At 35.0% G+C, this 72,089-nt stretch overlaps 4 protein-coding genes, 1 non-coding gene and 2 pseudogenes across 5 annotated transcripts; 3 read left to right on the plus strand and 4 right to left on the minus strand.

The window, feature by feature from the left end:
• The first annotated feature begins 9,300 nt into the window (after positions 1-9,300).
• On the plus strand, positions 9,301-10,404 carry LOC146936649 (F-box protein SKIP23-like). The gene is given in 1 exon segment (XM_085751350.1): positions 9,301-10,404. A coding segment is annotated over 1 exon segment (1,104 nt).
• A 1,160-nt stretch (positions 10,405-11,564) lies between these two features.
• Positions 11,565-22,489, minus strand: LOC146936650 (uncharacterized; annotated as a pseudogene).
• An 11,320-nt stretch (positions 22,490-33,809) lies between these two features.
• On the minus strand, positions 33,810-33,917 carry LOC146936651 (small nucleolar RNA R71). Its single transcript, XR_015033711.1, has one exon. It is a non-coding gene; the product is annotated as a small nucleolar RNA R71 (small nucleolar RNA).
• A 5,008-nt stretch (positions 33,918-38,925) lies between these two features.
• On the minus strand, positions 38,926-40,919 carry LOC146936652 (F-box protein SKIP23-like). Its single transcript, XM_085751353.1, has 2 exons — positions 39,830-40,919; positions 38,926-39,218 (listed from the first exon to the last, which is right to left on the minus strand). Exon 1 carries the CDS (start codon positions 40,917-40,919, stop codon positions 39,846-39,848), a length of 1,074 nt encoding a protein of 357 aa, XP_085607479.1. The 3' UTR covers positions 38,926-39,218; positions 39,830-39,845.
• Positions 40,920-53,330: 12,411 nt separating this feature from the next.
• LOC146936653 (uncharacterized) lies at positions 53,331-53,896 on the plus strand. Its single transcript, XM_085749262.1, has 2 exons — positions 53,331-53,398; positions 53,515-53,896. The coding sequence occupies exons 1-2, from the start codon at positions 53,331-53,333 to the stop codon at positions 53,894-53,896; spliced, it is 450 nt and encodes a 149-aa protein (XP_085605388.1).
• A 2,673-nt stretch (positions 53,897-56,569) lies between these two features.
• On the plus strand, positions 56,570-58,026 carry LOC146936654 (F-box protein SKIP23-like). The gene has a single exon (XM_085751352.1). The coding sequence runs from the start codon at positions 56,687-56,689 to the stop codon at positions 57,764-57,766; it is 1,080 nt and encodes a 359-aa protein (XP_085607478.1). The 5' UTR covers positions 56,570-56,686; the 3' UTR covers positions 57,767-58,026.
• A 1,842-nt stretch (positions 58,027-59,868) lies between these two features.
• On the minus strand, positions 59,869-63,631 carry LOC146936655 (uncharacterized; annotated as a pseudogene).
• Positions 63,632-72,089: the final 8,458 nt, after the last annotated feature.

The following is a 72,089-nucleotide window of genomic DNA, read 5'->3' on the forward strand; positions in this document are numbered from 1 at the left end:
TGTCTACAATACAACCGAACGGTTGATTATACGTGTGTGGGGACTTGCTTTCTTAGACGGCGGTGCTTGCTAGGGCCGTCTTAATATCCTTATCTTGTTATAGGCCTCTCTGCTATACGTGTCATGGTGGTGAAGGGGGAACTAAAACCGCATTGCCAAGAGTACACTCTAAGCATCAAGGCTCTCTTATCTCTATCATGACACGATTCTAAACCGGACGTTTAGGGGTGACCTAAGAACGTCGTCGGCATATCTTTCTTTACTTGCTTCTACTTGCTTAATATGTTGTATCAACAACATATCATCTCTTATCACAAAAGTGACTCTTGCTAACTTGCTACTTCTTGACGATCTACGCCAAGTCTCTACTTGTTCTTGACAATCTATGTCAAGGCTCTATGACTTAACATATACATGTATAATAAATATGCAAAGTCAGCTTCATTGATTATGTTAGCGTGTAACAAACAACTTATCTGAGTTTATTTTACGGATTAGTCCCGAGTGGAGTAACCCCGGAAGTTAATCCCTTACTACCGGTGAAAATGCTTTGCAATAGCGCACCGGACTCCCTTAGTGAACGTGCGGGTCCCTTACGGCTTACCCCTTTCCCCTTGGAGAACCTTTTATATCCAACCTTGGATGGAATACAAAAGACACGACACCTTAACTTAGTGAAATGCGGCTCCCTTGCGGCTTAACCATTCCCCTTGGGGAACCCCTTGAATCCAATTTGGATAACAAGAGACATGACACTCTTTCTTTCTTTCTTATAAGTCTTAGTCTTATGCATGAAAATTAACTTAAACATGCTAACTCTTTTACCTCGGATCCCTAGACGATCCCACTAGAGGTAACTATATGCTTGCTTAACTTACTTTGTGAATGGATATAAAATTGATTCACGTCTTGCCATACTCGTATGGCCCTTGCTTCTATGCGAAGATAATACTCTCATTACCTCGCGTCTATCAAGCATATTACTAATGCAAATCATTCTATTCTTTCTAACTATTCTAGTTCTCGATATCCTTTCCTTAAATATTATCTTGCTACCCGAATCATGACATAATTCTCTCGCATGCCTTGCCTTACTATCATGCTTAATACTTGCCTCTTTATCATAAAAATCTTGCTTTCATTGATCATCATTTAGGACCTTGGTTTGAGGGGTTTACTTTTATAAAAGACTGCACAAAAGATCCGGAACGAAAAACACCTAAACTGCCAGAACGAGCAAGCAACACCAGAAGGCACCACTTGCTCGCCATGGCGAGCAGCATTGCTGGGGAGGCGAGTACCTACTCGCCATGGCGAGTAGGAGGCGAGCAGATCACGTGTTCTGCTGTGGCGAGCAATAGCTCGCCGTGGCGAGTTGTGACAGTCCATAACCCTTAAAAATGGTATTTTTGACCCAAAAACCTCAAACCAAGTGTCTCTAAGCATATTGGTACATATTTGATCATAGGATACTTATAAAACACTCTTATAGCAAGTATTAACATGATTATAAACACATGATCCCAAAGGGAGGATAACTATCTAAGGAACTCACCTTAACATAAACTTGACAATCCTTCAAGCCCTAAGCTCAAGCAATCAAAACCCTAGCTCTTGATCTACATGCTCCCTTTGATCATACCATATCAAACTAGTTGTTTTTCTTGAAATCCAAGGCTCCATAATCCTTGCTTCCTCATCCATCTTTAATTACCTATTCCAACTCAAAGCTTCCACCATCCAAACCCTAGCTTCAAGATTCATTCCTTGTGATGATGGAGTTGGAAAACAAACTCAATCCAAGTCCAATATTGCTTCTTTGATCTTGAAGAAACTTTATCATGTACAAGTTCAAGCTTCCAACATAATCTTCACTTAACACCCAAAAACCCTAACTTTGAATCCATCTCTTGAGAGGAAGAAAAGAGAAATCAAACAAAACCCAAACTTCTTTAAGCTTAATGGATCATGAAGGAACAAAGTCTAGAAGCTTACCATGGAGGGAAGAAGATTTTGCAAGATTTGGTGGAGAGGAGAGGAAGGGCGATGGGAGAAGAAGAAAAAGAGAGAAGGAAGACTTGGTCAACTCTTGGAAAGAGAAAGGGAAAAGATTATGAGATATTTGTGACCACAACCAAATAAATATCCTTTCACATGCAATTACCAAATTGCCCTTGCCTTAAGCGTGTTAAATATGACACCGATACTTTTCCCGTCTTATGCTGACATGTCATAAAATATTAAATATTAACCCACTTACCATGAATTATTTCCTCTGGCACGTTTAACAGGTAATATACCGATACTGACAGGCGGGATGTTACATTCTACCCCCCTTAAATAAATTTCGTCCTCGAAATTTAGAAACCATCTACCAATCTCTGAAACTAAACTCGTCTTCTTTGATTCCCAATTAAACAAAATATGTTCGTACTCACTCCAAAGGGTTCGAAGTATATAACTCATCCTCTATCTTTATTCGCATAAACGTATATAGTCTCCTTAGTCTTTTTATTTTCCTTAAAGTCCCAGAACTATCATAGAACATTGTGTTTGAAACACACTTTTGCTACATGTGCACTAGTTGCCTCTATTCCATATCTCAACCGCTTAACATAACTATTCAGATAAGTAACTTCTCACTAACTAAAACACTCAGGATTTGCCTTTATACTGGGGTCCTACCGGAATCCAGGTTTGCCCTGCAGTTCTTTCTCGCATCTGAAACATCTTATCATGCATACATCTTACTATGCATACATAATCTTTCTTACCGCATCTTGCGATTTATATCTCTTACTCATGTTACTTATCTTGATAATTATATAAATCTCTTAATTCTTTCAAGCTCTTCAAAAACCTTTCTAACTTGACACGAAGAAGCGAAATCCATTACGCCGATCCTCCAGAAAATCTATTAACCAATTTATGGTTCTCTTGCTCTTGAAACTTCTAATATGTCTGCTTACACTTGCACTTGAATACTCTTAGCAAAAAAAAAAAAAAAAATCTGTGCATTCCGTACGATATTAATATCACACGAATATTGCCATCTCCTCTTAAAACTTTATCTCCATAATACTTGCATACTTCTGAATATCGCTTCTTGTTAGTTAATAACGATACCCAAACTAGTACTTTACTTCAAGAAATTTCTAAACTTTGGTACATAGGTTCTTGGAACGAACATTTTCTTGAATAAAGAAAACCTCATTTTGAAACCGAGTTTGTAATGGTACTCAGATCCGCAGGACGAGTCTCTAAATTTTTATTAAAAAGGTTTTACACTCGTCCTAAACTTGTCTATATCAAGTTGGTCCTGAAGTCCGTACGTCTTAAGTGAGCTTGCTCACTTACGGCGCAACTCATCGGTTTCATCAATGTTTAATATCATATTTTTAAAACAATTTTGTTCCCAAGTTCCTTGATACCAATCTTAACTTTAAGAAAGTTATACTCATAACTTGACACTATCCTAACAAGTATCGTTATCATTTAACAAGTTTGATACAGGAGGGTATGCACTTCATCGTATAAATCTTGTGTGTACCTTATTCCAATATTATAGCATATGCTCTTCTACACATTCGACAACATCGATTAAACAACCTGACTACTTCATCTGTGGTAACGCTAATCTTCTTTGTCTTGCTTAAGTGAAGATACATTTCTCATTCTTTTACTTTAATCACCACTGACCGCATAAACATCAACACTTACTTGCTACATCGAGAATTCCCCATTCGTCTCATAGTACTTCTTATTAAAACTTGTATTACTTTCCCAAACATTCTTCGTGAAGATTCTTACAACCAAAGTTCCATGTTCCATGGTCACCATTCAAATCTTTTACCGATTAATGTCTGCGGCGCTACTCTGATTCCCACCGGTTGGCTTTGACTTGTTCTCTAATCCGTTGAGACGAGTGAACTTCACACTCCTTCTATCATTTCAATACTATCTTCTTGAACTCTTCTCAAAACTTTCTATGTTGCGACCAACACTGCAACCTTGCTCTACCCTTTGCTCGTAAGATATCTCAAGATAGACTTTTCTCTTGACATATAAATGCCCTACTTACACTTATTCTCGAGAAATCTCAACTCATAGAGTACATCTTTGTTACTACATACTTACTATTTCCATGATTTTTCCTTCTGACTTCCCATGGCAAACTCATCTCGCACTTGAACATATATGCCTTATGCATCTAACACGGTGCCTTCGTATTCTCTCTTACTACGTTTTGCTTGATCGGACCTATGCTTGCTCGTTGATTTTTTTCTTTCAATTGGAACTTTGTAAATTGGCACATGGGTTATTGACGTTGATGACTTTCCACTGTATACATTTATAAAATATACTGAACCTAAGCCCCAATTGTTACTCTAAATTCACAGGACAAGTTGACAACACATACGTGCCATCAAATCATAGTCCTAGTGAGCTTAGTATACTCTACGCGAGTCGTAACAATCGGTACCTGCAAAAATTTCTTTTGAATTTCCAAATATCAACTTCAACCACCCATGTGCTTATGTCTTTCTAAAATCTTATAAATTTTATGATTCAATATCCTAACGAGCTTTAGCAAGTTAATTAAGCAAAACATAGGTTCGGGGAATACGTCATATTTTCACAAAATCCATGAACCTTCTGATTTCTTATAACTCCTCACCACTTGAATTCTTACTCATGTCTTCACTTCCGTGATGTCCATTCTCGATATCAGAACCTCTAAACTCTTGATTTGATCACTTCCACGACCCTTGACACATTAACTTCCAAAGTTACCTTAATCGTACCGATTTTCGTTAATAGTTGCTCATGCCTTTTCCTTTGAAAATCTTAGGATGTGATATGCATTCATTACTTGATGTCATAAAAGTTTTTTTTTTGTTGCGTAAAAGAGTGTGAAGACAACTCCCCATTAGCCACTATAGATCCAAGGAACGAATTGGCAATTTTTGAAAAACTCAAATTTCACTCCAGGTTCGCTATTGGCGAGTTACTTCAGCTCAATTTTCCTAATAACATTCTTTACATGAATATTCTTATTTCTCAAGTAATCCAATGCATATCATTCATTCTCATCATCGTAAAATATTCTACTATATATGCACGGCAACATCAACCTACTTCAATAAAGTTCTCAGCACGTCGGAAATCAATGCCTTAGTTATGACAACATAAACTTTCGCTTAAATCCTTAACTTCTTCTACTACGAGTAACTTGCCTCGCTACGTTGCGACTTGATGCACTCTTAGAATACTAGAACCTCGTCCACTCTGAGCTTACAAATCCATAACAAAATCCCTGACAGCCTACTAATTCAGTCAACCACGCCGACTTCTTTCCAACTTATAGCCTTGCACTTATGTTCAAACAACAGCTCTTACTGAAACTTCAGATCATACGTAGATATTTCCAAACTTTCTACTTGCTTAGTTCACCGGCCACCTATTGGCACGATCAAACTTCTTCATCACATACTTCATTCCTCATGGGTCCTATTCAGCTCTCAGACATCCATTCTAATCGTTGAATGTTAAATTGAGTTGATCAGGCTCAATTAACAATGACAACTAGAACATTTACCCGGAACCCAATGGTCCCACAACCTTTGTTGTAACTTAATGACCCAAAGGCACGGTCTGAAACGACATGCTCTGAAACTTAATGACCCATACTAGACGTATCTAGAAAGTCTAGCATGTGCATTAGTTTAGTACTGGATACATTAAAATTTTACAACAATAAAAACTTCAAATGAATGCCAAATACAACAAATGTGTTCGTACAATAAGTTTACAACTCAACTTTTCTAAAATGGTAAAAGTACATCCTTGAATATCCTCATCATCTTGCATTGGGTACGAACAAACACTTGTCACAACGTCCATCCGGCTACTAGCTTGCTATCCATCCTGATATCTGAAACAAATAAGGATTGGGATGAGACATAATGTCTCAGTGAGTTCCACCTAACCCTAGGCTATAGGCAACCTCGGGGAAAACCTACGGTCACCACGTGTCTACAATACAACCGGGCGGTTGATTATACGTGTGTGGGGACTTGCTTTCTTAGACGGCGGTGCTTGCTAGGGCCGTCTTAATATCCTTATCTTGTTATAGGCTTCTCTGCTATACGTGTCATGGCGGTGAAGGGGGAACTAAAACCGCATTGCCAAGAGTACACTCTAAGCATCAAGGCTCTCTTATCTCTATCATGACACGATTCTAAACCGGACATTTAGGGGTGGCCTAAGAACGTCGTCGGCATATCTTTCTTTACTTGCTTCTACTTGCTTAATATGTTGTATCAACAACATATCATCTCTTATCACAAAAGTGACTCTTGCTAACTTGCTACTTCTTGACGATCTACGCCAAGTCTCTACTTGTTCTTGACAATCTATGTCAAGGCTCTATGACTTAACATATACATGTATAATAAATATGCAAAGTCAGCTTCATTGATTATGTTAGCGTGTAACAAACAACTTATCTGAGTTTATTTTACGGATTAGTCCCGAGTGGAGTAACCCCGAAAGTTAATCCCTTACTACCGGTGAAAATGCTTTGCAATAGCGCACCGGACTCCCTTAGTGAACGTGCGGGTCCCTTACAACTTACCCCTTTCCCCTTGGAGAACCTTTTATATCCAACCTTGGATGGAATACAAAAGACACGTCACCTTAACTTAGTGAAATGCGGCTCCCTTGCGGCTTAACCATTCCCCTTGGGGAACCCCTTGAATCCAATTTGGATAACAAGAGACATGACATTCTTTCTTTCTTTCTTATAAGTCTTAGTCTTATGCATGAAAATTAACTTAAACATGCTAACTCTTTTACCTCGGATCCCTAGACGATCCCACTAGAGGTAACTATATGCTTGCTTAACTTACTTTGTGAATGGATATAAAATCGATTCACGTCTTGCCATACTCGTATGGCCCTTGCTTCTATGCGTAGATAATACTCTCATTACCTCGCGTCTATCAAGCATATTACTAATGCAAAGCATTCTATTCTTTCTAACTATTCTAGTTCTCGATATCTATACCGAGGCTCTAGTTCTTCCCTTTCCTTAAAGATTATCCTGCTACCCGAATCATGACATAATTCTCTCGCATGCCTTGCCTTACTATCATGCTTAATACTTGCCTTTTTATCATAAAAATCTTGCTTTCATTGATCATCATTTAGGACCTTGGTTTGAGGGGTTTACTTTTATAAAAGACTGCACAAAAGATCCAGAACGAAAAACACTGAAACTGCCAGAACGAGCAAGCAGCACCAGAAGGCACCACTTGCTCGCCATGGCGCGCAACATTGCTAGGGAGGCGAGTACCTACTCGCCATGGCGAGTAGGAGGCGAGCAGATCACGTGTTCTGCTGCTTCTGCTTGCTGTGGTGAGCAATAGCTCGCCGTGGCGAGTTGTGACAGTCCATAACCCTTAAAAATGGTATTTTTGACCCAAAAACCTCAAACCAAGTGTCTCTAAGCATATTGGTACATATTTGATCATAGGATACTTATAAAACACTCTTATAGCAAGTATTAACATGATTAGAAAGCATGGCAAGAAAAGCGCAACTAAACTTAAACTTATAAACCCTAAAATGCATATTATCCTTACAAGATAAACACATGATCCCAAAGGGAGGATAGCTATCTAAGGAACTCACCTTAACATAAACTTGACAATCCTTCAAGCCCTAAGCTCAAGCAATCAAAACCCTAGCACTTGATCTACATGCTCCCTTTGATCATACCATATCAAACTAGTTGTTTTTCTTGCAATCCAAGGCTCCATAATCCTTGCTTCCTCATCCATCTTTAATTACCTATTCCAACTCAAAGCTTCCACCATCCAAACCCTAGCTTCAAGATTCATTCCTTGTGATGATGGAGTTGGAAAACAAACTCAATCCAAGTCCAATATTGCTTCTTTGATCTTGAAGAAACTTTATCATGTACAAGTTCAAGCTTCCAACATAATCTTCACTTAACACCCAAAAACCCTAACTTTGAATCCATCTCTTGAGAGGAAGAAAAGAGAAATCAAACAAAACCCAAACTTCTTTAAGCTTAATGGATCATGAAGGAACAAAGTCTAGAAGCTTACCATGGAGGGAAGAAGATTTTGCAAGATTTGGTGGAAAGGAGAGGAAGGGCGATGGGAGAAGAAGAAAAAGAGAGAAGGAAGACTTGGTCAATTCTTGGAAAGAGAAAGGGAAAATATTATGAGATATTTGTGACCACAACCAAATCAATATCCTTTCACATGCAATTACCAAATTGCCCTTGCCTTAAGCGTGTTAAATACGACACCGATACTTTTCCCGTCTTATGCTGACATATGTCATAAAATATTAAATATTAACCCACTTACCATGAATTATTTCCTCTGGCACGTTTAACAGGTAATATACCGATACTGACAGGAGGGATGTTACAGTGTTAAGTTAACTAAGCCCATTTGGATGAGTATATAAGACCACTTACAATGGTGTTGAATGCCTATGTTGAAAGCAACCTTCAACATGTGGGAGTCTTCCAAGGGTGTGTTGAACGATGATGTGGATGAAAGAGAGGTTGAATCAATTCAACATGTTGAATCTGATGCTGGAGGGACGAATGGCCAGAAATGGCGCGTGCACCACACGCGCAGACAGAAGCGCGTGATGCTGCAGGAGGTGGAGAGTGAATCAGCTTGTTGTGAATTTGTGAAATTTATGTTGATTAAAGTTGATTTTCGTGTTCCATTTATTAGACTAATTTTGGGTATGATGAAATTTGTGAAAATAAATTGTTGATGTGCTAAAACTCATGTTTGATGATATAACAATAAGTGCTTTTGAGGTTTTAGCTTATTTATGGGAATTTGATGATATTGTTGATGATTATTGCTTAAACCATGTCCTAATTACTTGTCATTTCATGGTGTTTCTCAGCAAATTTTGAATTAAGAAAAGCAATTTTCTAATAACTTTAGTCAAGGATTACACAATATCTTATAAAGTCTACAAAAATATAAATATTGCAACCGAAAAATAAATATTCCATCCCTAAATACGATCATGTTTATCCTGCTACTATGGCTTTGGAAGAAACTTGTTGTGATGGTTTAATCAGCAATTTGAGACAAGAGTGATCACTGAGAAATCAATAAAAATATTTATTTTTTACTGTCTTGAGGTTATCCTTGAATAGTAAATTTTCAATCGTGTAGCATATTTTACTAGGGTTCGTTACTATAAAAATAGGAGAACCAGCAACGCACAACAACTATGGCATCGACTGACTGGTCTGAACTCCCGACCGAGCTTCTAAATCTGATATCGCAACGAATCGACGATGAACTCGATCTCATTCAATTTCGATCGGTATGTTCAACGTGGCGACACTCTTCCAATTCAAATCATCATCCCAATTCTGCCCTAAAGCTTCCACAACTCTTGTATAATCTCTCTGATACCATAAACAACATCAACACTTCTCCGTTTTGCTGCCTCTCCAAACGCACTCTCTACCTCATTAAACCACTACGCCACCAAAAGCAACTTCGTCCTTGGTTGATTAGAGTTACCCAAAACTCACATGGCAAAAAACTCTTCCACCTACTCTTCAAATCATTCTACTATTCCCATGGTTTTCCTCGTGTGCTTGACTTCAACAAACTCTCCGTTCTCAATTTAGGAACAGATTTTATCATCGACCATGGAGACTTTAATCTACGTAGCTACTTCTTCTACAATAACAAGAAGCGTGAAAAGTTTCTTGCTATCACGTGCAATGGAGAAAAACCTATGGTTCTCGGCATATCGGAATATTTCCCCCATCCGATGCTGTTCTGTTACCTCAACAACTATTGGAAACCCATTTCCGACATGTCAACTAAGTACGTAGATATCTGTGTGTTTAAAGGACGGTTTTACTTGGTCGACAGTACTGGTCGGACAGTTACAATTGAATCGGACTCGAGTGTCCAGTTTGTGGATAACCCTTTTATTCCTGGAGATAGAAAATTATTGGTGGATAGTGAGGGTGAGTTGTTGTTAGTTAATATTTATGAGATTCTCAAGACTTTTGATGTGTTCAGACTTGACGAGAAGAATAAAAAATGGGTGAAGTTGATGAGTTTAGGGGATAGGGTTTTGTTCTTTGTGAATAGATGTTCATTTTCCGCTTCAGCTTTGGATATGTGTGTTGCCAAAGGGAATTGTGTTGTCTTTATTGATGATGCTTCCAACATATATGGGAGTTGTGTTTATCTCTTGGATTGAAGTTAGCAATCGTCTGTGTCTGGTTATCGCAAATGTTTTAAGCATGTGCCTGATGGTTTGGAATATTACAGCTTGTTCTCGGCACCTGAATGGATAGTCAAAAGTTAATTGAAATCGTAAATGAGTATGTTATCTTGCATTGAAAGGTTTCTTATGTGCTTGTGATATTTGCATTATTGTGCTTAGTTTATGTTATTAGACCGGGGACTGATGCATGCAGTGCAAATTAGGGACGGCTGCCCCCACTAAAATTTGTTTTCTAGTATTAGAGATAGTATTAGTTTATGTTAAAATTAACTATGTCCCTAGGTGTCTAAATCTCATACTATAGAATGTTTGGTGCAGTATTTAAGTGACTTACTCCTTTCCTCTTGATATAAACTATATATTGAGAAGAGTTATAATTTCTAATTGATTATTCTCACACTTTATTTAATTTACTTTATCACTGTACATGTTTGATAAATTTTAATTTGTTAATGCAAGTGTTTCTTTTCATCCTTGGTTCTTTCAGCTATCAAGTCTTGATTGTGCTGTACATATCTGATTACAACGATTTGTGATAGCTTTATCTCATGTATTTGGACGGTAAAGAGGCTGAATATGTGTTTTTAATGTTACTGCATAAATAAAAACACATAATATGCTTCTGAGTCTGTAATTAGAATCAAAGTCAAAACTTTACATCCCAAAGCACAAAACTGAATGTTTTATACTGATGTGGTCTCCTTTGTACCTGTGATAGTTTCCTTAATGTTGAAATATTGGGGCAGTATTATGCTTCCATCATTTCATTCCCTTCCCAAATTCTCAAATTTTCAGTTCTATTGTCATTTTAACCTTTTCTCTATTGCTTCAAGTTTTTATTTTTCTCTGTTTGTTTTGGATTATGATATGTGCATGTCATGCAGTGTTGCCAGTTTGTGTTACTTGAGAATTCAAAGGTTTTGATTTTCTTTTGTTGTGGAAATGCATTTGGAAAACTTGGTAAAAATCTGTTGATATGATTTTGTTTTGGGGTACAATACATCACCCCTGCGTATACGCAATACAAGGTGACCCATAACCGGACAGAAAAACACGACTAAAGCTAGACAACTCCATTAAAAACACGTACTGCCCCCACCTGCTCACACGGGCTGTTACAGACAGAAAATAGTGCCAAAAAACACCAAAACTGGACACAGAACAGTTGCATGACAGCAGCAGCCCACAGCTGTAGTAACAGCCCCAAAAACACCAATAAAACGCCCAAAAAACACACAATCCTATCGAAGTAAGCTCTCCCGAGGGTTCCAACACCACTCATAAGACAAGCACGTCGCTATTTTTAGCTTACTCATACTCCAATACCAAGCTAGGACCTTGATATTCTCCACCAATTCCTCCATCTCCACCAAACCATTATTAAAAATCACCTCATTCCTTCTCTTCCAAATAACCCAAATAGAAGCAAGCCAAATTAAGAAAAATCCCCGTCTCATTTTCAAAGAAGGAGCCTCATAATACCAACATTCAAAATGTGAAAAAAGATTATGTGTTATTACAAAATGAAAATGTAGCCCAGACATCACCCTTTGCCACACCTTCAACACCACCTCACAATGCATAAAAAGATGCAACGCCGTTTCCTCCACCCTTCTGCACAATACACAATTTCTCGATTCCTACACATTCAACACTCCTCTATACGCTAGATTCACCCATGTCGGAATCCTTTCAAGTAGCATAGTCCAAGCGATTGCCAAAACCTTCGACGGGGTTTTGCATTTCCAGAGGTAACCAAAAACTTGCGCATCACCATAGGGGATATTATCCTCAATCAAAAACAACCTCTCGAGTAGTTTATAACAAGAGTTCACCGAAAAACCTCCCCTTCCTCCGGTTTCCAACACCACTCATCACTCCCTTCCCTCAACACCACTCTGTCCAACATACCAACAAGATTTTATCTGCAAACAGTTCAACCATCTATTATTTATCTGCCAAGAAACTATATTAGGTGACTTGACTTTCAAGTTAGGCAACTTTGAATCACTTTCAATCCAGAGATGAGTCCATCTTTTCTCAACAGCACATTCCATTTGCATGATTTACATAGCCATTAAGTAGTATAAATTTGTATATTTGCAACCAATTAATATAATTATAAAATTGCAAACGTACTGTTTTGACTTTCTTAAACATTCAATTTGGGGGAAGCGTGTATCACTAACACGAGACAGATTAGTATAATGAGTCAAGATGACAAATTTGGCCGTCTGCCAATGTCCCACATGTGAATGCTGCAATGAATAATGGATAATTTTTACTGAGTTTGGTTGTGATAATGCTAATGAGTTTAAATGTGATGATTGATTGTGTTTTTTTTGTTGTGAGTGTAGCTTTGATGACCTGGCTTCTAAGAGTAAAGTGAAATACTATATGAATTATGGATATTTTGACGGTTCCATTTGACATAGTAATGTTACTTGTTATTGGAGATTTTAAGTTGGTGTGTAGTGATGATGATGGTGATGGTGCTCTGTTGTCAAAGCGGAAAAGCGGCGCGGCAAGGCCACCCCAAAAATTGACGCGGCACATAGAGGGCACTATTACATGACGCGGACACTAATATTTTTAATACTAAAATACTATAATGTTGAAAAATAATATGGGCTTGGCACCACCACTCGCCTCTTCAACATCTAACCAACCTAAATTATCATCATCATCATCATAAACAACATCACTTTGACCATCACAAACACGAACTTCGTCTCCCAATAACCATTCACTACCAGCATTAATTTCAGGATCATCCATGAGCTACGGATCAATATATTCATCACTTTCACGGTGTTCCTTCAAAGTTTGGTTGTACTTAACAAAAACCAATTTTTGCAACATCTCATGTTCAAGCCTATTTCTTTTCTTGGAGTGAATTTATTACAAATTATAATTCAATTGTTAGTTTAAAATTTATATGATAGATGATTACGAAACTCTAAATATAAAGAACTTAATATTATCAAGGACATACATGCTCAACAGTACTACAATTCCTCTCACGCCCCGATGCGCTACAAGTCAAACTCAATATTTTAATAGTAAGTAGTTGCAGATTTGGTGTTTTTGATCCCCACCTCTTCTACCACTCAGCTGAAATGCAATTAAAGTATTTGAATTAACATATAAAATATATCATGTGACTAATTTTTTTTACGAAATAACAATCACTTATAACCAGGAGATATATGCTTATCCTTTATGTGCTTTATTGCTTCTTCCAATCTAAAGTTACCTGAACAAGCCCTATACTTTGATAAATCTCTATGGATGTCATCCAAATTTTCAGGAGAAGAAGAAAGCTTTCTAATGCATTCATAAAGGCAATCCAACAACGGATCATCATTCTCCATTTGTGGATTGTTATAAAAGTGCTTCGGATTCAGATAATGTCCAACTGCATGCAACGAATAATGTAGCTTAACACTCCACCTTCTGTCAACAATATCATGGATTGGTTTGTACTTGCTTTCATTGTCACCGAAGTTTTTCTTAATTTGATTCCTTGCATCCACCATTGCTTGATATACAAAACCCATTGCAGGGTTTTTTTCATTATCAACCAGCCTAAATACTTTTATAAGAGGCCCCATAGCTTTAAGAGCATGAACAATATCATCCCAAAATGAGACTTGAATAACAATAGCAGTGTCCTTCCTACCCTTGGCTTCATCACTCACCTTTAAGTCCGGCCACTCTTGAGAAGTGAACATGGTTCTAATTTTTTGTTTTAGGTTGTGCAACTTTTGCAATTGAAGAAAGTTTGTTGCAAACCTTGTGAGTCCATGTCTAATCAACTCCATTTCAGCTTTCTCCCTCAACAAGTTCAAAACCAAAGAACGGTTATAGATGAAACCGACAAGACTAATTCCTTGTGCTACAACCTTCTTTACTTTTGGAATCTTTCCAATCACTTCTAGTATTAAATCTATACAATGTGCAGCACATGGAGTCCAAAAGATTTTCGGTCTCAAAGCTTGAAGAAGATTACCTATACAAAAATATTTTTGAAGACAATTAAAGAATGTAATGATACATAAAATGTTTGGCATAAAGTAATTGAAGGAAGTAGAAAACCTTATCGGCCAAAACATAATTGCTCTTGTTGTTCAGAAAGTTGATGAAGCACCATGACACCATTCGTTTTCCACATTAATCTTCCAAAGTTTTTTCCTTCATCGCTCATCGAAAACTACAACAACTCCAGCAGAGTTTTTCCTTATTCGTACTCCTTACTCTAAAAACAACATATGAATACCTAGCACAAAAATAGGACTCTTCTATCGTTACTGAACCATGTTAACCATCAAAAAGTGTTAAAGGATTTCAACAATCTTCAATTTATGGGTTTCAGTACATGAAACCCAATTGATTCATGATTTTAGGGTTTTAGTGTAGGAAAGAGGAAAATGAAGAAAAAAAACAGTAAAACGAGAGAAGAAAATGAAAACAATTTGGGATTGAGATGTTGGTGTTATGTAATTTCCATTGTCGATGGTGTCATGGTGTTACGACAAGAAGAGGAATGTGATTGAAGAAGAAAAACATACGTCGGTTGCTACTTTTGTTTGATTCTATTTTTTATTTTTTAACTTCAATTATATTTATATACTTTCAATTTGTGGTTTTTTTTTTGTTATTTAAATTAATGATAAATTTGTTTTACCCATGTCGATTATGCCACATCAACAATAAATGTGCCACATGGACAATAAATGTGCCACATCGTTAAAAAGTGCATACTCATCTAATTTTGTGCCATATTCTCTGTTGGGGACAAAAACTATGTTATTTCCCCTTAAAAAAAAAACTATATTATTTTGAAATACGGGTATCAATTCCGTAAGCAGATCAAAATATGGGGACCAAAATTGTAACTAAACTTAATCCAAAATGAACACAGAAAAAAGAAAAAAAAAAGTGAATTCTCCAAAAAATGAAGACTTATAAAACCAAAACAAACTGAAAAATTCACAACATATACTGAGAATCGGTTTGCATATGAGAAGCAGATAACATGACAAGAGAACTGAAAACCTGAGAATTTGGGAAGGGAATGAAATGATGGAAGCATACTGCCCTGATGTAATGTTTAGTCCTAGTAAAGGGTATGATGTAAAGTTTATGATTACGACTTTGGTTCTTATTACATACTGATAAAGCATATTATGCTTCTGAATTCAAGCAGTAACATTAAGAACACATATTGCGGCTCTTTACTCGTCCTAATATTACAATAGATAACAAAATACATGAGGTAAAGTCATTGTAATCAGATATGTACAGCACAATCAAGACTTGATAGCTGAAAAAACCAAGGATGACAAGAAACACTTGCATTAACAAATTAAAATTTATCAAACATGTACAGTGATAAGGTAAATTAAATAAAGTGTGAGAATAATCAATTAGAAATTATAACTCTTCTCAATATTTTGCGCTTGAACCTAGCTGTTCTGTCTTGTCATCTTTCTCTCTATCTCCCCTGCATAAAGTGATAAGGTTTCCTGTTAGGAACTATAATTGTGAAGATCAAAAACCTAATAAATAATGTCTAGGAAAATTTATAATATAGCAAACAGGTTTTCTATCTTCTATACATGATTTAGCATTATAAGTAGCCAAGAACTTGAGGAACCCAACAGTCACACATCGACAACTGTATAATCGACAGAGTGCTTGCATGCACCCCCAACTCGCCACCAACACTTCACCGAATGTCATTCTATTGATCAAAACACCTACCTTAGAAGCTAGTTTATATTATTTGATGTGGGATTTAGACACTTAATTTTAAATAGGGGACTAAAAATTATTCTATCTCTAAAACTAAAAAAACAAATTTTATTGTGGGCGGCCGTCCCTAATTTGTACTGCTTGCATCAGCCCCCGGTCTAATATCATTAACTAAGCAGAATAATGCAAATATCACAAGCACATAAGAAACCTTTCAATAAAAAATAGCATACTCTGTTATGAATTCAATTAACTTTTGACAATCCAGTCCGGTGCCGAGAACAAACTGAGATATTCAGACACAGACGATCGCTGACTTTGATCCAAGCAATAAACACTGAAATAAGTACATATCTTGTATGCATCATGAATAATGACGACACAATTCCCTTTGGCAACACACAAATCCAAAGCTGAAGCGGAAAATGAACATCCATTCACAAAGAACAAAACCCTATCCCCTAAACTCTTCAACTTCACCCATTTTTTATTCTTCTCGTCAAGTCTAAACACATCAAAAGTCTTAAGATTCTCATAAATATTAACTAACAACAACTCACTCTCACTCTCCACCAGTAATTTTCTATCTCCAGGAATAAAAGGATTATCCACTAACTCGACACTCGAGTCTGATTCAATTGTAACTGTCCGACCAGTAATGTCGACCAAGTAAAACCGCCCTTTAAACACACAGATATCTCCATACTTAGTTGACATGTCGGAAATGGGTTTCCAATAGTTGTTGAGGTAACAGAACAACATCGGATAGGGGAAATATTCCGAAATGCTGAGAACCATATGATTTTCTCCATTGCACGTGATTGCAAGGAACTTTTCACGCTTCTTGTTGTAGAAGAAATAGTTACGACAATTAATGTCTTCGTAGTCCAGGATGAAATCGGTTCCTAAATTGAGGATGGAGAGTTTGTTGAAGTCAAGCACATGAGGAAAACCATGAGAAGAGCAGCCTGAATGGAAGAGTAAGTGGAAGAGTTTTTTGCCATGTGAGTTTTGGGTAACTCTAATCAACCAAGGACGAAGTGGCTTATCGTGTTGTAGCGGTTTGATGAGAAAGAGAGTGCGTTTGAAGAGGCAGCGAAATGGAGAAGTGTTGGTGTTTTTGATGGTATCAGAGAGGTTATATGAGAGTTGTGGAACCTTGAGGGTAGAATTGGGATGGTGATTTGAAATGGAAGAGCGCCGCCACGTTGAACAAACCGATCGAAAATGAATGAGATCGAGTTCATCGTCGATTCGTTTTGATATCAGATTCAGTAGCTCGGTTGTGAGTTCACACCAGCCTGACGCCATGGCTGCTATGTGTTACTGAGTCTCCTTTCTTTTATAGTAACTAACCCTAGTAAAACATGCTACACGATTGAAAATGTACTATTCAAGGATAACTTCAAGACACTAGAAAAATAAATATTTTATTTTAATATCTCACATTTTGTAAATATTTTATTTTTACGCAATTTTTTTGTAAACCTGGTTGCTCAATATTATAGATAGGGCATTGATGCACAAACGTACAAGATGCACAAAACTCTACTAAACCAATCTATATTGATTTCTCATTGATCACTCTTGTCTCAAATTGTTGATAAACATGCGTGTATTCAGGGATGGAGCTAGAAGCAGCAGATGCGATGATCCCCTCGAACTTTTGGAAAGAAAAAAAAAACTATACTAGTATGATAATTTTTCGGTTTCAATATTATTTTTTGTGGACTTTATACGATGTTTTGTAATGATATTTTTTGCAATATAGTGGGCCTTAAACAACCAAGTTCCTAGGCTTTATTGCACTACTCTTTAACTAAAATCATTAACATCGAAAAATAAAGAACATGTTTTTCTCCAGTTTATAGAAGAATCTTAATCCTTAACTAGAATTCCAATTTACGATGCGTCATTACAATTTCTCTTGGAAATATTGAATCATTGTCTACAACTTTGTTTTTACACTCTCAGCCATTACCAACGATTCACTGGTTGCGATTGTATCCTCCTACATTTGCAATTTTGTTGTTTCATATTTTTTTCTGTGTTATTCAAAGATATTTAAAATTTCATATAATTTTGAATATATCATATAGTTTCTTAAATATCTTGTATCTCTTATGCATTTGGCAATTTCTTTTTCCTTCACTAAATTATACTATCAACTTAGTCCCCCATAAACTAAATTCTGGTTCAGTGGCTCTGTCCCCGTTTCTATTCTACAACATGTAGGAGCGAAAAAGGTCGTATTGTGATCTTAATGTTAGAAATGGTCAACTCTTTAGACTTAAAACCCAACCCTTAACTCGGTCGATGGAGATGAGATACATGTTTAAAAACGACCAGTTCTTGCATGAGTACTTATAAAACAGTGAAGTATTTAATTGGGTATATATCTAGTACTGATACTTATTTGATACTCGTTTTTCTCATTATTTTGTTACGAATGAAATTTGTAGATTTTTCATATCTAGCCATTTTCTAGGAGTTTTAATATCACATGTAGTTTTGATTTCCAATTTTTCTCCCTGTTATTTTGGCTAGGAGTAGCTTCGATAATGCTATATTTCTCCAAGAAGTTTTCCACTCAATGAAATCTTCTAAGAGCTGCTGTATCGATATCAAACAATTGGTCTTGTCAAAGCATACGACAAAATGGAATGAGCTTTGTAAAGTGTCTTGATCTAGGTAAAAGTAAATTTATCGTAGTTATTGCATCAAGTATATATAGACGATTTTTTGTAGTCTATACTTTTATACCAACAATCATTTGGTTTTACCTACGTAATTTTGATTGTAGATATAGAGCTTAGTTAGAATTTTCAACTTTTTAACCTACAACTATTTTATGTTACTATACAATATGGATTTCAAGGGTTTTCGTGCACATGGTAGTCATTCCCTTCACCCGCGGAGGAAGGTGGGATGATAAAAAGCTCAGACTTGAGTCCAACAAATTCGTCCTATTTTGCTGCAATTCAAAATAGGAACATCATATATGATTCAATTAAAATAAGAACAAGATAGAATAACCTTTTTGATACATTAAAATAAAATAAAATCTAAACATTATAAACAGAATTTGAGACATTATTCAAAATTGCATAAACTGTTGCTTTGCTGCAACTAATAGCACTGACATCATTCATGTGTATAACAGTTAGAAACATGCAGTCCCACTATCAGGGCCGTCCCTATATATTTGGAGGCTCGGCTCTCAATCAAAAATAGGCCCCTAATAAAATAAAAATGTAATTTTTTTAAAAAGAGCAATCATCTATTTAAATTGAAAATAAAAATAAAAATACAACTTCAAGCTAATATCTTTATCAATCTTCTAGGTTGTTAATTTCCATAGTTAATTTGCACACATGTAAAAATAAAAGGTTTATAATGTTTTATCTTTAAAAAAAATTATTATGTTTGCTGTTAGAGAATTAGAGTTTTACTATTTTATACGATAAGTATGGACGAAAAATTACAAGTAATGCTCTAAAAAAAATATATTATGTTTTTATTTGTAAATATAGAATCTAATATGTTAAGGAGAATTTGGTAGAATTGAATAGAGTATTGAGATTTAAAAAAAAAATAGAGTATTGAGGATAGATGAGACTCAAATTAAAAAAATTAATAAAAGAAAAAAAAAGGAAAAGAGGAAAAGGGATAGAAAAATTAATCAAGAAGAAAAACTAAGAAAAGGAAAAGAAAAATCAATCAAAGAAGAAAGAAGAAGAAAAGGAAAATAAAAATTAATCAAAACAAAAAAAGAAAAGAAAAAAAAGTGAAAGTGGATCCTGGGTGTTGAACTCCTGAACCGCACATGGCAAACGCTAGTTCATACCACTGAGCCGAGACAACAATTGTGAAATTTTTGTCGCGCTACTTCTAAATATTATGTTTTCGTATGCAGTATACAAGAAGAAAAAAAACATTGGGCCCCCATAATTTGGAGGCCCAGCTCAATAGAGCTGTTTGCACCCCCTCAAGGACGGCCCTGCCCACTATACATAACCTATGTTGTCATTAGTAATTCAAACTATATTGCAATTCCAAAGAGCTTCCCATAAATATATTAGCTTAGTGTAGTTCTACTAAATTCAAATGAATAAACTATTCCATGCATTTAATATCACGCTGCACTTATCAATCACCTTTTTCTGTTAGGAGTGTCGTTCTTCTTAATTTAACCTTAGTGTTTATCTCAATTGCAAATGTAAAGCTATATATTTGCATGATCTTGTGAAAAATTAAGTTGATATTAGATCATTAATATTAAAAGTAGTTTTGGTTCTCTTGAGGTTGTAAAAGATTACTCCTCCTTATCAACTTTTTTCCCAGATATAATTTCAAGCCAAAGTTTATTTTTTAGGCCTTACAAGTATTAATTTATTCAGTCCACCAATGCAATAGTCAATCTTGTTGAAGGTTATTATAACCAGTAAAGAGATGTTGAGAAAATTGCTTTGTTCCTCACTTCTATAATGTTGTAAGTGTCAAAGTACAGTAAATCCGGAAGGTATGCAGAAGAAATATGAACAATTTCACGACATTAATTCTTATTTTCTTGAAAATTTAAAACCAGGAACAGTGAAGGTAAGAACAACACTCTCACATGAATCAAGCTTACACGCAACAATTGTTGAAAACTCCTAAAACTCTGCCACCTTTTCTGTAAAATATAAATAAGAGAAAATATGCGGTGCCAAATAAGTTGTCGAGCGATTAATAGTAGGACCAAACCTCAACTAAATGATGAAATGAATTTGTATCATAAAAAATATGAAAGTTAGAGAAAGAGCATTTCAATGTTTAATTAGTAAAATAAATTATATGCCTTCAAATCAAACAACATGATTTGTCATCAAACAACCCCAAACTTGTATTGGTTATGAACCACATACATGAACCTAAAAAGTCAAATTTGCTTATAATTGGGAACGGAGGGAGTACAAGAATGAATTAGTTAGAAAAACTCATGATCAAAGTATAAGATCATTTCAATATTTCTATTCATGCTCGTTTCAAGAAATACCAAAGAGAAATAACACAATAAAAACATTAAATAAATATTACAATCAAATTAGAAACGTTTCAATGTAAGACAACATACTCAATTACGAAGGCTACTTTGGACGATCCACTCTGGAGGTGGCCAGAACAAGTTCAAAATTTCAGGGCAATCGGACAAAGGTGAAAGCAGGCCTTGATCCATGTAAAAAACACAATTCCCACACCACATGTTTTTAAAATACTGGAAGTCGCTACCATCAGTAAAGACAACGCAATTTCCTCTAGGAAGACACAAATCCGAAGCAGAAGCAGAAAACGAACAGTCATTCCCCAAGAACAAAATACTATCCCCTAAAGTTGTTAACTTCACCCACTTCTTCTCTTTCTCATCAAGCTTAAACACATCAACCCTTATAGCATCAGGACCGGGGAACCCGGAACAAAAACACTCATAAATGTCCACTAGCAACAACTCTCCCTCTCTATCGACCAAGAATTTTATGTCCCCTCCATCAATCAAAGGTTCAGCAACTAAGTGGACATTTGAGTCGTCCAGCCCAATCATAAATGTCCGACCAATTTTGTCAACAGCATAAGGCCGCCCTTTGAAAAAGCAGATGTCTCCGAATTTAATTGACATGTTGGGGATCACCTTCCAAGTCTCATTGCTGCATTTGAACAGTCCTGGTTGGGGGGCAAAGGTCAACTTTCCGAGAACAATAGGTGTTTTTCCATGGCCTGTGACAGCAACGACCTTTTCAGGGTACATGAAGTGAAAAGGAGAGGGTTCAAGGAAGTTGTCATCTGCGGTGAACATTCATCCTAAATGGAGGAGGGAGAATTGGTTAAAATCGAGCACATGTGGAAAATGAAAAGGGTCACGTGATAGTGGGTGATGCAGTTGGGTTTTTCCAATTGAGCTTTGGACAATTCTTATCAACCAAGGGCGTAGGGTTTGGTCTTGTTGTTGTTGTTGTTGTTTTGGTTTGATGAGGAAGATATTGTTTTTGGAGAGGTGACAAAAGGAAGTGTTGTCTTTATTGTTGATGGAATCAATATCGATGATATAGGTGTATGAGAATTTGAGGAGTGGGAATTTGAAGGGTAAAATGTTATGATGATTTGGGATGGAAGTGCGCCAAATGGAACAAACAGATCGAAAACGAATGAGATCGAGTTCATTGTTGAGCCATTTGTGATATGAGATTGAGAAGATCCTTTGGGAGTTGAGACCAATCTGCCTCAGCCATGGATGGAGCTAGGTTGCTGATTTTTGTAGGATTGAGCTTTTGGTTCTTTTTATACAGTGAGCAGCTCCTTCTTTGGATATTTACGTGGTTTGTCTTATGAGGAAGCAATGTGGCAGATTTTTACAAGTATACAAATGCTACGTATTTTCAGATATTGCAATCAGTACTTTAAGATGTATTACTACTGTGACAATGAATCTATTAATATTCCAAATTACTTAACAAGGAAGTATTCTTTTTTTTTTTTTTTTTTGGTTACTTAACAAGGAAGTGTCTTTTTTTTTTTTGTTGTTATTTTCCATGGAAAGTATCTTTTTTTAATTTTTGGTTACTTAACAAGTAAGTATCTTTTTTTCTTTATGGTTACTTAACAATGAAGTATCTTCATGCGGATTTTTCTGCGTCATTTGCTACGGAATTATGTGCGGGTATGCACATAACCACCAAAAAAAGATATACATCACCACCAAAAGAGCTATCAACAATGTTGCGTCTCACGTCCTGGTCAGTAAAAGTAAGATCCTGCACTCTCCTATGAAACCAAGTTACTCTGAGATAAATCCTAACTTTGCAGATTGCGAGTTTTGCACATGAACCCAATGTTGCGTCTCACGTCCTCTTTCTTTCCTTCGCCCCTGTATAAAGTGACAAAAGGTCCTGTTAAGAACTTTCATGAGAAGAACCTAATCTAAATAAACAAGAAGATTAATCGCTTAGCAAAAACACTTGGTATCACAACTGCATACATGGTGGAAATATGGGGATTATATTAAGGCTTATGTATGGCGAAGCGACAATGAACTTTGAAACTGGATATTCTAGTGGTAGTTAACTGTTTGTGTAATAGTAAAATTGGTAGTTCAAATGGTAGGACTATGTTGAAGAAGAGTGGGAGGCAAGGATTTCGCATGTGTACCGGGAAGCTAATATATGTGCAGATATGCTTGCCAATAATCACCCCCCTCAACCGGTGATGATTAAGGCTCTTGCTAATGATTTTAGGGTGTGTCTACATTGCGATTAGTGTCTTTGTAATGTTTTTCCCCTTAGGCTTAGGCCCTGTTGAATACAAATAAAAAAATATAAACAACGAAGACAAATCAAGTCATAAATAACAGTGGTGGTGTCAAGTTCCATAATATTTTTGTCTAGAATCCATATGCATTAGAGTAACGGTGGTGGTGTAATGTCTAGTTCCATAATTGTGTTTTACAAAAGTTCATCATACAATTTAGTACTAATAAGAACAATAGGTATGGCACAAGTATTGCTACACATGTCCTTCTCAAACCAGCAGACCATAGTGGTGCAACCAAGACACAATAAACCCTACCAGTACCAACACTGATTATGACCAACCTCTACTACGACAATTGATTACTTCATGTGCATCCCCTGAAACAAGCTGAAATCACAGCATTCTCAGTTTTCAAATCTGTCTATACTCTATACAGCTTCGCTAGATTACTCTAGTTAGACCAAAAGACACATATATCAGATTATGACCGATAAGGGTATCTCTAATGGATCATAAGTTCATAACAAATATACACATGTCTATGAGCTTTAATACTTCTAAAATAATGCAATTCTAACTCCACTATCGAATTTTCAATATACGTACAAATAAAGATTCTTGCAGAGTACATAAAGATCTGTTTTCAATCTTCTTTATATAAATCAAACATTGTTTCATCGATGCAACGGAGAAGTAACATAAAGGGAGGAGAATATTTCTTCTTGGTAAGAGCGAGAGGTTTCTTCCCATTGCAAGTGAGAACAACGACAGCTTCAGGTAGTATGAAATCAGATGAAGAGGGTTTCGCATCTTCTTCGACAAGGGACTGACATCCCAAATGGAAGACGGAGAGTTTTCTGAAATCGAGCACGTGGAATGGGAAATCAAAAGAGAGAAGTTCAAATTGGGATAGTTTGGGTTTTCCATTTGAGGTTTGTGCTGGTTTGATGAGGAAGAAACTATGTTTGGAGACAGAAGGAAATTGGAATGCCTTCATTGTTGTTGTTGTTGGATTCAATGTCGATGTCGAGTGGGAATTTGAGTAGTGGGACTTCAAATGGCAAAATATCAAGATGATGATTTGGGATGGATGAAGAACGCCAATGGGAACAAACTGATTGGAAGCGAATGAGATCAATTTCAGTGTCGATTCGTTGCGATATGAAATGGAGAAGTTCCCTTGGGAGTTCTTTCCAGTCTTCTTTCATTTTCAATGCCGCCATGGATGCTGATTCCGATTTTCTTTCATTTCTTGGTTTCTTTTTTAAGAAACGATATAATAAAAACAGAACCCTATGAAATGAGAGCTGAAGAAGACGATGGATGGAGCCGGAATGGATAACAGGGGTGAAGATGATTTGATTGGAGTTTTTTAAAATAACAGAGATAGATAGCATATGGGGTTTTAGGAGGTTGAAGGGATTCTAGAGTCTGTTGTATTCATTTTCTTCATCACACTTACCCTTAACTATATATCAGTTATATTTCAAAAAGATGGTAACAAAAAAAGTTTTTATATTAAAAGAAATAAAATGGAAAAATCATTAATATTTTTCTTTTGATATTAATAATCATTAATATTTGTCTTGGCTTGGTAGCTCAGTTGATAATGATGTTGTAGCTTAGTTTTTCCATCTATTCACCTTATGCTCTGTTTGCTAATAATAGCGGATAGCTAATAGTTTATATGTCACGACCCAAAACACTAATCGTGACCGTCGTAAATGTTTGTCCACAAGAACGCATCGTCATGAGCACGACATCAATTGCTCTGGTGGCTGCGTCTTGTGTGAACATAATGAGGAAGAGAGTTTCCACTTAATTTTTTGTTTGTGCAGGTAGTAAATGGACGTGGAGCAAGCAACAGTTCTGCAGTGTTATTATGGGTGCAACCAATACCGTGTACGTTGATGTAGAAGGTCGTACACCTGATAGTGTAGCAGGCCGAAATATCTCTATCACAGGTGGGATATTTTTTTCTTTTTTTGGAATAGATAATGATGATTCTCCCTCGTTTCAAGCTTGTGGCAACAAAGAAAGAACATGCTTTGGAATAATACAACGGTTTCTAGTTATGCGGTAGTTGATTGTGCAGTGCAGCTGATGGATGCTGAAATGTGGCAAGACAGATTAGACATGGACCTGATCCGCATATGACGGTACCAACAGTTGAAGTGGATGAAACTGGTATTAGGATGCCTAAAATGTGACGTAGATGCATCCTTTTCGACAAGACTAAAATACAAATGCAACATATTTGTGTCAGGGATGATCAAGGAACTTTTGTTCTTGCTAGAACTGAATGGTACCCTCTTCTCGTCGACGTGTCCTCCAGATGGATATAGTTGACTCTGAATTAGACTCTAAGACAGATGTTGACTCTTTTTAGCAATAAAGTAGATTTTAAAAAATTTGGTAGTAAATTGATGTGAGTCAAATGTTAGAGACGAATTTAGATATTATTTTTTGTCGGCTTAAATATGTTATTCGTCCCTGCAAATAGGGGTCGCGTAAAATTTCATCCCTGCAATCGCTAATCCTTTTTTTTTTGCCCCTGCAAAGTTTAATCAGTTAAAAATTCGTCCCTTGACCAAGTTAATGACTGCCACGTCATCAAATTAACAAAATGGCATGGGAATTGACGAAAATACCCCTGGCTTATTTTTTTTTGTTTTTTTTCCTTCAAAAAAAATTTCAGTTTTTTCCCGAATTTTTTTTACGATTTTTTCCCAGAAAATTTTCAGTTTTAATTTTAGCAGTTTTTTCCGAATTTTTTTTTTACTTTTAATTATTTTTTCAGATTTTTTTAATTTAAAAAAGAATTTTCAAAATTTTGAAAAAAAAAATTAGCCCAGGGGTATTTTCGTCAATTCCCATGCCATTATGGTAATTTTGATGACGTGGCAGTCATTAACTGGGTCAAGGGACGAATTTTTAACTGATTAAACTTTGCAGGGGCAAAAAAAAAGGATTAGCGATTGCAGGGACGAAATTTTAAGCGACCCCTATTTGCAGGGACGAATAACATATTTAAGCCTTTTTTGTCAAAGACTGAATTTGGTCGCAAACAAATTATTAGGGATCAAATTAATTAGTAGAATTTTTCATTTATACTAGTAAGATACTATTTGTTTGTAGGGGTCACTCTTAAATGGAACAGTATTTATTTTTTTAACCTGCATCAAGAAAAGTTCCTGTTAGGACTTTGGTACATCAAATTTGTTTAACTTTTGACTAAGATCCTCTTCATTTACACATAAATATTAATTCTAAAGATGAGTGTTGAATGAATGAAAATGAACCATGATACAAAGTTTAAAAAACACATGATAATGAGAAGATAAATGAATAACCTATATAAAAAGCAGTTTTAATTCAGCGTGACAGTTTATAGTATTTTTCATTGACAATAATAACATGACACATCTTGAGAAACCAAATATAGGAGACACAACTTAATTTAACGTGCTAATCTCAATGCATTCGAGGAAAAGGAAAACATGTCTATTGGATTTTCCTGCGTATAAAGAAGCACTGACATCCAAAAAAAATAAGACAGATTCATTTCAAGTTTTGCTTACAAGTTAAGGCACATAAAAACATGCGCATGACAAATTGGATTGTAAATTACATTGAAAGACAGTGAAGACTTGAAAAGATGGCTGAAGAGGAACAAACAAAGGATCTCAACTATATTCCATAGGTTATGTTGAAGAGGAAACACAGTAAAGCATGGGCCTTGAGTAAAAAGGAACAACTCCAGAAAAAGGTTTCCAGCTCAGGAAGAGCATGGACTTGTCAAAAATCCCTAGGATTTCATTTTTAAGTATCGCAACAGGGAGATTGATCTTATATTTGAGTAACGCATGTCTAACTCCACTATCGAATTTTCAATAACAACGTACAAATAAAGATTCCAGCTGAGTACATAAAGATCTGTTTACAATCTTCTTTATATAAATCAAACATTGCTTCTAATTAAGCATCTTCTGAGTTCTGGACACCCCTTAGCAGCTAGTCAATCACTCTTTGCCTGTTGTAAACCAACCCCTTGCAGGAAATATGCTTTTGTTAAATCTGCAAGCACTCCAAAAACAAGACCTCTATATCATTTAAGGATTTAAACTCTTCTGAAACATAACCTAACTCTGATTATAAATTGCAATAACTATCAAAGCCAAAGAAAACGCAACGCTAATATTTTTACAACATAGTCAGAACTATATCTAGTTCAAATACACATGACAAAACAATGTGGAGATTCCTAATGCATACAATTTGTCCTCTAACTAATGAATATGTATTCTCTTTTTTATTTTCGTTTCAAAAATAGAAGTACAAAATAAATCAGCTTGAAATTTACAAATACAATTAAACTAGAATTTGGTGTTTAAAATATTCGTTGTCAACTTTATAAATGAGCCTAATGGAAGAAGTTTCCATCACAAGTAAACAAAGGTCATCAGTCAATCATGCCAAATTACAGACAACACCTATCAAGTCATTTAAAATGTTCCAATAGTTCACAGTATAAATTAGTGTGATGACAACAATGACAAAAACAGGTAAACACGAGAACCAAATTCCAAGGACCTACAAAGCAAGGAGAAAGTGGTATGACACATTATTACGACCAAGATGCTCAAGGTCAACATGCTTCCAAACAAATTTAAATTGTTTACATGTCACAGAAGAAACTCTGGGCCCAGCTAAATGAATTGATCGAACTATGCATTGACATAATGACGAGGCGTTAAATTTAAATTAACTGGCATCTAATTATGTGTTATGCAAAACTTAAATGCAGGCTTATTGTACATAGGTATTGGTAATGACAACATTGGACCCTGTCATGCTGCAGAGTATATACTCAAAAACACCTCTTCATTTTGGACAAAGACACCATTTACATTCATCCAAAAGAAATTAAATATTTAAAACATGGCTTAATTACTGATGTGGTCCCTTAAGTTATTTGTTCGTTACATTTTAGTCCCATAAGTTATTAACGTTGCAATTTGGTCCCTTTAAGTCATCTTCCGTCAACCAAATAAATCCCCACCGTCAGAACCGTTAACCCAATGTCTAAGGTGGATACACATTGCTAGTTGTAACGTAACCGTTCACATGTGCCTATTTAACGTATTGGCAAAAGACTGACGGTGAGGATTTATTTGGTTAACATATACTAACTTAAGGGACCAAATTGTAACATTAATAACTCATGGGACCAAAATGTAACCAACAAATAACTTAAGGGACCAAATCATTAATTAAGCCTTAAAACATCTATATAACTATTATAGCATGCATGTTTAGTGCTCCTACTATAGTAAATATACAACATTCTATCTTAACAAGAAAACAACCTTCAACAATGTAGGCAAATAGCTCAAATATTGTCTGAGGAACAATTAAATGAAACTAAGATGGTATTACAGAACAGACACAAACATCAAATTCAAAACAATATTTACATATCACAAATTCACATATCACAAGATAGGTTTACAAATCACACAAAAGGGCAAAACAAATTCAAAACCAATGGAAAAATTGGCAATGGGAATGAGTTATGGATGAGAATGAGACCCCCACGTGGGTACTATGATTCAGATTGACAAAGCTGGGTTTCACTCATCAAAGTTGGGTTCCTTTCATTAAGCTTTTCAACCTGTTGAGTTGACTGCAAACTTGGAACGATGGGTTTGCAGCTGTATTCTGGTTGATACTTTGAATATGAATATGCAGTGTGATGTGGATTGAGACTCTATATAGTATTGTTCACCTTCGTACTTCGTTTATGGGTTCATGTTGGAATTTTTACATGTGTCGATGGAGTCAAATACAACAACTGTGAGGTCAATGTTTTGTATGCTACAGAGACTTAACATTCAGTTGTTGCATTTTATGGTTTTTCAGAAACATATTGAACCATTGTCATTCAACGCACGTTTGGGGAAAAATAACCATTATATTAATTATTAAAGACCCGTCCAATTGTCCTCAAACTTGCAAGTTTACCATAGTTAACACAAACAATTTCATAAGCTGGTTAGCTCAATTTTGATGCCTAAAGTTGTAACCTCTGGTTTTCTTTTTCCTTTGGCATACTATCCAAATACTTTCTCACTGTTCCTCGGAGTTCATTCTCTGCGTGTATCGACTTAGACTCCTATGTTTCACAAATGCAGTTTGTACACCTAATCATGTGTCCAAAAAAGAAGATATGAGTCTGGCTCAATAATGATACATAAAGTCTGCAAAGTCAATGAACCATAACTCTTATTTCTCTTTTCAGGTCTCAGACTCAACAATTAATTGCTCCTACACTAGAATTTTTAAAGTCACCAGTCGAGATCAACCTTAAGTATATTAAATTGAGATACAAGTGTAACTGATCAACTAAGTTTCGACTTTATAGACCATAATATGACAATAATGCATTTGGTCAAAGGATTATTTTTCCTGAGTTTTTATTTTCTGAACAAAGTAAAATGTATGCATGATTTCTAATTTGTATAGCTTACTCATGACATAAAGTAGATTTGGGATGCTTCATACATTTTAAAACTGTCAATTGTAGAGGTGGGAATTACCGAGCCGATGATTGCTTAAGTAGATTTGGGATGCTTCATACATTTCTAATCTTTTTACTAAATGTGTCATGCCTTATTTAGGCAAGGTCATAGGACTCTGTTACGCGGTCTGGCCTAATCAGGAGCTTAGTCTACACACTTTAGATAACAATTATAACAAAAATAAACGAAATGATTGATATTTTACAGTCAAACAAAACATAGCATGTGATAGGTTCACTTTAGAACTGTGATAAAGTAAATTTAAGTATTCGTGCAAGTATGAAAACAAAGAAACGTAATGTACAAAAAGAACCTACCCTATGAGAAAATGGAACATGAGAAAATGGAACAAACGCATATCCAAACACATAGCTAACATCTTTGCAATACAATATAACACAGGTACCATCTGCGGGAGATCGACCAGAGCAATTTCTTCTTCACTGGAGGTGGAAGCCAACAAAATTACTTGAACTAAATTGTACTATTCTCTTCACATTCTTTTCAATTTTCTAAAATTGCAAACATGCTCAAGATCCTTTGAAGTGAAGAAATAGTGGGCTGGAAAAGGTGAACTACATATCAGCACCAAAGTCAGCTGAAATGATCTTTATGAAGTGGCCATTCGGAGTGTTTCTATCCATCTATGCTTGCTAGCCTACGATTTCCAGCACTTAGCATAACAATCATATCCTCAAAAGTAAAACAGGTACAGAAGTAAATGTAAAAATCGAAGAAAATGCTCTCATGCTTTTTTGATTATGGTCAAAAGTTAGGGGGAAGAAAAAATTGTTCACAGCGGGGATCGAATCTTGAACTTCCTTCTTAAGATTCATTTAGCATAAATCATACCACTGGGAAACACCCTTGAAGACATCTATATATGTGTTATTTATTGTGTTTTCTTATATCTTTAAAATAATGTTTATCAACATAACTAACAATAACCCATTATGTTAAACACTTTTGATACAGCGATGATTAGCAATCTTAATAACCGATTCAACAAATCAGCAAATAATCATAACATTGCAGTTTTCCAAACTACTCTTTGACATTCATAACTAATAACTGCCTCAGCAATATATATTCCCTTCTTTCAATAAAATTTTGTCATGACTATGAATATTTTTGAAGTAGTTTGTAACTAAGTATATAAAGAGATGACAATGATATAAGCAAAGTGCATCCGCATCAGCAGATGAAAGGCACCGAAACTTGGCTGAAAAGCACTGACTAGATCAATAATTCCATTGCAAAAATAAAAAACAGAAAAATCCTATGCACTGCTGCACGACTGCGGGCAGAAGCCAACCACCGCAAGACACCGTCGGCTTCCATCTACAACCGCAACTCCAAAACAGCAGCTCAGTTACAAGTAAATGGAGCTACTAGAAAAAACAGAAAAACGGAAGGAAAGCCCTAGGAGCAGAAGAGAAACAATGCATCCCCCAGTTTTCTAGTTCTACTCTTCCCTGCTACAACAAGAGAACACAGATACACAAGCCACTCTTCTGAATGACAACAATCCGACGGCCGAAAACAAGTCAAGAGGGAGACCAAGAAGCCAGAAACATAACATCCGTGGCCGGGCACAGAAAATTGGGCGCAACGAACCACAGTAAAAAATAGAACACTACATAGAGACTTCCAATCCTAATAGACACAAATAAAGGATGAAGTTTTAGAACCTATTCTAAGTAAACAAGAAACAAAGAGAACAGATCAAGCCATAGAAAGTTAGTAAGAACAAAGAACTGCATTTTTCACAATTTCAGTTACATCATAGTAATAAAATGCCATGATGTCCTGCATATATATTTATATGTACATTTTCTCTAACTAGACTCTCAAGAACTATTATGTTCAAATGAGTCTCAGTTCAAAAGATAGCGAGGATCATTTTTAGGAGACACTAATACCATTTGGCCAGTTTCTTAAATTATTTTGATTTTCTCACAACCAAGATATACAACCTCTGGTGACAATTGTCAAGTAATGCAAAAACAGGCACAGTGGTAATAAGAGAAGGAAAAATTAAATTTATTCTTGAAACTGATGAGTCATAGATTAGTATATTTTAATGCTTTATTTAGTTTAGTTTTAAATAAGATTTGATTTAATTATATTGCATTTTCTTTCCTTTTAGAATATTTTACTTTAAATTGTCTTTTATTTTATTTTAGGAACGAATATATGGTGGAAGGTGTCTTGGAGCAAAAGAAAGAGGACTGGAGCAAATACAGTGCGAAAATACGAAGATACGGAACAAAAATATGTTCCCATCAAGTCAGAAGCTTGGCACGGCCAGTGCCAACATGTGGCACGGCCGTGCCACCTTCAGAAGCCCCTTTTGCTGCTTTTTCTTCGGGCCCAAGTTACCCTGTTGCAGCTTTACTGTTTTACCCTTTTAGTTGCTTAGTTTCTAAGTCGATTGTAAAGCTATAAATAGAGTAGCTCTCCACCATAAACATTCACCTTTTACTTTGTTTATTTCAAGTATTATTTCAATAAAAAATCTTTATTTCCTTTTTACTTTCTTTGCAATTTATTTTACTGTTTATCTCTCTTCTTCCCCCATGTCTACGATGAACATGAGTGAGTAGACTTCTTCGTCTTGGGATTGTTGGGGAGTCTAATGACTCAATCCTAAACAAAACAAACCTAAACCCTAATTTCTATGTAACCCTAATTTCTAATCTAGATTCACCGTCTTAACGTGGATTAACAATTATCAAACTGTGGAAGCGAAAGCGGAGGGTTTGATAATCGTTAATCCATCATCCCAAACATCAATTCATAAAGCGAGAGCGGAGTCTTGATGTTGGAGCAAGTGAATCTAGACAATAATTGCAAAACAGTGAAATAGTCTTTGCAATTATTGAGACAAAGAGTAGTTTCAATCCTCTATGCATCTTCTAGTAATCGTGTCAGCGAAATAGGCTTGGTTGCTAGAAGTAAACTCTCACCGGACTTTCATCGGAAAGGTGAGGGGCTAAGGGAAACCGGTCTTTAGAAATTAGTGTGTAAACCATGAAATTAGATGTTTAGGTCTTGTCTAGTGAAGGATTTGTCATTATGATGAACCAATGATCCCGATGCCTCTTTATTATTATTGTTTTTACCTTCAGCAATCAAACTCCCTTTTACTAACTTTCTCTCCTCTAATCATTTACTAAAAGTTAATTAAGTTGAACAACTCCCTAGCGGAACGATACTTTTACTTACTACTATTACTTCGATAGGCCGTGCACTTGCGGTTTTGCCCTATCAAGAGATAATGTAAATTATTCTTGCATTTCCACAACTAAAGAAAATCAAAACCTGTGAATTCTCACGTAGCACAGACTAAAACCAAGGATTATAAGAAACTTTTTCGTTGTTTTATTTTATTGTTTCTTTCAAAAAAAAATCTTTATTTGATTCTATTTTATTTTATTTACTTCAAAAAAAAAAATCTTTCTCTTTATCTTATTTTATTTTATATATAAAAAAAAAAATCTTTTTCTATTTCTTCTTTTGCCTTTAACTTCTTGGGAAGATAATAACGATATGGCTAAGGAATGCACTCTCATAGAGTATGCAATCTCATCTTCAAATGAGTCATACGATGCTATTGTGTACCCAACGGTTGATGACAATTTTGAAATAGAACCTGCACTTATTGAGTTAGTGCAGCAAAATCAATTTTTCGGATCACCCACTGAGGATCCGAATCTTCATATTTCAATTTTTTTAAGACTCAGTGGAACTGTGAATGCAAACCAAGAGGTCGTAAGGCTGCACTACTTTCCTTTTTCCTTTTTCATGGCATCAAATGAAGCAAGACTTTCTTGCCCAATTATTTCCTCATTCTAAAATTGTTCACTTAAGAAAACAAATCATACAATTCACTCAAAAAGATGGAGAATCTCTTTACAAAGCGTGGGAGCGTTTCAAAGAAATGCTTAGACTTTGTCCCCATCATGGTTTAGAAAATTGGCTTACTATGTACACTTTTTATAATGGCCTTTTGTATCCCACAAAAATTTATGTTGATGCAGCTGCAGGTGGAGCTTTGATGAACAAAACATACACAGAAGCATATGCTTTGATCGAGGACATGGCACAAAACCACTATCAGTGGACCTACGGAAGGGACACCACTAATGTTGCTCCTTCACCCTCTCAGAAAGAGGTAGGTATGTATGAAAATTCTTCCCTTGATCATCTAGCTGCTAAAGTTGACGCACTCACACAAAAATTTGATAAAATAAATACTAGTGCTGTCACACCTCCCCCTGTATCACCTCTTTGTGAAGTTTGTGGTGTATTTGGCCATATTGGCATTGATTGCCAACTAGGTAGTGTTGTTAGAAGTCCTGAGCAAGTAAACTATGCTCAATATAATCAAGGGTTTAAAAACAATCAAATTTTTTTTCAAACCCCTCAAAATCTTTTTGGACAACAAACAACACCACCCGGTTATGCAAACAACCAAGGAGTTCCTCAAAAATCCAGCTTGGAAATTTTACTAGAAAAATGTGTTATTGATCAATCCAAGCAGCTCCAAGAGCTTAAAAATCAAACTGAATTTTTGAAGGACTCTCTTGCCAAACATACATCGAACATAGACTCCATAGTTACTCACAGTAAGATGATAGAGACTCAGACTTCTCAAGTACCCCAACAGGTGGCTAATCCCTCTCAAACCTCCGAAGTCCTTCTAGGCCAAATTGAAACCAACCCCAAAGACCATATAAGTGCTATTATTTTTAGGGATGGTAACCAATTAGAGGACCCCGTTGGTAAAATTCATAGCAATGAAGAAGAGATAGGAAGTGATGAGCCTCAAAGTGAGAAAGCTATAGGAGAGAATGACAAGCCATTTGTCTCACCATCTCATGAGCCTAAAATTCATTTAACACAAGAGTTTGCTAAATCCAAGTTAGATGAGCAGTTTAGAAATTTTATTGAAATACTTCCAAACAAATTGCCACCTAAACTTAAGGATCCAGAGAGATTTTCCATACCTTGTGTCATAGGATATAAAACATTTGAGAAAGCCATGTGTGATTTGGGAGAGCATGTTAGTTTGTTGTCATTATCCCTTTCTGAGAGATTGGGTATAGGATAGATAAACCACCTTCTAACCGTCAAGCTAGTGACTCTAAACAAGCGCTTCGTGGGAGGCAACCTATGATTTTTATTGCTTTTATTTTTGTTTGTTTTGTGTTATTTTAATTTATTTTGTAGGTATTTGTCCAATATGATACAAAAAAGTGAAAGAAAGTTGAAGTCATTGACCTGAAACAAACAAAAAAAAAATGTTTTTCAAAAAAAAATAAAAATTTTAAAAAAAAAAAAATCAAAAAAATAAAAATAAAAATTCCTTCTCTCCTCCAGAAGCTTGGCACGGCCCGTGCCGGTGGTGGCACGGCCGTGCCAACTTTTCAGCCAAAAAAAAAAATAATAATTTTTTTTAAAAAAAAAAAAAATTTTAAAAAAAAATTTTTATTTTTTTTCCGTCATTCAAAATAATCTCTTTCATCCTTTATCCATAACCCTCTAAACCAAATTCATACACCATTAAACCATAACCCAAAAACCAAAACTTCTTCACCAATCTCCATCATTCAACTCTTAAACTTCACTTAAACCACAACCCCATCACTAAACCAACTCTTCCCAACCAAAACCTTGCCTAACCCTAACCTTCACCCAAAATCCACACCAAGTCAAGTTAAGGTCAATGACATCAATGAAGAAAGTAAGAAGATTGAAGCCTCTGGAGGTGGTGCAAGCAAGAAGCAATCATCAGCCCGCAATCATGGGATCCAATTCAAGGATTCTGAGCAATTAAATTGGTATAAATCTCTAAATCTCTAGAAATATCTCTCCTTGCAGGTACCCTGATGATAATGTTATGGATAGACTAGAAATAGATGAACATGTGATTAGGTTGTTGAATAACACAACCCTGTGCTTAGGTACCTTCAAAGGGTTATGGCTTGCACCGTATAGAGTAGGAAAGAGGTAGGGAATGATGAGAGCTGTTTATATTGTGGGCTATGCTTTATAACCATCATATTAACATTTACTATTATTTGCTTGATTATCTTGTTTCAATTGTTAAAACGAAACCGGACGATAAGGGTGATATAATGGTAGGTGGAATCATCACTTTTATTGCTAGGAAGTTTGGGGTGAGTGTAAATCAAGGGATCAAGAGGATAGAGGGGAACTATTATCTAGACTTATATACTACTTTCTCCTTCCTTAGAATCCATGGCCCTACTCACAATTACCAATATGAATGGAGAATTATTAGAGCTTATTGTTTGATTATTCTACCTAATCCGGACTTAACTATTCTGGAGGTGGTGGAAAATTTGCTTTATGTTGGTACTAACCCACAGGTACATAATGATGGTGATGATGGTAATAAAGAGGAGGTAGGTGCAAACTTGCACCATGAACAAGAAGCCGGTGGAAGTTATAATCCAAAGTCCACTATGGACTTCAATAAAATTGTGAGCTTTCCTCTTCCTCTACTATTCTTCTTCTTCTTCTTCTACTACTACTACTACTTCTTCTTCTTCTTCTTCTTCTTCTTCTTCTTCTTCTTCTTCTTCTTCTTCTTCTTCTTCTTCTATTTTTCTTTTTGAATCATTGAGGACAATGCTTCCCCTAAGTGTGGGGGGGCCTAATAAAGTGTTTAGAGTCGTAGTGTTCCCAAACTCCCTTGAACTTTATTCTTTTGTTTTGTTTTTATAGCAAGAGGCATGACTAGTAGCTTGTTTTTAATGTAAAATATGGCATAAAAATTTTTGTTTTGTCTCTTCTCTAAAGGTTGTTTCTTGTACATAAAAGTAGTTTCTTGTGTTTCTTTTGTACTTGCTATACCCATGTCTTGTTTTATTGTGAAATTCTCCAATGAGAAAAGCACCCGGTTGTAATCCTTGAGCAAATGTATGAATAGGTATTTTAAGGAACACGTTCTATCTTTAGTGTTAACTTAGACCCTTTAAAGTCTTAAGAGTAAAAGTAGTATAAGTTTGTGTGGGAAATTAATCAAATTGTTCTTAATTGTTATATTCTTATTAATTTGTTAATGTTAAATGGGGCGGGAGAATGGCACCAACATGTGGGGGAAAGGACAATCCCTAACTTCCTAATTGTGGTGGTGACTCCCTAATTTGAACCTAAAGTGAAACAAATTCATCAATGCTAGGGGGAAAGGACAATTACATCCAAAAAGACTTCCTACGCGGAGATGAAACAAATAATAATTTTGCAGCACTGCTTAGGGTGATTTTGAATCTAGGGGGAAAGGACAATTACATCCGAGAAGACTTCCTACGAGGATAGATAGCCCCTAAGCATCTGCAGCCCCTTGTGCTTAATTGTTAATCTAATCTAATTTTAACTTAAATTCCCATCACTCTTATATGAAATGAAGAAAGGACTTTTCTCGGTTACTTTAGCACTAAGGATAGAACCTATTCCTCATAATATCTGTCTTATACAGGAGCAAGAAAAGGGTTGGACTGCACACACACACTCACTTGAGACTTGGTGTTGGGTAGAATATGTTCATGAGAAGTATTTGAAATTGTAATTAGTGTACTTGAAGCAAAGCCTTTCGTTTGAGACATGTGTTCTTAATATTGCCATGAATAAATCTTTTGTTGCTGCTATGTCTATTGCCTTTTGCTTGAGGACAAGGAAAGATTCAAGTGTGGGGGAGTTTGATGAGTCATAGATTAGTATATTTTAATGCTTTATTTAGTTTAGTTTTAAATAAGATTTGATTTAATTATATTGCATTTTATTTCCTTTTAGAATATTTTACTTTAAATTGTCTTTTATTTTATTTTAGGAACGAATATATGGTGGAAGGTGTCTTGGAGCAAAAGAAAGAGGACTGGAGCAAATACAGTGCGAAAATACGAAGATACGGAACAAAAATATGTTCCCATCAAGTCAGAAGCTTGGCACGGCCAGTGCCAACATGTGGCACGGCCGTGCCACCTCCAGAATCCCCTTTTGCTGCTTTTTCTTCGGGCCCAAGTTACCCTGTTGCAGCTTTACTGTTTTACCCTTTTAGTTGCTTAGTTTCTAAGTCGATTGTAAAGCTATAAATAGAGTAGCTCTCCACCATAAACATTCACCTTTTACTTTGTTTATTTCAAGTATTATTTCAATAAAAAGTCTTTATTTCCTTTTTACTTTCTTTGCAATTTATTTTACTGTTTATCTCTCTTCTTCCCCCATGTCTACGATGAACATGAGTGAGTAGACTTCTTCGTCTTGGGATTGTTGGGGAGTCTAATGACTCAATCCTAAACAAAACAAACCTAAACCCTAATTTCTATGTAACCCTAATTTCTAATCTAGATTCACCGTCTTAACGTGGATTAACAATTATCAAACTGTGGAAGCGAAAGCGGAGGGTTTGATAATCGTTAATCCATCATCCCAAACATCAATTCATAAAGCGAGAGCGGAGTCTTGATGTTGGAACAAGTGAATCTAGACAATAATTGCAAAACAGTGAAATAGTCTTTGCAATTATTGAGACAAAGAGTAGTTTCAATCCTCTATGCATCTTCTAGTAATCGTGTCAGCGAAATAGGCTTGGTTGCTAGAAGTAAACTCTCACCGGACTTTCATCGGAAAGGTGAGGGGCTAAGGGAAACCGGTCTTTAGAAATTAGTGTGTAAACCATGAAATTAGATGTTTAGGTCTTGTCTAGTGAAGGATTTGTCATTATGATGAACCAATGATCCCGATGCCTCTTTATTATTATTGTTTTTACCTTCAGCAATCAAACTCCCTTTTACTAACTTTCTCTCCTCTAATCATTTACTAAAAGTTAATTAAGTTGAACAACTCCCTAGCGGAACGATACTTTTACTTACTACTATTACTTCGATAGGCCGTGCACTTGCGGTTTGGCCCTATCAAGAGATAATGTAAATTATTCTTGCATTTCCACAACTAAAGAAAATCAAAACCTGTGAATTCTCACGTAGCACAGACTAAAACCAAGGATTATAAGAAACACTTGCATTAACAAATTAAAATTTATCAAACCTGTGCGGTGATAAAGTAAATTAAATAAAGTGTGAGAATAATCAACTAGAAGTAATAACTCTTCTAAATATATAAAAAATGTGTAGTGGGAATTGAGTAATCAATTCAAAATGATAACTTTTTGCACTATTATTACTGCAATATTTTGCGCTTGAACCTAGATATTTTGTCTCGTCATCTTTCTCTCTATAGCCCCTGCATAAATTGATAAGGTTTCCTGTTAGGATCTACAATTGTGAAGATCAAAATCCTAATAAATTTATAATAAAGCAAACAGGTTTTCTATCTATTGTACATGATTTAGCATTATAAGTAGCCAGGCACTTGAGGAATCCAACAGTCACACATCGACGACGGTATCAAAAGATTCTTAGATCACGAGTCGAGGTACACATTCTCTATCCTAAAACATCTCACTCTTTTCTCTCTTACTGACTTAATCGACATAGTTCTTGCATGCACACCCCCAACTCGCCACAACCACCTCCCCGAATGTCAATTTGTTTTCAAAACACCTACCTTAGAAGATAGTTTATATTAAGAGGAAAGAATCAACACACTGCAACAAACATTCTAAAATTAGATTATTCGATTTGAGATTTAGACATCTACGGACAAAACTTCATTTTAAATAGGGGACTAATAAAATGATTCTATCTCTAATGCTAAAAAAACAATTTTTTAGTGGGGGCAGACGTTCCTAATTTGGACTGCATGCATCGGTCTCCAGTCTAATAACATTAACTAAGCACAATAATGCAAATATCAGAAGCAAATAAGAAACTTTTGAATGCAAGATAACATACTCTGTTAGGAATTCAATTAACTTTTGACAATCCACTCCGGTGCCGAGAACAAGCTGAGATATTCAGACACAGACAATTGCTGACTTCGACCCAAGCAATAATTACAGAAATAAGTACATATCCTGTATGCATCATCGATAAAGACGACAAAATTCCCTTTGGCAACACACAAATCGGAAGTTGAAGCAGAAAATGAACATCCATTCACAAAGAACAAAACCCTATCCCGTAAACTCATCAACTTCACCCATTTTTTATTCTTCTCGTCAAGTCTAAACACATCAAAAGTCTTAAGATTCTCATAAATATTAACTAACAACAACTCGCCCTCGCTCTCCACCAGTAATTTTCTATCTCCAGGAATAAAAGGATTATCCACTAACTGGACACTCGAGTCCGATTCAATTGTAACTGTCCGACCAGTATTGTCGACCAAGTAAAACCTCCTTTTAAACACACAAATATCTACATATTTAGTTGACATGTCGGAAATGGGTTTCCAAAATTTGTTGAGGTAACAGAACAGCATAGGATGGGGGAAATATTCCGAAATGCCGAGAACCATAGGGTTTTCTCCATTGCACGTGATTGCAAGGAATTTTTCACGCTTCTTGTTGTAGAAGAAATAGTTACGACGATTAATGTCTCCGTAGTCCAGGATGAAATCAGTTCCTAAATTGAGGACGGAGAGTTTATTGAAGTCAAGCACACGAGGAAAACCATGAGAAGAGTAGACTGAGTTGAAGAGTAGGTGGAAGAGTTTGGTTTTGCCATGTGAGTTTTGGGTAACTCTAATCAACCAAGGACGAAGTGGCTTACGGTGTCGGAGTGGTTTAATGAGAAAGAGAGTGCGTTTGAAGAGGCGGCGAAACCGAGAAGTGTTGGTGTTGTTGATGGTATTAGAGAGATTATATGAGAATCGGAGAAGTGGAACCTTGAGGGTAGAATTGGGATGGTGATTTGAAATGGAAGAGCGCCGCCATGTTGAACAAACCGATCGAAAATGAATGAGATCGAGTTCATCATCCATTCGTTGCGATATCAGATTTAGAAGCTCAGTTGGGAGTTCACACCAGTCAGTCGATGTCATGGCTGCTGTGTGTTACTGATTCTCCTTTCTTTTATAGTAACGAACCCTAGTAAAACATGCTACACGATTGAAAATTTACTATTTAAGGATAACTTCAAGACAGTAAAAAATAAAGATTTTTATTTTAAAATCTTACTTTTTGTAACTCTTTTATTTTTATGCAATTTTTTAGTAAACCTGATTGCTCAATATTATAGATAGTACTTTGATGCACAAACGTACAAAGATTGACAAACGCTTAATATTATTGTTCAATATTGCTGATTAAACCATCACATTAAGCTTCTATCAAAAGCATAGTAGCAAGATAAACATGCTTGTATTCAGGGATGGAGCCAGAAGCAGCAGATGCTATGATCCCCTCGAACTTTTGGAAAAAAAAAAAAACTATACTAGTATGCTATGATATTTTTTGGTTTCAATATTTATTTTTGTGGACTTTATATGCCGTTGTATATTGACATTTTTTGAGTCAATATATTGGGCCTTAAACAACCAAGTTTCTAGGCTTTATTACACTACTCTTTAACTAAAATCATCTTGTCAAAAAAAAAAAAAAACTAAAATCATTAACACCGGAAAATAAAGAATATGTTTTTCTCCCATTTATAGAAGAATCTTAATCCTTAACTAGAATTCCAATTTATGATTCTTCATTGCAATTTCTCTTAAAAATATTGAATCATTGCCTGCAACTTTGTTTTCACACTCTCAACCACTACCAATGATTTGCAGGTTGCGATTGCATCCTCCTACGTTTGCATTTTTGTTGTTTCATAATTTCTTACTGTACTATTCAAGGATCTTTAAAAAAAAATCTATTCAAAGATCTTTAAAATTTATAATAAAAAAAAAATTATATCCATTATTTTTTAATATATCTTATAGTTTCTTAAATATCTTGGATATATTATGCATTTGGTCCCCCTTAAACTAGATTCTGGCCCCGCCCCTGCTTTTATTGTATTTCATGTAGGAGCGAGTAGGAGTAATTCAAGCGATGGGTAGAAATGGCCAACTGTTTAGACTTAAACCCAACCCTTAACTCGGTCAATGGAGATGAGATACATATTTTAAAACGATCAGGTCTTTGAAGTATTCATATTGGGTATATATCTGGTGCTAATATTTATTTGATACTCCATTTTTCTCATTATTTTGTTACGAATGAAATTTGTAGATTTTTCATAACTAGCCATTGTCTAGGAGTTTTAATATCACATGTAGTTTTGATTTCCAATTTTCTTCCCTGTTATTTTGGCTATGAGTAACTTTGATAATACTATATTTCTCCAAGAAGTTGTCCACTCAATGAAATCATCTAGACTGGAAGTAAAAGCAGCTGTATCGATATCAAACAATTAGTCTTTGTCAAAGCATACGACAAAATGGAATCATGAGCTTTGTAAAGTGTCTTGATCTAGGTAAAAGTAAATATATAGTAGTTATTGCATCAAGTATATACAGACGATTTTTTTTGTAGTCTATACTTTTATACATCCACGGATTTAGTGACGAAGTTCAACTCGTCAAACAATCATCTGGTTTTACCTACATAACTTTGATTGTAGATATAGAGCTTAGTTAGAATTTTCAACTTTTAATCTACAACTATATACAATATGGATTTCAAGGGTTTTCGTGCGCTTGGTAGTCATTGCCTTCACCCGCGGAGGAAGGTGGGACGATTAAAAGCTCAAACTTGAGTCCAACAAATCCGGGCACACGATGATCTAATTTGTGTACATGCAAAAAGTGAATGTTCAATACCTAATTAACTACCTTCTTGTGTACTCAGCACACAATGACTCGAATCTTGTTTTATATAATTACACGAACTATCTGTGTATAAATTCATGCCAGACTTTATTTTATAAGTAGTTGAACACTGAAATCGGGGGAGATAAGCAGAAGTTGGAAATGATGGCAAACACTGAAACAATAACGTGGCAAAGAACTTCCCATGGAATAGCAATTAAAAGAAAAGATTCACAAAACATGAAAGTATGGAATATCACAGATCTCCATCCAACAGAAGAAAAGTAAAATCATTAATAACACAGAGAAAGAATCACTCATCCTATTCCCCAGGAATAGGAGATAAAGGGAAAATTCTAATATGCTAAAACAAACAGATTATGATGATTTGGGATGGAAGAAGAGCACCAACTGAAACAAACAGATCGAAAGTGAATGAGGTCGAGTTCATTGTCGAGACGTTGCGATATCATATTGAGAAGATCCTTTTGGAGTTCAGACCAATCTACCTCTGCCATTGATGTTGCTGATTTGTGTGGGATTTAACTTTTGGTTTCTTCCTATATAGCGAGCGGCGCCTTCGCACACTAATTCTTTGGGTACGTAGTTTTGTGTGGAAGCAATGCCACTTATCTATTACGTGAATATATTAATATTCTAAATTACTTAACAAGGAAGTATCATTTTTTTTTTGTTTCCTTAACAAGGAAGTATCTAGTAAAATCTGACAAAATTACTTAAAGGCTTATTTTAGATTCAATATTCAAAATTTTAAAAAGTAAATAATATGCCTAATATATGAGAAAATCAATAATTAATTCTTAAGTTTCCAATGATTAATTAGTAATATAACTTGCATGACCGCAGAACAAACAAGATTGGATCCTACATAAATATCTAAACAACAAGATTGGATCCTCCTTGTAATGCATATTCCCCTATTCCGTTTTCCTTTTGTTGAGATAACTAGAGTTAGTTAAGGTAGTTAGAGTTGGTTAAATGTTAGTTAGAGAGAGCTATAGTTAGCTACAAGTAGTTAGGGTAATTGAGTTCTATAAAAGGACCAACCATGTACTCATTCATGTAATCTTTTTCAATATAATTCATAATGAATTCTAAGGGTTTTCCCTATGTTTCTTCCTATCAATCATACTTCTCCTATGAAGTTAATCTCAATCTCTATGATCCTATTATTTCTGATATGGTATCAGAGCGATACTGTTGCACATCAATCTATAGTGATCATGAAGATGAAGATTTGGCTACGGAAGATGAAGACAGGGAACTTGATTCTGACTGTGATGATGAAGTTCTAAGCTAAGATGAAGATTGCTCATCTGAATCTCTACGTCAAACATCACCATTCCAAGAAGCTATGGAGAATGGCTATGCTTCGCAGATGATGGAGAGGACAACTTATCTCTTCCCTAACTTCTCAAAACAGCAAGATTCAAGTCTTGAATCTGGAATCATGGAGTGCAAGAATTGGTTTGATCTTCCTCAACTGTTTTCCGGTGTCACTGTGAACAGTTCGATCAAGATCGACAAAATCACCGATTCAAGAACCACTGAGTTCTTGTTTCCCATTCCAAGTTTGATTTAGTTTTCATGCTTCAAGTTTGAGAAGTTGGTTTCGGCAACAACGACAACACTGTCGGACGCGTCAATTTCTTTTACAATCTTCATGGTATCCACATCAAAGTATTTGATCCCGGTGGTAATTTTTGCTATTCATCGCCCTCACTTCTGTCAAGCTCAGTTTGCATTTCATCTGTTTCTGTTAGGATTTTCGTGTTCGATTCCAACAACAATCAATTGTGTTTGCTGTTGCGTTTATTTCAAGATGGAGGCTCTGCATTTGTATTCGATCCCGGCGGAGCAGATTCATTCCGATCTTCACTATTTCTGTTGATTGTGTTCGCGACGACGTTTCATCCCTTTTTCCCAACGATGATACTACCACTGAGATCACCGAGAGGGAGATCAAGATCAAATTTGTTCGAATATTATGACAGTTAGTTTTTTTTTCTTAATTTTCTAGATTGTAGGAATATTATTAAAATATTTATGATTTTGTATGAAAATTATTTATGTATTGTACAAATATTATAATGATATGTGGTTTAATTAATTTGTCGTATTAAATAAAAAAATTATTTCTTTAATTTATTTGTGTTTATTTAATTTTATTTCTCTAATTAAAATCAAAAAGTGGGGGAAGGGATCAAAAAAAAAAAAAAAGGTGAAGTACATTATTGGCCGACATTTACGTCAGTAATGCAAATTCGATTAACATTACTGGGGGGATAAATCCGCCAGTAATATTATGACAAATCTGAATCTACATTACTGAGGGATTATTCCGTCAGTAATTACTGGCGGAATAATCCGTCAGTAATTACTGACGGAATAATCCCTCAGTAATGCTTTGTCAGGACTACATCCTCATTACTGAGGGAAAAATCCGCCAGTAACATTTCTGACGCTCATATTACTGAGGGACTCGAATCCGCCAGTAATGCGTATTACTGAGGGATTTTTTGCATTACTGGGGGATTATTTCCACCAGTAATAACCAAAATTCTTGTAGTGGTTTAGTAAAATAAGATTCGAAAATAAAATAAATATTAAATTGTGGGGTTATTTTGTGTAGAAATATATTTGTTATTTGATGTAGAGATATATTTGTTATTTTGTGTAGAAATATATTTGTTATTTGATGTAGAGATATATTTGTTATTTTGTGTAGAAATATATATGTTATTTAGTGTAAAAATATATTTGTTATTTTGTGTGAAAATATATATCTTATCTGGTCTAGAAATATATTTGTTATTTTGTGTGAAAATATATATCTTATCTGGTCTAGAAATATATTTGTTATTCAGTGAAGATGTATATTTGTTATTTGGTGTATTAATATTATTAAGTGGGAGAAATATATATTTAATTTAGAAATAAATAAGATTATGAGAAAAAGAGTAATTTTGAGGTGTAAGAGAAATTAGATGAGGGGTTATAAATAAGAGAAGTTAGGTTTAGAAAGACATAGAACGTACGATCAGTTTTTGAAGAAAACATGGTTAGAGAGAAGAGAGGACAAAGAGAAGAGAGAAGGGCTGTCAATCAATAATTCTAAGGTAAGGGTGAGACTAAATTTCAGTAATATTAAGTCTATAATTCTGATAATTAGATTTAACATGTTGTAGGTTGAGTTTATGAGAATTTGAGAATTAGGGTTTTGAGAGAGATTTGATGATTAGATGATGAAAACTTGTTGAATTGATGTAGAAATTGTGTACAGACCTTGGATAATCCATAAGATGATTATTAGTAGTTTTGAGGTTAGAACCATGAGATTAGGTGAAACTTGGAGAAAATCTGCATTCTGCCCGAATTTTGATATTAAAACTGGTATTGATCGGTGCCGAATTGATCTTAGGTATATACACAAAAGTCGTAGGTATGGATGTTAGCTTTCTAATACCGTTGGTGTCGTGTCAAAACGATTTATAGAACTTGAGTTATGGTCAAATTACTGCGCATAGGTCACAGCAAATTTTTATGGACTTTCAGCACAACTTTTCTGAATTTAAAATGAAAACTGGTATTGATCGGTACAGAATTGATCTTAGGCGTAAACATGAAAGTTTTAGATAATTTTGTTAGCTTTCCAGTGGCTTTGGTTTGACGTCAATATGATTTTTAGTTTTAGAGTTATGATGAAAATACTCCAAGAAGGTCTTAGCGAAATTGTACGGTGACATCATTCTCTGTTTCATGTTTTTGCGTTTTATTCATATGTTTCTGTTTTGAATTGATCTTTGTTGTAAACATGAAAGTTGTTGATAGCTGTGATATCTTTCCAGTAGCCTTCGTTTGACATGAAAATATGTTGTGCATGATTATTTATGTTCTTACAAAGATGTCATAGATGTTCATGATGTTTCCAAGACGTAAGATGTTGAGTCCATGCATACTCATTTAAAGATGAGGACTCATGCCCTGGAGCTTTTGCTCAACCACGACGATGGAGCTTTTGTAACACCCCGTTTTCCCAACATAAAAATTTCATATAAAATCAGAGTATTTAAACCATAAATGGAATGTCACATACTTCTTGGAAATCATAAAATAGATAATAATAATTATCCTTCAAAATTCAACATCATAAAACCTTGAAACTTCGCAGCGGAAAATAGTTCAATGTAATAAAAGTCTTGGCACGCAGGCCTCATCAAAAATCTCATAAGTTTTAGTTAAATAATTATTCATAAAAGTTCATAAAAGACACGTAAGGAATAGAAATAAAGCAAGCCCCATCCTGTTACGTATCAGAGCACCTAGACACAATGTGAGGAGTCCACTCACGAACGCCTCCAGTCTTTGTTACCTGCAAGTTACCCATACGAAGGGCAACATTTTCAAGCAGAAGGGGTGAGATTTCACAGTCAATAAATTAAACATATAATTCATCAAAATGCATTTAACAACATAAAACATCACTAACATATCAAACATTTATTACTTAGCATCATATCAATCATAATCAAATATCATCATCAAATATCATCATTTAATATCATCATTAAATCATAATCAAACATCATCTTTTAACTCATCATCAGACATCATATTCGACTTAACACTTGACTTGACATTGCGACTCAACTTGACAATGCAACTCTTAACAACTTAAATCATCATGAAACTTCTTGATATGCAAATGCATGTGGTACCATTCGAGGCATCAAGCCCCAACATAAATTAGCGTAAATAGGCCCTTCAACATGTGAGCATAAAGCTGCCGGGCCTCAAGCCCCCTACGTAGTTTGAGCATAAAGCTGTCGGGCCTCAAGCCCCCATCTTTAATGAGCATGCAATGGACTCAATCTTCCAACAACTTAGACAACTTAACAACATCGTGAACATCTCTTACAATTCCATAAACATGGACAACTTCTTAAATCATTGCAACTTAGACCGACTCATGCAACTCCAAGACATTTAAATGGTCAACAGCATTAAACATCAGCAACTACAACATATACCAGTGCTTGAATGTCTCAACATCATTTGAGGAATAATTACATCAACATAAATATCATAAAACATCATAACATTACTCATGCAACATTACTAATACTCTCAGTCATATAAACAGACTTATGGAAAATCTGGAAACATCCTAAACAACCCTCATTCTTACTTCTACGATCGACTTATGACTACATGTGCGAAAGGATCGCAAGGGAAACAAATTGGGCAACTATCAGCTTAACTCGCAATGGCGAGTGTTCTTGCTCGCAGTGGCGAGTAATGGGCTTACTCGCAGTGGCGAGTGACTTTGCTCACAATGGCGAGTGCCTGGGTTGCTTGCAGTGGCGAGTAATGTTGATCGCAATGGCGAGCGATGGGTTCATAGCTCGCAGTTGCGAGTGTTGCTGCTCGCAGTTGCGAGCGATGAATGTCAGTACGGCCAGAAACCTAAAAATCACAACTTTTCATCTATCCTCATGGTTCTTTCATCCAAATAGCATCTAATTATCACCCTAGGTAATATCTAAGGTCTATATACAGGTTTTGCATATCTTTTCATGGTTCAATCCTCAAATCGGTCATTAACCCTAATTCTCAATTCTCACAAAAACTCAACCTAATAATGCTAAATCCATTTTTCAGAATCATGCCCTTAATAATATTGAAAGTTAGTCTCACTCTTACCTAGTTTTGATGAAAATCGCAGCTCTCCTCTTGTCCTCCTCTTGTTCTGACTTTTCTCCCTTTTTCTCCAAAAGCGTTTTACGTAAAAACGATTCTAACCTATGTCTGCCCTATTTATCTTTTCGTATTACTCTACTCACCTCTAAACTTACTCATTTCACCTCACAGCCCAACTTCTAATATTTTTATTTTATTTTTCATACCTTATTTTATTTAATAATAAAATAAGTCACACCAACGTTATAGCTTCACAAAATCATATACTCCACATAAATCTCGAAAATCACATAATTTATCTATAAATCATGTAAATCACTTAGATTCATAACTCATATAAATCACACATATAATTCATATAAATATATGCCAAAAACTCATCAAAATAATTAAATAATTACGACGGCCGTTACAACTCTCCCCCACTTAAAGAATTTTCGTCCTCGAAAATTTACCTCAAGCAAACAACTCTGGATAAGACTCCAGCATCTTACTCGCTAGCTCCCACGTCAAGCTTTCGCCAGTCGCTCCATCCCAAATGACTTTCACAAGAGGTATCTCCTTGCCTCTCAACTTCTTCACCTCACGACCTTCGATCATCACTGGTAAAGTCTCCACCGTAAGGTTGTCTCCTATTTGCACATCATCTCTCTGGATCACATGGGACGGGTCTGGAACATACTTCCTCAGTTGTGTTTTATCTTGGTTTTCGGGTGTCAAACATTGCTTACGTTTGAACCTTTTAAACCGGTGATATCTTATTTTTTCTTGGGAAGGGAAAAAGTAAGCAAAACCCTTGAGAATCGAGGTCCGGGAGTTGTTTTCGCTATGGGAAGGTGTTAGGCACCCATAACGACTATAGTATCCTATAGGAACCGTCTTTAATTTCTACGCGCGCGCTTTATTTTTAAATGCTATTTGAAAATGTTTATTTAAACCTAAGAGTTTTCTAAGTGGAGAATTGGAGGGAGAAGAATGTTTTTGAATTTTTATTTTAGTTGAATTGAAGGAATTTTGTTCCTTGCCTACGTACCCGTTTAAGGGATCAAATCCACCGTAGTTCTCTTCCAAAAATGTTTTTGTTTTTGTTGGTTGATTTTAAGTTTGAAAATGGAGTTTGAAGAATAGAAAGAGAGGCCTTAAAGGCATGAGAATTAAGAAAAAGTGAGGTTTGATTAGTCATTTTGCAAAAGAAGTCAAGTATGATTATTTTTCATTGAAATTTTGATTAAGAAAATAAAAGGAAAATTCAATGGGATTTTGATCCCAAGGTTTATTTGGAAAATGGTTTGAGTGAAGTTTGTTCATATTTTTGGAAAATGATTTTTTTCTAAGTATAAAGCCTAAACATTCATCTAAACATACAATCCTAAACATACATCTAAACATGCATATTCTAGCTATATACCTAAAGTGGTGTGTGTGCATGTGTCGGTGCTTGTGTCGGTGTACATCATTAGAGTCCATTGTCCTTATTACATCATTGGCCTAGATACATTCTATGGCCTCTTTGCCAAGAAATTAAAAGTGCATAAAGGAAAATATTACAAAACTCCTAAGTATTTACATTCTAACTTTGGTACAAATTAAATTGCAAGAAGAATAGAGATGAATATGGGATGAAATGGAGATGCTTTATGAAATGATGAAACATGAAGTGAAAGGAGTTAGTAGCACCAAACATAATGAAATAATGATGAGGCAAGAAGATACTAAACAAAGGCAAAAACACAAAGATAAAGTATCAAAGCATATTAGAAATTAATCACAATACTTCATGATGCACATGAACCATAACCTCCACATTATGACCATTTTAAAATGAGTTTTAGTGCAGCAAAAGTGTGGGAATTAGAAGTTCATACTCAAATTGCTAGATTATGATTCATCTCTAGATGCCTTTAACACTTTATTTTTCTCAAACAAGCACTAATTTGCCTTGAAAAACAAGTAACTAATCACACATGTTTACACTCAGCAAAAAACTCATCCAAACAGTGCCAAATCCATCACTAATTCACACATCACAAATCTCAAGCATGTGTCAAAGATTGGAATCAAAATTAATGCACACTCTTTCAAATTTTGCCATAAGACTCAAGAAATGAAGCAACACACAACACATTATCTTTCATCCATTTTTTTATGCAAAAATATCACACAAATGTTGCAAAAAAAACAAGAAACACTCACACAAATTCATAGCATTTTCTAAAGAAATTTAGGCATGGTGAGGGTGTAAAAAGCACTAGGCTGCGTGACAAATAGCCAGAAAATAAGCAAAAGGCAGTAAGACTTAAAGAAAACGCCCCAGGCCCAAGTATATGCTGGATCCTGGATCATCCAACAGCCTCAGAGGCGTTGGATTGATCCAGCCTTTCTAAAACCTAAATCTAAGGGTCCAAACACGCAGGCACATGGTAGGTTCAAGCAGGCACACAGGAACAAATGCATCATAGCTGTACACGTGCATAGGGAGTGAAATCAAAGGCCAGGGATGGAAGGAAACTGAACCAAACATGAACCGGACCGGTTCAAGTGCTTATAAAAACACTAGCACACCGGTCTGCTTCATTCCCTTACCTTCTTTCTCTCTCCATGTCGTTGTTTAGTGAGAGAAGCTCCCGCCTCTCTCTACAACCTTCATCTTCAACCTCATGACTTCCTGGAAAAAACAAGAACACCGATGAAGTTTCCGGCGACGGTTAGGTTTCCGGTGACGGAACCACCGTGCCGGAACTTCATACTTGACTGTTTTCGAAAGCTTTTTACACTGGTGTCCTTGTTTTTCTTTCCTGAGTTTGAAGATCTACTTCGTTTTTTCTAAAACTTATTGAATCTGTGTGGATCTACAATTCAAACTTACGGTTTCAGGCTTTTCAAATCTTTTCGAAATCTCTTGAAACGAGGCTCTAATCTGGACTATTTCCTCTACTGATTATGAATATGAACTCGTATTTGTAAAATAAACCGTGAATCTTCGTGGATTTGTGCTTTAGGGTTTCGATTTCAAGTTTTTTGAACTTCTTTCAATCTTTTTCAGATGAACGAGTCTCAAGACTTATTAATCCACTTGATTCACCGTTTATTTTTTGTTTATGGACCTTTGATGAAGATTTGAGGTGAAACGAAAAGGTCTTTTCGAGATTACCTGGATTTTAGTGGAGATTCGAACACAGATCCTTGAGAAAGCTTTTGAGTCCTCTGGTTCCTTTTCACCGCTTCAGGATTCACTTCGTTCTTTCTTCTTCTCTTCGTACGATCAAGTCTTCGTGATCGTGCCTGAATTCGTCACCGTAGGTGGTGAATTCGCACTGGAATTGCGAAGCAACGGTTCAATGATGAGAATCCAGCAATGGATCGCTGAGAATCGTAACGAAATCCATAAGTCTGCCTTGAATTGTTGATTCTGGAAAACTAGGGTTTATATGTGATTTTGTGCGTTCTTGTGTTCTTTATGAAATTGAAACTGTTTTGAGGATTGTGAGGATTCTGTGGAATTGAATTGCGTGTGAAATGAAGGATTTGATGGAGAATTGAAAGGATTAGGGTTCGGAGAAGATGAAGTTTATGCGATGTTCTTGATGAACTTCGAAGAATTTCTTCAAACTTCTGAATCTTGATCCAACTGACAAGAGAGAGAAAATTGTGATGTGTTTGTGTGAGTTGGCACTGAATGAATGGATCTGTTGCATTGACTGAGATGACTGGGCTTTATAGCTGACACTTGTGCACTCTGACCCAGTAACCTGCTGCCACGTGTTCCCTAAGCTTGGACTTGGACTCAAAATGCTTTGAGGACCTTTCTGCAAAATAACAAACTAAAGGGACCATTCTGCAATAAGACTAAAAACAATTTTAAGACAAAAAGGACTCAAATGCAATACCTAAAAAAAATAAAGGGACCAAAAAAAATGAAACAAAAGGAAAAAATAAAATTGGTAATTTGACTAAACGTAAAGTGAAACGATTAAAATTTGACAAAACGGACTAAAACGAACCAATGGCCTAAATGAGGTAATTTAAAGTAACCTCTCTCTACCGAAATTTCGTGTGAAATGACCAAAATGCCCCTGAGGCTAAAATGACTGAAAATGACTCAGATACAAACTTTAAAATGGATTTTTAACAAGAAATTGAAGCAAAGACTCATACAAGCAAAATTAAAAGACTCAGAGACAATTTTTAGGATTTAAACAGGGTTTTGACACATGAAAAGACCAAAATGCCCTTAGGGGCAAAACTGACTCAGAATGACTTCAACTGCAATTTAAAAAATGGATTTTGACATAGAATGAGACAAAGACTTATTCAAACTACTTGAAAAGACTCAAAAAAAAATTTGAAAGACTGAGAGACATTTGACATAGGAAATGACTAAAATACCCTTGCATGTAAATTTTTATAGATAACATTGAAATAAAATGCAGAGAAAGATGCAATTGATCAGAGACATATCAAATGACTTAAAATGCAAGAAAAGTAGAATTGATTAGTATTTTTAGGTCCAAAATTAGGGTATAACAAGTTGCGACACATGAAACACATCATGAAAATTCGATAAATGCGGTAGTAAACCCACTTGATATGCCACCGTTCTGACTCTTTCCGATATCTGATACGGACCAATAAACTCTGGAGTCCAGAAGATTCAACACAAATAACTTCTGGTGGCATAACAGTTGCTAATGAAGTCACTCGAAATCCAGAAGATTCAACTCCTAAGAGCAAGAAAAACCAGTAACTAGCATGGAACACTGAACAAAATTTGGTGCTAATTAGTGCGTGGATTAAATATGGAACAATCAGTGTTGTCGGGAGAAACCAGAGAGGTGAAACATATTGGGGTAAAATTGCTGATTATTGTAATGAGTAATGCTCATTCGATTCTCCGCGCGATCTAGTTGCATATGCCGAAACCATTTTAATTATATGAGCAAAGTATTGAATAAATGGATTGGTGCTTATGAAGGTGCTAAGCGTTTGCAAGGAAGCGGTTGGTTGGAAACTGATGTTTTGGCAAAAACGCATGAATTATATGCATATGTTGGAAGAATGTTCAATTTACTTTAATGGAAGAATGACACGCTCTCCGTGATCAACTACGTTATGGTAGTCAAGTAGGAGGAAATATTGGCTCAGGAAGTAGTGGATCTAAGAGATCTCACGACAGTGATGCATGTGGCTCAAACTCTATAGGATCTAGTGCTCGTCCAATGGGTAGGGAGGCAGCTAAAAAAAAGGGTAAAAAGAAAAGCAAGGACGCTGCCTTGGAGGAGGTGGAAAAGGAGTGGGTTGAATTCAAACAATTCAAGGAGCAAGAGCTTGAACAATTGAAAGAGTTAACCTTGGTGCAACAGGAAAAAAACAAATTGATGAAAGAAAAGACTGAAGCTAAGAAAATGAAACTGTATCTAAAGTTAAGTTCCGAAGAGCATCTCGATGACCGGAAGAAAGAATTGTTGGAAAAGTTGGAGCGTGAGCTTTTTGGAAATTAATTTCAATCAAATATTTGTTTGTATTAGGTCAAAATTTGTCAGTGTTGTCTAGTCCCCAGTGTTTTCTTTAATAATTTTCAGTGTTGTCTAATCCCCAGTGTTTGCTTTAATAATTTTCAATGGTGTCAAGTCTGTAGTGTTTGCTTTAATAATTATCCGTGACTTTTGGCTTTAATGTATGTGTTATTTTGTTTGAATATTTACCACCCAATTTGAATGTAGTCCTTATTTCGAATCCGTCAATGTCCACCACTCAATGTACTTATATATAGGGACTCATATCTACTTCCAATATCACAAATCTCATTCAATCTACTTCCAATATCACAAAAAACTATTCAATCTACTTCCAATATCACAAAAAACTATCAATTGGTCCTTTTGATATCGAAGCCTACAAACAAAAACGTGTTATTGAAGACACTTATATGATCAACCGATTTATTCAGCGTCGAAAAAAAAATATTGGAAGATAGTGCATCTCGTAGTAAAAAATATTTCAATAGAGATCATGCAGCGGCAAACCAAAGACTAATTGAGGACTACTTTGCCAATGAGCCTACATACGACGATGCATTGTTTCGTCGTCGGTACTGGATGCAAAAACACGTTTTCCTTCGAATCGTTGGAGACCTTTCAAGTAGTGATAACTACTTCACCCAGCGAGTTGATGCAGCCAATAAAGAAGGTATATCACCCTTAGTAAAATGTACCACAACAATGCGAATGTTAGGATATGGTGTGGAAGCAGATGCGGTCGATGAATACATCAAAATAGGAGGTACTACAACATTGGAGTGCTTACGTAGATTCTGTAAAGGAATCATACGATTGTATGAGCAAGTGTACCTGAGAGCACCAACCCAAGATGACCTGCAAAGAATATAGTACATGTTAGTGAAATGCAGGGGTTCCCAAGGATGATCGGGAGTATTGACTGCATGCACTAGGAGTGGAAAAATTGTCCTAAAACATGGGAAGGTCAATTTACCAGGGGGATAAGGGAACCACCACAGTTATTATTGAAGCAGTTGCATCTCATGATCTATGGATCTGGCATGCACTTTTTGGATGTCCAGGAACGTTGAACGATATAAACGTTCCAGACCGATCACCAGTGTTTGATGATGAGGAATAGGGAAAGGCTCCAAGGGTGAATTTCTTTGTGAATCAACGTCCCTATAATATGGCATACTATCTAGCTGATGGTATCTACCCTTCTTATCCAACTTTCGTCAAATCGATTAGACTTCCTCAAAGTGAACCCGATAAGTTATTTGCAAAACATCAGGAGGGATGTCGGAAGGACATCGAACGTGCATTTGGAGTGTTCAAAGCTCGATTTAAAATCATCCGTGAACCTGCTCGCTTGTGGGACATAGCCGATTTGGGTATCATCATGAGGTCATGCATCATATTACATAATATGATTGTTGAGGATGAACGAGATACATATGCTTAACGTTGGACTGATTTTGAGCAATCTGAGGGCAGTGGATCTAGTACACTGCAACCATACTCGTCCGAGGTGTTACCTGCTTTTGCAAATCATGTGTGTGCTAGATCCGAGTAGCGTGATCCAAATGTTCATCACGAACTGCAATCAGATCTAGTGAAGCACATATGGACAAAGTTTGGAATGTTTCGTGATTGAAGATGATTTGTATCGTACTAAATACTTGTGTGTTGTGTGCTTAGTTTGTTGTCTTGCATTTTAAGTTATTTGTGTGCCGCGTGCTTAGTTTGTTGTATTGCATTTTAAGTTAAGAAAATAAAAATATATTATTTAAATAAATTTTGTTTTTAATTATAATCGATGATTGTAATTTTATGTAATTATAAAAACAAAAATATAAAATTAAATAAGAATAAGAAATAAAAAGTGGTGGGGTAGAGTGTTGAATGAAAAACCATTGGAGAGGGTAAAAGTTGAATGAGTGTTGAATAAGTGAGAGAAAATAATGTGGAGTGTTGGGAATTGAAAAAGTGGGTGTTGAGTTTTGTTGAAGGAGAAAACCATTGTAAATGGTCTAAGATTAGCGGTAGTCATAACCCTTGTTTGGAAATTCATTTGGTAAGTTTCACCTAGAAATAGGCAAAATGAGAATATAGAGAAAAATAGAAAGGAAGTGGAAGAAAGAAGAATCTTAAGGGAGAAGAGGACCTAGCTTGGTGAAACTCAAAAGGGATAGTAGAATGGAGCTTAGAGCTTAGCTTTTGGAAGTTAGAGGTAAGGGGGACGAAACTATATTCACTTATTGAATTATAATCGCTTGTATGAAATTTGGGTCATGTCTGTTGTTGTGAATTTGTGAAATTTATGTTGATTAAAGTTGATTTTCGTGTTCCATTAATTATACTAATTTTGGGTATGATGAAATTTGTGAAAATAAATTGTTGATGTGCTAAAACTCATGTTTGATGATATAAAAATAAGTGCTTTTGAGGTTTTAGCTTATCTATGGGAATTTGATGATATTGTTGATGATTATTGCTTAAACCATGTCCTAATTACTTGTCATTTCATGGTGTTTCTCAGCAAATTTTGAAGTGAGAAAAGCAATTTTCTAATAATTTTAGTTATAAGGATTACACAATATCGTATAAAGTCTACAAAAATATAAATATGCAACCGAAAGCATCCCTAAATACGATCATGTTTATCCTGCAACTATGGCTTTGGAAGAAACTTCTTGAGGTTATCCTTGAATAGTAAATTTTCAATCGTGTAGCATATTTTACTAGGGTTCGTTACTATAAAAAAAGGAGAATCAGCAACGCACAACAACTATGGCATCGACTGACTGGTGTGAACTCCCGACTGAGCTTCTAAATCTGATATCGCAACGAATCGACGATGAACTCGATCTCATTCAATTTCGATCGGTATGTTCAACGTGGCGGCGCTCTTCCAATTCAAATCATCATCCCAATTCTGCCCTAAAGCTTCCACAACTCTCGTATAATCTCTCTGATACCACGTTTTGCTGCCTCTCCAAACGCACTATCTACCTCATTAAACCACTACAACACCATAAGCAACGTCGTCCTTGGTTGATTAGAGTTACCCAAAACTCACATGGCAAAAAACTCTTCCACCTACTCTTCAAATCATACTATTCCCATGGTTTTCCTCGTGTGCTTGACTTCAACAATCTCTCCGTCCTCAATTTAGGAACAGATTTTATCATCGACCATGGAGATTTTAATCTTCGTAACTACTTCTTCTACAATGACAAGAAGCGTGAAAAGTTCCTTGCTATCACGTGCAACGGAGAAAAGCCTATGGTTCTCGGCATTTCGGAATATTTCCCCCATCCGATGCTGTTCTGTTACCTCAACAACTATTGGAAACCCATTTCCGACATTTCAACTAAGTACGTAGATATCTGTGTGTTTAAAGGACGGTTTTACTTGGTCGACAGTACTGGTCGGACAGTTACAATTGAATCGGACTCGAGTGTCCAGTTTGTGGATAATCCTTTTATTCCTGGAGATAGAAAATTACTGGTGGAGAGTGAGGGCGAGTTGTTGTTAGTTAATATTTATGAGAATCTTAAGACTTTTGATGTGTTCAGTCTTGACGAGAAGAATAAAAAATGGGTGAAGTTGATGAGTTTAGGGGATAGGGTTTTGTTCTTTGTGAATAAATGTTCATTTTCTGCTTCAGCCTTGGATATGTGTGTTGCCAAAGGGAATTGCGTTGTCTTTATTGATGATACCTCCAAGATATATGGGAGCTGTGTTTATCTCTTAGATGGAAGTCAGCAATCGTCTGCGTCTGATTATTGCAGTTGTTTTAAGCATGTGCCTGATGGTTTGGAATATTACAGCTTGTTCTCGGCACCTGAATGGATAGTCAAAAGTTAATTGAATTCATAACAGAGTATGTTATCTTGCATTGTAAGGTTTCTTATGTGCTTTTGATATTTGCATTAATTATTGTGCTTAGTTTATGTTATTAGACCGGGGACTGATGCATGCAGTGCAAATTAGGGACGGCTGTCCGCACTAAAATTTGTTTTCTAGTATTAGAGATAGAATAATTTTATTCCCCTATTTAAAATTAAGTATGTTCCTAGGTGTCTAAATCTCACATCGAATATTTGGTGCAGTATTTTAGTGACTTACTCCTTTCCTCTTAATATAATTTCTAATTGATTTTTCTCACACATTATTTTATTTACTTTATCACTACATGTTTGATAAATTTTAACTTGTTAATGCAAGTGTTTCTTGTCATCCTTGGTTCTTTCAGCTATCAAGTCTTGATTGTGCATTACATATCTGATTACAATGATTTGGGATAGCTTTATCTCATGTATTAGGACGAGTAAAGAGCCTGCATAAGTGTTTTATATGTTACTGCATAAATTAAAACGTATAATATGCTTATGATTCTGTAATCAGAATCAAAGTCAAAATCATAAACTTTACATCATACCCTTTACTCGGACTATTTCCGGGTTCTACCTCTACAATTCTACATATTTTCAAAGCACAAAACTGAATGTTTTATATTGATGTGGTCTCCATTGTACCTGTCATAGTTTCCTTAATGTCGAAATATTGGGGCAGTATTATGCTTCCATCATTTCATTCCCTTCCTAAATTCTCAAATTTTCAGTTCTCTTGTCATTTTAACTTTTTCTCTATTGCTTCAAGTTTTTATTTTGGGAGAATTCATTTTTTTTTTATTTTTCTGTGTTTGTTTTGGATTATGATATGTGCATGTCATGCAGTGTTGCCAGCTTGTGCTACTTGAGAATTCAAAGGTTTTGATTTTCTTTTGTTGTGGAAATGCATTTGGAAAACTTGGTAAAAATCTGTTGATCTGATTTTGTTTTTGGGTACAATATGATATGATATGATGCTTGTATTTTGTTTTTGGGTACAATATGCAATATGATTCTGTTGATATGAGTTTGTTTTTGGGTACAATATGATGGCGAGTTGAGGGTGCATGCAAGCACTCTGTCGATTAAGTCAGTAAGAAAGAAAAGAGTGAGATGTTTTAGGGTAGAGAATGTGGACCTTGAGTCATAATCTTTTTTCCTTTTTTTGAACAGCCAATATTATTACTAGCAACCAAACTCTCAAGACGAGAAAATGGTGTGTAAAAAAGAAATACAACACCCCATCATATACGCAATACAAGGCTACCCATAACCAGAGAGCAAAACACGACTAAAGCTAGACAACTCCATTAAAAACACGTACTGTCTCCCACCTGCTAACACAGCTCCCAGCAGGGGCAGTTACAGACAGAAAATAGTGCGAAAAAACACCAAAACTGGACACAGAACAGTTGCATGACAGCAGCAGCCCACAGCTGTAGTAACAGCCCCAATAACACCAATAAAACGCCCAAAAAACACACAATCCTATCGAAGTAAGCACTCCCGAGGGTTCCAACACCACTCATAAGACAAGCACGTTGCTATTCTCCACCAATTCCTCCATCTCCACCACACCATTATTAAAAATCACCTCATTCCTTCTCTTCCAAATAACCCAAATAGAAGCAAGCCAAATTAAGAAAAATCCCCGTCTCATTTTCAAAGAAGGAGCCTCATAATACCAACATTCAAAATGTGAAAAAAGACTGTGGTATTACGAAATGAAAATGTAGCCCAGACATCACCCATTGCCACACCTTCAACACCACCTCACAATGCAAAAAAAGATGCAACGCTGTTTCCTCCACCCTTCTGCACAATACACAATTTCTCGATTCCTCCACATTCAACACTCCTCTATACGCTAGATTCACCCTTGTCGAAATTCTATCAAGTAGCATAGTCCAAGCGATTGCCAAAACCTTGGACGGGGTTTTGCATTTCCAAAGGTAACCAAAAACATGCGCATCACCATCGGGGATATTATCCTCAATCAAAAACAACCTCTCGAGTAGTTTATAACAATAGTTCACCGAAAAACCTCCCCCTTCCTCTGGTTTCCAACACCACTGATCACTCCCTTCCCTCAACACCACTCCGTCCAACATAAGAACAAGATTTTATCTGCAAACAGTTCAGCCATCTATTCTTTATCTGCCAAGGAACTATATTAGGTGACTTGACTTTCAAGTTAGCCAACTTTGAATCACTTTCAATCCAGAGATGAGTCCATCTTTTCTCAACAGCATATTCCATAGCAAAAATCACTCCCATAAGCTCAGCATAAAAGGCATTTGCAATCCTAAATTAACTGCAAAACACCCAAGGCTTTCTCCATTTTTGTTTCCTTGTAATTTACCATTTGCATGATTTACATAGCCATTAAGTAGTATAAATTTGTATATTTGCAACCAATATAATTATAAAATGGCAAACGTACTGTTTTTACTTTCTTAAACATTCAATTTGGGGGAAGCGGGTATCACTAACACGAGACATATTAGTATAATGAGTTAAGATGGCATGACTTTCTTAAACATTCAACTTGGCCATCTACCAATGTCCCGCATGTGAATGCTGCAATGAATAATGGATAATTTTTACTGAGTTTGGTTGTGATAATGCTAATGATTTTAACTGTGATGATTGATTGTGTTTTTTTTTTTTTTGTTGTGAGTGTAACTTTGATGACCTGGCTTCTAAGAGTAAAGTGAAATACTATATGAATTATGGAGATTTTGACGGTTCCATTTGACATAGTAATGTTACTTGTTATTGGAGATTTTAAGTTGGTGTGTAGTGATGATGATGGTGATGGTGCTCTGTTGTCAAAGCGGAAAAGCGGCACGGCAAGGCCATCCCAAAAATTGACGCGGCACATAGAGCGCTATTACATGACGCGGACACTAATATTTTTAATACTAAAATACTATAATGTTGAAAAAGAATATGGGCTTGGCACCACCACTCACCTCTTCAACATCTAACCAACCTAAATCATCATCATCATCATCATCATCATCATCATCATAAACAACATCACTTTGACCATCACAAACATGAACTTCGTCTCCCAATAACCATTCACTACCAGCATTAATTTCAAGATCATCCATGAGCAGCGGATCAATATATTCATCACTTTCACGGTGTTCCTTCAAAGTTTGGTTGTACTTAACAAAAACCAATTTTTGCAACATCTCATGTTCAATCCTATTTCTTTTCTTGGAGTGAATCTATTACAAATTATAATTTAATTGTTAGTTTAAAATTTAAATAATAGATGATTACGAAACTCTAAATATAAAGAACTTAATATTATCAAGGACATACATGCTCAACAGTACTACAATTCCTCTCACGCCCCGATGCGCTACAAGTCAAACTCAATATTTTAATAGCAAGTAGTTGCAGATTTGGTGTTTTTGATCCCCACCTCTTCCACCACTAAGCTGAAATGCAATTAAAGTATCAGAATTTTAGGCTTAATTACTCTTTTGGTACCTTAACTTATTTTTTGGTTTCGTTTTGGTCCCTTAAGTTATTAACGTTACAATTTGGTCCCTTAACTTACTTTTTGGTTTCGTTTTGGTCCCTTAACTATTAAAAGTTTCGTTTTGGTCCCTTAACTTATTTTTTTGTTTCGATTTGGTCCCTTAACTTATTTTTTGGTTTCGTTTTGGTCCCTTAACTTATTTTTTGGTTTCGTTTTGGTCCCATAACTCTAATACATTCATCCTAACGTAAATGACCAAAGTGGTTGACGGAGGAAGAGTTAAGGGACCAAAACGAAAGCAAAAAATAAGTTAAGGGACCAAAACGAAACCAAAAAATAAGTTAAGGGACCAAAACGAAACTTTTAATAGTTAAGGGACCAAAACGAAACCAAAAAGTAACTTAATGGACCAAATTATAACGTTAATAACTTATGGGACCAAAATGTAACCAACAAATAACTTAAGGGACCAAATCATTAATTAAGCCTAGAATTAACATATAAAATATTATTTTAATAGCAAGTAGTTGCAGATTTGGTGTTTTTGATCCCCACCTCTTCCACCACTAAGCTGAAATGCAATTAAAGTATTAGAATTAACATATAAAATATATCATGTGACTAATTTTTTTACGAAATAACAATCACTTGTAACCAGGAGATGTATGCTTATTCTCTATGTGCTTTATTGCTTCTTCCAATCTAAAGTTACCTAAACAAGCCCTATACTTTGATAAATCTCTATGGATGTCATCCAAATTTTCAAGAGAAGAAGAAAGCTTTCTAATGCATTCATAAAGGCAATCCAACAACGGATCATCATTCTCCATTTGTGGATTGTTATAAAAGTGCTTTGGATTCAGATAATGTCCAACTGCATGCAACGAATAATGTAGTTGAACACTCCACCTTCTGTCAACAATATCAAGGATTGGTTTGTACTTGCTTTCATTGTCACCGAAGTTTTTTCTTAATTTGATTCCTTGCATCCACCATTGCTTGATATACGAAACTCATTGCAGGGTTTTTTTCATTATCAACCAGCCTAAGTACTTTTATAAGAGGCCCCATAGCTTTAAGAACGTGAACAATATCATCCCAAAATGAGACTTGAATGACAATAGCAGTTGCCTTCCTACCCTTGGCTTCATCACTCACCTTTAAGTCCGACCACTCTTGAGAAGTGAACATGGTTCTAATTTTTTGTTTTAGGTTGTGCAACCTTTGCAATTAAAGAATGTTTGTTGCAAACCTTGTGACTCCATGTCTAATCAACTCCATTTCAGCTTTCTCCCTCAACAAGTTCAAAACCAAAGAACGGTTATAGATGAAACCGACAAGACTAATTCCTTGTGCTACAACCTTCTTTACTTTTGGAATCTTTCCGATCACTTCTAGTATTAAATCTATACAATGTGCAGCACATGGAGTCCAAAAGATTTTCGGTCTCGAAGCTTGAAGAAGATTACCTATACAAAAATATTTTTGAAGACAATTAAAGAATGTAATGATAAATAAAATGTTTGGCATAAAGTAATTGAAGGAAGTAGAAAACCTTATCGGCCAAAACATAATTGCTCTCGTTGTTCAGAAAGTTGATGAAGCACCATGACACCATTCGTTTTCCACATTAATCTTCCAAAGCTTTTTCCTTCATCGTTCATCGAAAACTATAACAACTCCAGCGGAGTTTTTCCTTATTTGTACTCCTTACTCTAAAAACAATATATGAATACCTAGCACAAAAATAGGACTCTTCTATCATTACTGAGATGGTGCACTATAATATCAACGATCTGAACCATGTTCACCATCAAAAAGTGTTAAAGGATTTCAACAATCTTTCAATTTATCTTAATATATAATACTAAGGTTCACAATGCATGCTCATTATGAAACCCTAAACCTAAACCTAATCCTGCCTTTTTTGAGAGGTTTAAAAAATCTTTCTGAAAAAAGTCTCTACAGGGAGTTGAACTACCTAATCCTGCCTTTTTTGAGAGGTTTAAAAAATCTTTCTGAAAAAAGTCTCTACAGGGTTTAAAAAATCTTTCTGAAAAAAGTCTCTACAAGGAGTTGAACTCGCAACCCATAGCCTCCATCCAAGCACTTTAACCACTTGACCAGTAGTTGTTTTAGTGTTAAAAAATCGCTTCCACTAATACATTATGATTGAAATGAATGAATAGCATATCATGAACAAACCAACAATGAATTAATACAGCAGTTGATATCAACAATTAAAAAGAATACACAAGGTCAAATAATACAAGGCACAATTAACTTTTAATTTGACGTTATGCTTTTTGTTTCATTTTACGTTATACCTCCTTCACACATTCTTTACATGTTTATTATGGATTATGGATGGATGGATTCATTTCTATCACAACCTTTGAACTGCTTTTTTTTTTTTTATTCCGTAACTCATTTTTTAATTATGACCATACACTCACTCATTATATATACAACCACTAATATGATCTCAATATTTTTAGTTTCTACATTGAAAACATTGTGTATAAATATGTGATTTTGTGCATCATATTTTGGGTTTTGTTCATCATCACTTTCAAGTAACAATTGGATAGTTTATCTTCAATTTTGTATTGTTGTTTTTCCACTCACTTTTACTCTTCATCTTTTGATTATCAAAGTCTAAAACAAGAGTGTTCTATTTGTGGATTGGAGTTTGCAATAGGACAAGTTTTAGGTGGCTACATGAGGAGACATAGAGCTTCAAATATGAAAGGAAATAACAATATTCACAATTCTAATAATACTATGTGGTGGTAGTAGTCTTGATTCGCTGCAAAAGATGAAAGCTAGAAACCAGTGAGTTTTGGTGTTGGATTTGGATTTGAATCCATTTTTCAATATTTCTTGGTATTAATTATATGACGATTTATTCATTAGTGTAGGTACAATTTTTCTCTTATCTCTTGATTATTAACTGGTTTCTATGATATGATAATTGATAGGGAGTCAAGTTACTCTTAGATTGATCAAATAGTTAAGCTTCAAATATTTATTAGTCTATTTTTCGAACTTTCTTTTATATATTTTTTTATTCCTTAATGTGTATGTGGATTTTTGATTTTTTTTGTGAATAAGGATAAATGATGCTTCTATTTTTTATTTTGTTGCATCATTGATGGTGATGAAGAAACTTATTAAAAATGGTTGTTTATCGTCACTTTCTCCATGAAACTATTGGATGATTCGTCTTCAATTTGGTGTTATAGTTTTTCTTCTCTTTTTTACTCTTTATTTTTTGGATATTAATTAATACAAATTGGTAATATAAATAAGGGGTATATTTATAAATAATACTGTTTTTTTATAAAGGTGAAGACAAGTGTCTACCATTTTTTCGTATAAAAATAATAATAAACATATTACTCCAAGTATAATGATAGAGATAAACATTGTGTATGTGTAATTAAGATAAAGATAGATAAAATTGAGACGAATAAAGAATAGTGCCTCTAAAAACAATATATAGAGAAGGTTAAAGGATGTGATCCAAGTTACACATCTATCTCTCTATCTTCTATATATTTATATATCTTTGAATTTGTACATCTAAAAAAAATTTACACTATTAATTAACAACTTGACTTTCCAATTATCTTTGAAGAATTAAAGAATTAATTAATTATCAAATTGAATAGTTTCCTCCACTATTGAAAAAAAAAAAGGAACTTCCCATTCTGCATGTCACACAAAATGAAAGGAGAAAACAAAGACTTACTTGACAGTTAGTACTATATACCTCAAAGAAAAATATGTATGCTACAATTATTAAATAATTAAATCCATATGTCCACATAAAATAAATAAAAAAACGTATACACTAATCAAATTGTCAGAAAATTTAGGCAAAGTCAGTCCTAACATGATAAGAAGATTAAAATGATTATGATATCCAAAAAAAGTTCCATTCATTAGATTGGAAACTCTAAAAATGAACGTTTTAATTTTTTCAATAAAATCTTGCCCCAACTTATCTTATATATGCATGATTGCCCAACTCTACTACCATGATCATTTATGCTTTTCTGCTTTGTTAAGGTGATGTGGTTCTCCTTTTACTTTCCTTTCCTTATTTTTTGTGTTTGGGTATACATTTTCGGTCCATAATTTGGTTTTTTTTTAAGGAAGGTCCGTAAATTGGTTGATATGTTTTCTCAAAAAGAAGTTCATATATCTCACACATATAGCATATAAGATTATACATAGAGAACACATTATTTTCTTAGACTAATACAGTTTTATTTTCATATTTTATCCATAACAACAGAGAGACGTGTGATCACTAAGATGTACTTTCAAGGTTTGATACTTACTATTAAAATTTGCTTTTAAGATTGACACATATGCAATTTGTATGACCCGTGCGGCAGCACGGGTGCAAGGACTAGTGGGTTTCAGTACATGAAACCCAATTGATTCATGATTTTAGGGTTTTAGTGTAGGAAAGAGGAAAATGAAGAAAAAAAACAGTAAAACGAGAGAAGAAAATGAAAACAATTTGGGATTGAGATGTTGGTGTTATGTGATTTCCATTGTCGATGTGTCATGGTGTTACGACAAGAAGAAGAAGAATGTGATTGAAGAAGAAAAACATACGCCGGTTGCTACTTTTGTTTGATTCTATTTTTTATTTTTTAACTTAAATTATATTTATATACTTTCATTTTGTGGTTTTTTTTTTGTTATTTAAATTAGGCTAATGTTAACCAGTGCCCCGGAGTCGATTATGCCACATCAACAACAAATGTGCCACATCGTTAAAAAAGTGCGATCTCATCTAATTTTGTGCCATATTCTCTATTGGGGACAAAAACTATGTTATTTCCCCTAAAAAAAAAAACTATGTTATTTTGAAATATGGGTACCAATTCCGTAAGCAGATCAAAATAGGGGGACCGAAACTGTAACTAAACTTAATCCAAAATGAACACAGAAAAAAGAGAGAAAAAAAGTGAATTCTCCAAAAAATGAAGACTTGAACAAGAGAGAATCGGTTTGCATATGAGAAAATAAAACCAAAACAAACTGAAATATTCACAACATATACTGAGAATTGGTTTGCATATGAGAAGCAGATAATATGACCAGAGAACTGAAAATCTGAGAATTTGGGAGCATACTGCCCTGATGTAATGTTTAGTCCTAGTAAAGGGTATGATGTAAAGTTTATGATTATGACTTTGGTTCTTATTACATACTGAGAAAGCATATTATGCTTCTGAATTCAAGCAGTAACATTAAGAACACATATTGAGGCTCTTTACTCGTCCTAATATTACAATAGATAACAAAATACATGAGGTAATAAAGCTATCACAGATCATTGTAATCAGATATGTACAGCACAATCAAGACTTGATAGCTGAAAAAACCAAGGATGACAAGAAACACTTGCATTAACAAATTAAAATTTATTAAACACGTACAGTGATAAAGTAAATTAAATAAAGTGTTAGAATAATCAATTAGAAATTATAACTCTTCTCAATATATTAAAAATGTGTAGTTGGAATTGAATAATCAATTAAAAATGATAACTTTTTGCAATACTAGTGCCATATTAATTGTCTGGACACAATAATAAAAGATAAAATCTGCATACTGCAATATTTTGTGTTTGAACCAAGATGTTTTGTCTTGTCCTCTTTCTCTGTATTGCCCCTGCAAAAAGTGATAAGGTTTCCTGTTAGGAGCTATAACGGCGAAGATCAAAATCCTAATAAATATCCAAGCACTTGAGGAACCCAACAGTCAGACATCGACGACTGTATAAAAGGGTTCTTAGATCATGACTCAAGTTACACATTCTCTATCCTAAAACATCTCACTCTTTTCTCTCATACTGAGTTAATCGACAGAGTGCTTGCGTGCACCCCCCACTTGCCACCAACACCTTCGAATTGCTAGTTTATATTTTGATGTGAGATTTAGACACCTAGGGACATCACTTAATTTTAAATACGAGACTAAAAAACAAATTTTAGTGTGGGCAGCCGTCCCAAATTTTAATGTCTAATAACATTAACTAAGCAGAATAATGCAAATATCACAAGCACATAAGAAACCTTTCAATTCCAAATAGCATAATGTAAGACCCGTAATTTTAGAAAATAAATAAATGTTTTTTTTTTTTTGAAGAAATCAAAATGGAATATATTAACAGCGGCGATGGAAATTCTCAGTACAAGATGTACTAGAGAACTCACCCCGGAAAAGAAATGTTTACAACATAATTACAGTAAAAATTCAGTCGATACCCAAGCAAAGTAAATAAATAAATGTTAATAATATAATATTATGTTACTTCGTTTATTTTAAATTACGATCAAATAAAAATAAATAATATCTTCAACGATGAATTTTAATCGTTACTCGAATATTTTGTAGTTTTTGTCGCGATAGCGACTCATGATAAATTTTTTAGAAAATTTCTCGAGAATTTAATTTTCAGTCTCTTCCTGAAACGTAAATTTGACCGCACTTAATTTTTAAAACAAACTCCGTTTTGTACGAAATTTTTTGTATAGACTCATAAAATTATTTATGATAGATTTATGCTATAAAAATATTTTTCCCATCGAAAATTTTCTCTCATAAAAACCAAGTGTAACTAGTATAGTCAAATGAAGATGGGCTTGAAAGAAAATATCTCCTCTAGTCTTATCCTCTTGCAAATTTACACGGCACACACACTACATGGTCCAAATTTCCTTTTATTTGTGTTATTTATTTATTTTGAGAGGCACTTATATGCTTATATATATGTAGGAAAAATTAGACATAGAATTATTATGAATTAATAATCAAAGAGAAATAATAGTACAAATAATTTAACTCATAATAAAATAAAATATAGAATAGAGGAACTTATCGATCATTGACTGAGGCGTGCACAAAGCACTGGGCTTAAGAGTATTTTGCCACCCCGGATAGGTTACCCGATGCGATAGGTCTCATAGCTAATACTCTCTAGGATACAACAGTCACTTCTTGCTAGCACCGCACGTGAATTAGGAAGGTCTCAGGAACTCTTTTGGATGCTCATGGGAACTTATAATAACTTGTGATGTGTGACTTTGTTATTAGAAAAAACAAGTAGCCAAAACTATGTTATTACATTTTCGTATCTCTCTCAGCCAATTTACTATCCATATATATAACCCAAATATCAAATAAATGTGAGAATAACCGTTCCAGCTTTTCCTCAAAGCAAAACCATAAAAGCTATAAAATAGTATTGACTTGGTAATGTAACGTTAGTATAGGCATAAAAGAAAAACGTGCAGGCACCATCAAGTAACCTTAAAATATCATTACCAAGTCAAAACCTTAATTAAATATAGTAATTACATTTTAAATAAATAATAAATAACTTTAAAATAAATTATAAACTAAAATATCCAACAATCCCCCACAATTTATTTTAAAGTTTTAGGTGTTCCCAAGAGCGTGAAAAATCAATGCATAAGCACTAGTGTATTTTGGACTATGAACTAGCACATAGAGCAAATGAAATTTGACCCACTAGAATGTCGGTGAGATTATAACCTCTATGAACCTCATTCCGTATGTGAATCAGTGACCTCATCACTCACATTGATCTCTCGTCCAAAGTTTGTTCAACGCGGTGTGGTGCATTTTGGACTTGCACCTATGCCTGGATTTCATGAGTGGCTCTAGAAAGTCTGCCCAAGCTTTCATAGAGGCGGCCCCACCTCCAACACTCACATAGGTAAATCTATCAAGTGTACACCACAGTCAAGCACACCACTCAAATATATGAGCTATAGATTTATTAAGAGTTTATAAACTCAACCTTCAACGCTGTAGTATACACTATCCTACACCATAGGGATGAATTCTCAAAATTAAAATGGATAGTGTCTCAACAAATTGACAAGCGACTTGTTTTTACCCATATGAACACAACCTTGCGAATTTTCACAATCTATGTTGGGTTACCATCACTCTCAATTTTTGTATTGGACATAATCCATCCCCCTTCGATGTATAAATAATTTTCACTATACAACAGCTGTATTAACAAATCACAAATAATACATTGACCAAGACGGCTGTCAGTCAGTATCTCATATATATTATCAAATAATCATCCATGATATATTATCATAGGTTTGCTTAAATAAATTCTAAGCCACAACACCCCCACATCGGAGGAAATTAAATCTACATTTAGATTTATTATACAGGTCTACTTGAAAATACTTTCAAGCGACTACGCCCCCACATTGGGTGAATATTGATTTATGTGTGAATTTTTATTCAGGTCTGCTTGAATTATTTTTCAAGTGACAACACCCCCACATTGGGAAAAATAAATCCACACATAGGTAAATCAAACATCATTGTATTATTTTAATACAATGGATAATCCACAATATGTCACCAATATTTTAAGGTGTATGTCAATATATATCTCATGAGTTCATCAAGTGCCACAATAATATATTCAGGTCTACTTAGATTATTTCTAAGTGACAACATCTCAATTGCACTTATTTCACTCATGAATATCATACATGTATCTTAATGAATTTCTCTTTATTTGTCATGTATGTATTTTCATGCTTCAATGGCAACAATCTTACTGCATCCCTTAAAATGACAATTAGAGCATAATATAAAAAATGGACAACTAAGTATCTCTATCAAAATTTAAATTAAAGAGATAAAAACAATTCCAAGTAACTCTCATGAAATTTTTATGTGATGCTCACATAATAAACAAAACAAGTTTATACAAATGTTGACTCAAACAAAGCTCAAAAATATCCGAATCTCATAGAGTAAATAACTATCAAAATGAAGCATATAACATAGTTAGATGCATAAGTAAACCTTGCATTAGAATTACAACAAAATTAGGTACTTGTACACATCAATTTACAACAGCTTAAGCTTGAACCAAATAAACTTGAAAATTTTATCATGGCTATGAATCATTTATAATTGACACAAGGAAATCATATCATATATAATAATGAGAAGTAAGATGAAATTGATAGAACCTGCATGACAACATCTATCTAATATAATTGGCAGAGAATTATGTTCCATTTCCATCTAAACCAAGTTCACCACTATTAAAAACCTTTAGTTTTAACAATCATCTTTAAATCCGAGTTCTAATCACGTACACCATCTACTTAGTAACATTCAATTGAAGAAAAACAAAATTCATGATCATTTTCACGCATTCAAGAATTAGCATGTAAGCTAAAAAAGCATTCGAAGATTTCAACAATAAAATCATTAATCATTATCAAAATAGAACTCAATAGCTAATGTAGAGACATAAAAGAAAGTTACAAGAGCTCAATTTTAGGAAAATCACAGAAGAACTATTTTTTTTCCCAACATATTCAATACAATACTCTCGCAATTTCAACAAACAAAAACAACATTTGTGAGGTTTAAAAGTTAGAGTGTGTACCTGATCCCTTGTGGGTGATTTCAAGGGAATAATAGTTTAAAACTTACAGCGAAGTCGATCACACCATACTCTTCTAGTTTCTTTGGCAACCAAGCGGAAGAATGCGCTCCGTGAACTTCAACCGAATAGACTAATAGAACGATTATTTCATACCATAATTGAGCACATCAGATTTCTATTGATAATGATCAAAATCGTAATAATAAAACTTATGTTAAGAGAATATTGGTATTTCAAAATCAAGACATGCCACAGCCACTACTCCCATTCACAACAATATAAACAGATGTATATAAATTTAACATCATCTTATTAAAGTAGGCTTTAGTTTTGCATGCTATATTACGGCACAGGAGAAATACTCAACAAACAATTACTGGAACATCAAGCATATGTATACAACAATTACTAGCCTTAGATCAATTATATGAAGAAGAACGAAATACTTCAATTACGTAAGGGCACTTTCATTTCTCATAAATTCATTTTCATAAAAATAATTCAATTGACAAATTCAAAACAAAATTAATAATTCTATATCAAAATACTCTTAAGATTGTAGGAAAAATTAGACATAGAATTATTATAAATTAATAATCAAAGAGAAATAATAGTACAAATAATTTAACTCATAATAAAATAAAATATAGAATAGAGGAACTTATCGATCATTGACTGAGGCGTGCACAAAGCACTGGGCTTAAGAGTATTTTGCCACCTCGGATAGGTTACCCGATGCGATAGGTCTCATAGCTAATACTCTCCAGGATACAACAGTCACTTCTTGCTAGCACCGCACGTGAATTAGCAAGGTCTCAGGAACTCTTTTGGATGCTCATGGGAACTTATAATAACTTGTGATGTGTGACTTTGTTATTAGAAAAAACAAGTAGCCAAAACTATGTTATTACATTTTCGTATCTCTCTCAGCCAATTTACTATCCATATATATAACCCAAATATCAAATAAATGTGAGAATAACCGTTCCAACTTTTCCTATAAGCAAAACCATAAAAGCTATAAAATAGTATTGACTTGGTAATGTAACGTTAGTATAGGCATAAAAGAAAAACGTGCAGGCACCATCAAGTAACCATAAAATATCATTACCAAGTCAAAACCTTAATTAAATATAGTAATTACATTTTAAATAAATAATAAATAACTTTAAAATAAATTATAAACTAAAATATCCAACAATCCCCCACAATTTATTTTAAAGTTTTAGGTGTTCCCAAGAGCGTGAAAAATCAATGCATAAGCACTAGTGTATTTTGGACTATGAACTAGCACATAGAGCAAATGAA

Source organism: Medicago sativa, chromosome 3, assembly GCF_051527215.1.
Source record: "Medicago sativa cultivar Bolivia chromosome 3, Bolivia_mono, whole genome shotgun sequence".
Lineage (NCBI taxonomy): Eukaryota > Viridiplantae > Streptophyta > Magnoliopsida > Fabales > Fabaceae > Medicago > Medicago sativa.

Coding starts and splice junctions, on each gene's coding strand:
- LOC146936652 (XM_085751353.1), bottom strand. CDS start 40,919: ATGACATCGACTGACTGGTGTGAACTCCCAACTGAGCTTCTAAATCTG.
- LOC146936653 (XM_085749262.1), top strand. CDS start 53,331: ATGAGCAAAGTATTGAATAAATGGATTGGTGCTTATGAAGGTGCTAAG. Junction 53,399..53,514: donor CGTTTGCAAGGAAGCGGTTG/GTTGGAAACTGA, acceptor ACGTTATGGTAG/TCAAGTAGGAGGAAATATTG.
- LOC146936654 (XM_085751352.1), top strand. CDS start 56,687: ATGGCATCGACTGACTGGTGTGAACTCCCGACTGAGCTTCTAAATCTG.